The 72,089-nt window shown below is 37.8% G+C and overlaps 2 protein-coding genes and 1 pseudogene across 2 annotated transcripts; 2 read left to right on the forward strand and 1 right to left on the reverse strand.

Moving 5' to 3' along the window:
- The first annotated feature begins 15,621 nt into the window (after positions 1-15,621).
- On the forward strand, positions 15,622-19,486 carry LOC126592173 (uncharacterized). Its single transcript, XM_050257912.1, has 3 exons — positions 15,622-15,853; positions 16,880-17,979; positions 19,467-19,486. The coding sequence occupies exons 2-3, from the start codon at positions 16,890-16,892 to the stop codon at positions 19,484-19,486; spliced, it is 1,110 nt and encodes a 369-aa protein (XP_050113869.1). The 5' UTR covers positions 15,622-15,853; positions 16,880-16,889.
- A 15,087-nt stretch (positions 19,487-34,573) lies between these two features.
- On the forward strand, positions 34,574-36,629 carry LOC126592174 (pentatricopeptide repeat-containing protein At1g07740, mitochondrial-like; annotated as a pseudogene).
- A 2,918-nt stretch (positions 36,630-39,547) lies between these two features.
- On the reverse strand, positions 39,548-43,843 carry LOC126592710 (F-box protein PP2-A15-like). Its single transcript, XM_050258471.1, has 3 exons — positions 43,156-43,843; positions 42,940-43,058; positions 39,548-40,373 (listed from the first exon to the last, which is right to left on the reverse strand). The coding sequence occupies exons 1-3, from the start codon at positions 43,465-43,467 to the stop codon at positions 39,911-39,913; spliced, it is 894 nt and encodes a 297-aa protein (XP_050114428.1). The 5' UTR covers positions 43,468-43,843; the 3' UTR covers positions 39,548-39,910.
- Between the last annotated feature and the right edge of the window lie 28,246 nt (positions 43,844-72,089).

Below are 72,089 nucleotides of genomic sequence, written 5' to 3' on the forward strand. Positions count from 1 at the left end.
AAGGTTCCTGGCCACCACCGCAGCTGTCATATCATTCTTCATCACTGAATCCCCAACGGTAAGGGGACTAGTAGGGGATATGAAGGATGGGCGCCATATGTTGTCTGGAGAAGGCGGGGCTGCCTCTTCACCAAGGTTCAAGTCAAAACGACGGTCGGAAGGGCCAGACATTTTTCAGAGGTGTTAAAGAAAGAGGAGATCGGACAAGTCAAGATCGTAAAAGTGCAAAACGGGAGTTTTTACAGGCAGAAATTCAAGTGTGCTTTGAACGTCTTGCATACCTCTATAAAAATCAGCACGCGATGGGATTTCAGAGATCGAAGAGGCGATCTCAGAAATCGAAGAGGCCAACTAAAAAAATCAAAGAGGCGCTAGCTTTCTCAAAAGCTGAGCTTGCTCAGAAACCACGACCAATCTTCTTTTCCAGATTTGTCAACATCTATCACATGCAGAGTAAGCTTTGTGGAAATCACGGGCAGTTTGTCGAAGCGCCGATTCCAACCATCTGCTTTTCCAGACGTGTCAACATCTGTCACATGCAGACTAAGCTTTTCGGAAATCACGGGTAGTTTGTCGAAGCGCCGATTCCAACCATCTGCTTTTCCAGACGTGTCAACATCTGTCACATGCAGAGTCAGCTTTCCGGAAATTATGGGCAATCTGTCGAAGATCTCTTGTGAAGTAGAAAGCACGTGAAGTTTACTATTAAATCATCCAACGGTTGCTGACGAGAGTGAAAGACTAGTACCGGTTATTGATTTTTATAAATGTCATCCTTCACCCTCAATTGCAAGGTAGACATACATAACCCTTCTTCTTCTCAGAGAATGCCTTTCCAACAAACCCTCTCGAGTCACTCAGTGTTCCTTATTCCTTGGGGTACCTCTGTAAACAACCCATCCAAAGCAAAAGTATTTCATATCATGAAGGTTGAAAGCAAGAGTATCTCATATCATGCTTTCTCCCTGTCCTTCTCCTTGTCGTTATTTTATGACAAGGAGAAAATGAGTAATCAGCCAACACTTGGTATTAATCTTCCGATCTAGAACCGACTGCCTGGAACCCCTTCCTAATTGCTTACCTAGCCTTGTTCTCGAGTACTCATCTTCATCATCTTATGTTTCCGCTTCGTCTACCACATCTGCCTGGGGAACAGATAAGGAAAGTGAAAATGATACCTCGAAGCATGTGGAGACAATTTACCAATTCATCCTCAGCTAGGGACAAGGAGAAAGAAAGCAAGAGGTGGGCACTTGGAAAGATTGAAAAAAGAAACAGACCAACACCTTTACCTCGTGCCTGCCCGCCGTGCAGAAGAAACAAGCAGAGAAAAATGCAGACTGCACAATCAAATCATCCCAGCAGAAGGAGTCTGATTTGAAACCAAGGAACTCTCATATTTCTCGCTCAGAATTCCAAACCAGTTTGAGATCAAAGCTGTGGAAAGTCAACAAGATCATCTATCTTCAAAACCAAATTTGCATTCTTAAACTCTACTCTGTCTGGTTTTTACTTTGCCATATTTGTCATGTTTATTCGTTAATTGTTTGTTTGCTTGTTTTTGTGTGAGTTTATGCTTAAAACATTGAGGACAATGTTTGATTTAAGTGTGGGGGGGGGGTAACCAAGTTGTTTTGCATGAAATTCGTATGAGTTTATCACCCATTACTTCTAGTGTTGTTCCTTGCTGTTTTAAGTGTTTTTAAGCTGTTTTGGAGTATTTTAGTGTGTTTTGACATGAAAATCTCATAAAAATTTGAAAAATTGTTTTGAAAAAAACCAAAAAGAGTTGTTTTTGTATGTGTCTTAGGGTACCTTCCAACACAATGATGAGGATTTGGTTTTTAATTACATGACTGTTAAAGAGAGTTATAAACATGGATGAACATTTGATTTACTCTTCGGTGTATGCTTGGTTGTGGTTATAATTTATGAATTCACATGCAATCATAAAGGAAAAATCAGTTTTGTAACATGCTTGAAAGAAGGAACTCAAATGTACGCTACAACCTTATGAGACTTGAGCCTAAACGTTTATTTGGAGAGTTAATAAACTGTGAATCATTGTTTTCTAAAGTCGTTGCATGATCTCATTATTCTTTGCTTGGTTGCTACTTAGAAAGCGTTTCATCATTTAGTTCCAAATGCTAGAACTCATGCCTATTTCATACAAAGCATGTTATTGATTTGCATAACACATATTCAAGATGAAGTTGTTTAGTGAGCCAAGAGCCAAAAAGCCTATCCCATTCATTATATGTTTAAGTTTAACCCCGTTGAGCCTTGTTTAGCCTACGTTCTTTGTTAACCCACACTATCCTCACCTAGCTTAGATTAGGACCATCCATACCCTTGTTCTTGAAGCATAGTAAAGCATGACTCAAATTGAATTCCTTTTGATTAATGTATTGCAGAAAACAAGTGTGGGGGAAGTGATTCTTGTGTGTGTGTGTGTGCCAAAGTCCTTAATAAGGCACGGGTCGAAAAAAAAAAAAAAAAAAAAAAAAAGGTTGTGAAAATGTATGAAAAAGAGTTCTAAAGTGTTGTTTGTTGAAGAAAGGGTCCAAAACATTGAATTCGGCCCTAAGTGTTGCTTAAATCTTCCATTTGTGTTAAAAGTTGATTTCTACATTCTAAAGTGAATTCTAAGTTTCGATTTCATTACTTTGCTTGCTATTGCTTTAAGAACGTTTGTTATCCCTATCTTTCCTTTGTTAACCATTACCCCAAGCCCCGTTACAACCCTTGACTTCTATCTTGAGTGTTATGTGTTTCAATTTGTGGAGTTTGAATTTGGTATGAGCATATGGTGTCACTGGTTCTCGCATCTAAGTAGTAGCATTCCATTCATGAGATCATATCTAAACATGCTTAATAACTCTAGAAATTGCTTTCTTTGTAACACATATATGTGAGTGTTCGTTTCCATGTTTACATCAATCTTCTCAAATATAACTAGTGTAGGGTGTGTAGTCAGAAAATGTGTGAAAATAGAGAGTATCTTGTAAGGAATTGAGCAAATTCTCTAAGGCATGTTACTACATTCAAAACATCATTTTAATTGGTTAAATGTGAACTAGTAAGTGGTGACTGTGATTAAGTATGTGCTCAAGTGTAAAGATAACTAAAATCTGTGGGAATAATGATTTTTAACATGTATGTGCATTGGAAATCCCTGAGGCAAATGTTGGAAGGATTAGAATGTGGTTTATTTACTTTGTTTTGTTTGTTTGTTTTCTTTATTTTGCTCGAGGACTAGCGAAAGCTAAGTGTGGGGGAATTTGATAGGAGCATATTTATGCGACTTAGTTAACATGTTTTCTTACACTTACTTAGTTAGTTATTGCTTATAAGAGTGTTTTAAACCATTTTCGTATGTTTGTAGGTCCTAATAACAAAGATGGCAAGAAAAGTGCATTTTGGTGCATTTTAGAGCAATTTTGGGATGAAATGGATTGCGTGCACTTGGAGACATGAGGATGGACGTTTTGGGAAGATTAGAATTCAACATATGTGTGTAAGTGTGTGACCTACAAGTAACAAACATCATAGCTGCCATGTGATGGAGACAACATCATGCAAGGTACATGCAAAGACACCCACATGCAAAGACAACACACACACGGCATGGAGAGAAAGTATAGTGGTTTGTGGCTGAAATGTTGAAGCAAGTGTGTGCAAATGCAAAGGGGATCTAAACATGGATAGCACATGTCATGTGCAAAGGAGAAACAAAGATGACAACACACACATGCAAAGAAGAAAACAGCAAGAAAGGCACGGCACATGGAAGAAAGCATGGCAGCACACACATGGGAAAGAAAGGCACGGCATAGGCAGGAAATGAGTTGAATTGTGGCTGAAATAATGAAGAGCATGTGTGTGTGCAAGTGTGACAGCTTGTACATGTGGAAATGATGACTAGATGGCAGCACACACACATGGGAATGCAAGGAAACACACGGCATGGGCAGCAGGAAATCAGAAAATGAAGAATGAAGATGTGGAAATGATGATTACATGGACATACACACACATGCAAAGAGGCCTTGAGCACCATCCTTCACACTTGTGCAGCAGCAAACCTTCATCATTACTTAACATTTCTGCCACAAGAACATGGAGACAACATTATACAAGGCATGTGCAAAAGAGAAACATGGACAGCCAACAAATTCATCAAAACTGCCTGTGCAGATTAGCTGACTTTGGAAGCATGTTACGAACAGCTCCGAATGAATGAGAGAATGAGCCTTATATGCTTGGAAAGCTACGGATATTTATTTTCTGGAGAAATTTACGGATTGTTAATATCATTTTTCTAGAAGAAGTTATGGGCATTGTAACACGGAAAGGTTCAGAAAGGGCTAAGCAGATTTGGCTAATAAAATGAGAAAGTAAAGGCACTTGTTTTGTGTTTTGCTTTGTCATCAACACTCAGCAGCAAATGGGGTTATGATTGCACTCATTTGGCTTTGGAGCAAGTGGAAATGCACAGCTAGAAAGAGAAGACACACCCACATGCAAAGGAAAGGAGAAACATGGGCAGAAAATGGGTGGATTGATGGCTGAAATGATGAAGCATGTGTGTGCAAAAGGAAAGGAGAAACATGGACAACACACACCCATGCAATCTGCACATGCAAAGGAAATGGAGTGGTCCTCTCCCTAGCCTATAAATACATCCACCACCCCCCTTCCAAAGGGGTACAATCTTGATCCATCAAAAGAGCTTCATTTCATTCACAAACACAATTTCCTTGTAGTGACCTCCATCCATTCATCCAGCCACACCACAAAATTTGATGCGATGAAAGTTAAGCACTCAAATTAAACCCTCTTTTGACAATTGTAGTATATGTATAAGTAGGGATCGTTCTTAAACCGGGGATTAGGAGGGCTTGCTAAAACCACTAAACTTACTCAAAAACATAAAAATAAATTAAAAACGTTTGAATAGACTCAAGGGACTCAAAACAGATTCTAAAGACTCAAAACAACTTAAAAACACTCAAAACTGCCTAAAAACAAAAACTAGGCAGTTTCTGACTCTAACACAACTTTGGACAAAATTTGGTTTTTGACTTGACTCAAAACACTCTAAAACACAAACAAAACAGATTTTAACACTTTGAAACAAGAAAGTAAAAGGGGGGTTTTAGTTTTGATGAATTTGAAACAAACAAACAAACAACTTATAAAATTAGACAGATTGTAAAACAAATTTAAGAAATGAGATGATGGATGGATTAGTTAGAGGTCCGTTCTTCACACATGACACACTTGTATATGAATCGATTTCCAATTGCTTTTCAATTAACTATGATGCTCAACACCCCAAATTAACCGTGATGCACAAATTAACCCTCAGATTTTGCTTTACTCATTGAGTTGGATGAATGCATGCAACAACCCAAATCATTTTCTAAAAGTCCCCTATATGAATGCATAATAGAGATACAATCAGAGATCATTACGTTCAATGAAAATCATAAGTGTTGACGAGGCAATTATAACTATGAATGCATGATACATTTGCCAAGAATTCAATTAACGCGATTGTGATAAACAACCTTCACTACTCATGAATATAAACTTGTAACGATTAGGTGAAACTCATTTATATTCTAGCATCTAATTCATGCATGAAAACTAAGTATGCATCCTTAATAAACATACAAGAATTAGTTATGAATAAAATAGATAATTGAATTGCAATCACAACTTATCAAATCACAATTAAAGGAAATCAATTCAAATCTCAAGCATGTTCATGGCTTCAAACTTCCCCCTAACTAAATAGGGGTTTAGCCACTCATAATTGCAACAAAATTAGAAAGTAATAAAATAGACATTGAAAGCAAGAACGAAGTACACCTAAAACGCTCCAAAGTTCCAAGCTTGAAACGCCAAGGACCTTTGTTTTCACCACCTTGTTGTAGCACAAGTGTCTAGGATGTGTATGGATATATGGATGGAATGGATTTGCACGGCTAAGAGATGAAAGTGTATGGATTGGTGAGATGTAGTATGGCTAGATGAATGGATGGAGGTCACTACAAGGAAATTGTGTTTGTGAATGAAATGAAGCTCTTTTGATGGATCAAGATCGTACCCCTTTAGAAGGGGGGTGGTGGATGTATTTATAGGCTAGGGAGAGGACCACTCCATTCCCTTTGCATGTGCAGATTGCATGGGTGTGTGCTGTCCATGTTTCTCCTTTCCTTTTGCACACACATGCTTCATCATTTCAGCCACCAATCCACCCATTTTCTACCCATGTTTCTGTTGGAAGTATGCCCACAAAGCCACTCATTTGATGTAATAGCTTTTGGAATACTTATTGTATTAAACTTTTATATGTTTAATGAAGGGCAAAGCTTATTGTTAATCACTATTTATTGTATCATGTGTTTAAGCAATAAGGGAATCCAAGGGATGTATTTGATCTAAGAGACAAGTGATCTAAGTGAGTTAGATTATCGAGACCATTCTCTTATGTTCATTCCTAAAACGTTCCTAGCCATAGGATTGCCAATTGGGCATTGACAATCCGCTAAGGTTAGTATGTGTTATGTTGACTCAAACGTGAGTATGAACTAGTCTCAAGTCATTTGGTGTTGGACACTAAGACAAACACATAGGTGCTCGAAAAAGGTAATCGAGTACACTGAACGACGATCAAAAGAGAGTTCGAACATACATGTCATGTATGAACTCTAAAGTTACAATATGCAAAGTAGTCCTTTGACCTGAGGCATCATAGATGTCTAATGGTTAGGTCCTTGATCTTTGATCATGTCAAAGGCATTTCTTCGGATTGTCCACGGCATTGTTGGGGTCAAGCTATCTAGTCATGTAGGCATATGAATGCACAACAAGGGATCTCTAACCTTCCATGGTGGAGGGAGAATACTCTAAGATATGATTCTAAAGTCTTTGGCCAAAGCAAATGAATATGACTTAGGAAGTTTGTTCCAAATCATATTCAAATGAATCATATAGGAAAGTATCACATTGGATAGTAGACATGAAACAAACTATCACTTAAACAATGTGATTAAGAGTATTGTATTAGAGAAGGACCGTATTGCATTGTAGTTGTAACTGGATAGGTTCTCCAACCAATTTTACTTAGCTTGGGTAACCATGGTATGCTGCTAGGTGTCACTCATGGTTTGTGGAAGCCCTGAAGATTAGCAAACACTAATCTTAAGGGAGAATTGAAATGTGGTTTCAATTCACAATCGATCGTTAAGAGTAACATCGCCCACTGCCTCGCTAATTGGAACCTAATGGATCGCACACCACATAAGGATGTTAGTGAAGAAATTATATGAAATGGATAAGCAATTAAATGGTTTAATTGAAGAATGGTCAAAGTTAATTAATTAGTTAATTAATTATACGAAAGGTTCGTATTGGGCTTTTAAGTTAGTTTGGGCTTCAGGGTCCAAAATTGTTTTGGTCCACTAGGCCCATTATGTTTAAGTTGTATGACAACTAAAACAAATATGGGCATTTAGCCCAATAACAAAAGGAGGCCGGCCATAGCAAGGGTAGTGAGAAATTTTGCTTAATTGCAAGTTTGCCACTAACCTAAGAGATGAAGTATAAAGTCATCTTTATAGCTTTGTTTCTCATTAGGGATTTTCTAATAGAAATTGGGTGAAACATTTTCTCTCATTTTCTACATAGAGGCCGGCCACTTAGAGGATTTTTACTAGCATCTAAAATCTCTCTAAGTCATCCATATCATCTTCACAATATACATCTTTGGTGAAGAGACTTAGAGACATCAAGCTTTTGATGTTTTTGGAGAACAAATCCTTTTTCCTCAAATCATCAAAGGAGCACTAAAAGGGAGGAAAACACAAGGAAGATTCAAAGAGATTGGAGGTGACTTGAAGGCCTTCCACTTGGGTGAATCCCTTGTGTAATCAAGGATGAGCTTCAAGGGTAAAGAATCACTAAATCTTTACTTCTCTTTAATGTTGTTAAAGAGTTCATTTTGGTTCACCATATACTAGGCTTTGAAAGTCATGGGTTTTATGAATTGTTTTTGGGTGCATGCCTACTTTAAAGTGTTGATAGCTTGCATGTGTATTCAAATGTTCATATTTGTTCTTAGCTAGGACAAAATTTTTTCCTTCAAGTGGTATCAGAGCCTAGGCCTAGTGTATGGTGAATCCTTTTGGGTTTTGTGATGTTCATATTTTGTGATTTAAATGTTGTAAATGTTACAAGCTTTGTTCTTGCTTTTGAATATATAAATTTTGCTAGAAAATTTAGCATCTCAAATGTTGTAGATGTATTTCATTTAAGCATGAATATTGGAACTAAAATTTGGTGCCATGAGTTTTGGGAAATTCGGCCAAATCCTTAGGGTGACTTTTTGGGTTCATGTTTGTCTTGTTAAAATGGTTTTAAGGTGACTTTTGGAACCCCTAAGTACCCTAGGATATTAGCCCTCTTTTGAGAGGTGAAAAATTGAGTTTTGGTGAATGAAAACATCCATGGAGCTATTATGAGTTTTCATGGTGTTCTTCAAATGTTCTTGAAGTTCTTGCCAAGAACAAAAAGGTTTGAAGTTTTGATTCAAAAGTTTTATGTTTCTTCATAAAGTTTTGGTTTAATTTTGATGGGTGATGGGTATTGGTGAGAAGTGATTAAAAGGATTTAATGTTTGTCAAAACTCATAAATGTTTTACAAAACATTTTCTTACAAATCATCAATTTCACCTCACCCACCAAAACCCTTTCACACTTGTTCACACCCTCCATGCATGCACTAAAACCCTTTCACACTTCTTACAAATCCACTTGCATATTGCACATGCATGCACTAAAACCCTTTCACACTTGTTCACACCCTCCATGGCCGGCCACCCCAACAAGTGGGGTACTTTTGGGGCCTTTTGTGCAATTACATAAAGTTGTGAAAATTTTGTGTTTTTGCATTTTGGCCCAAAAGTTTACGTTTTTACGTTAAGGCCCTAAAACGCTAAAGGACAAATTGTTTTGATCCTTTAATGATGTTTTTACATTAATGAAATTTTGGGTTCTAGTTGAAATTACATGAAGTTGTGGACTTTTGTGTTTTTTTTAAAGTGACCCCAAAAGTTTTTGTATTTGCATTATGGCCCAAATGTTGTGGTCATAGTTTCCTTTTGGCCCAAATAAAATGAGAACAAAAATTGTTTTGTCTCTTTAATGAGAATTGGATTTTCATTCTATTTAGTTCCATTTAAATCAATTCTATGGATCCAAAAAAACCAATTGTTTAAAGTTGCTTTCTTAGTTAATGTGATTGATTAAGAAAAGGGTGATTGTGAACCAAAGGCCACGATAATTGAGCTATGTGATTGGCCGCTTTACATTATGAATGTTTGGGTTTGGTAGTGTAGATTTGAATGTAATTTGATTAATTCTATTTGTTGTAAATGGACATAAGTCCATCATTTGATTTATGTTGTAAAAGGGCATAAGCCCTTATTATTATTTCATGTATTCCTTTTTGTTTATATGTATGCAAAATGGAATAGTTGGGTCCAACGCCCAATAGGAAATAACGGTTTAATTGGATTAAACGCGTAACTAAAATCAACAACTATCTACCTTAAACCCAAGGTCCAACACAAGGCTCGTGTTGGATCAAATCAAACGGTTCATAATCATCCTAAAACCTAATATGACCGTATAGTCCATATGAGGATGCAATGCATTCGTTAGTAGTTCCATATAGTCTCGCTTGTTTCAACGAAACAGTGGGAGTATTATATGCTACTAATTCATATTAACTTGGACCAATGGTTGTGATAGGCCCAAGTTCTTTTAATGTGATTAAAATGTTTTGATGTAGCCCAAAACTACTCCCTCAAATCAAATATTATGTTGATAAGCGAGAGATGTTTTGAACATCTCTTCGTAGGCCTTCCACCGTGGTGGGTTCCAAGCGTTTGTGACTCATGCACCGGCTTCACCCTATCATGGGGAAGTACAAAGCATGTGCTTACATCCAGGAGGAATCCATATACATATGATGAGGTGAGTGTAGGCAACGAGGATAGCCGACATCGTATCATCGTGAGGCTATTCTTGAACCCCTATACAAACTAAGCATGGTGGGAATAACTTAACTAAGTGCAATGAAGCCGACATCGTATCATCGTGAGGCAACATTCTCTAGAGGCCAAACGGATGGGTAATTACAAAAGTTGTAAATGAATAATGCGTTATTCTCTCATCATTATTTTTGCTAGCCAACATCGTATCATCGTGAGGTGGGCTTGGTAATGATGAGTCTCCCATAACCCGCTAAGAGTTCAATATAACTCTCGAATTCTATTGAGGGATGTGGAATTTGCCAAAAATAGTGGGTGGTACTATTTGATTCAAAGACCCAATCAAATAGTTTTAAACAAACAATCTAATACGATTTCTGTTATGTTATGTAGTGAACGACATGCCTAAAATTATACCCACCATTATACTTGACAAAAGGGGCCTTAAGGGCCAACGTTTCCTTGCTTGGTATCGCCACATTGAGAATGTCTCAAAGGTGAAAGACATATTGTATGTGCTTAAGCAATCCCCTCCTCATGTACCTCCTACGAAATTAGCTTCAAAGGAGGAGTGTCAAAACTATGTTAGACACTGTGAGGATGACTTACAAGCCAAATGCTTAATCCTCACTTCACTTAGTAAGGAGCTTATGAAGCTACATAAGCACATGGACACTTCTTGTGCCATGGTTGAAAGTTTGCATAAGATGCATGACATTGAGACTAGTAATGTACGATTCTCAAATGTTTGTAGTCTAATGAATGCCAAAATGGCAATGGGGACATCGGTCCATAAACATGGACAAAAGATGGAAAAGATATTTAAAGATCTTAAAAGTTTAGGAACTTCCATCGATGGGAAAATGGCCCAAGATTTTTTCCTTGCATCTCTCTCGGATGATTTCACTAAGTTTATTGTAAACTATAAAGTGAATAGATTCGATCATTCTTTGAAAGAGATGATTGACATGTGCTGTAAATTTGAAAAAGGTTTCAAAAGGGACAGTGGGAGTGAGAATGCAATGATAAGGAAAAGGTTGCATAAGAAGAAGGCAAAGAAATCCAAAGAAACATGCTTTCATTGTGGAAAGGATGAACGTTGGAAGAAGAAATACAGGGTGCGCATTGCGAGCCTTATGACACGAACTTTTGAAGAGACTATTTCTGTCATAGAGAGTTCTTTTACAGTGAGCTCCAGTTCCTGGATATTTGATTCAGGCGCTAGTCAACATATCTGTAATACGATGCAGGGACTAGTGGGGAGCAAGCCACGGAGCAATGGGGAGATGGTTGTGCGAGTTGGGAACGGCACTAAAATCTCTGCAAAAGCAACAGGCACCTACATGCTTAACCTACCCTCTGGGGAAGTCCTGGAACTTAAAAATTGTTTATATTTTCCTTCATGTATAAAGAATTTGATTTCCATCTCTAAGCTTTTACGAGATGGGCACTCAGTATTGTTTGACAAAATAAGTTGCACTTTATACTTGAACGGTCGTATTATCTCTCATGGTAATATGATAGAGGGACTTTTTCACCTAGAGACGAATAGTGGGATGCACTGTATTGCAAGCAGGAATACCTCAAAACCCAAAAGGGCTAGAGAAGAAGTTAACCAAGAAAAGATGTGGCATCTTAAACTTGGACATGTGAACCTTGAAAAGATTCACAAGATGTCGAAAGACGGATACATCCACCCATTAGGTAATGACCGGATGGGTACTTGTGAATGTTGCTTGAAAGGGAAGATGACCAAATCTCCATTTACTGGAAAAGGAGAGCGTGCCACTGAAATTCTAGGGTTAATCCACACTGACGTATGTGGACCTATGTCTACCACGTCGAGAGGAGGCTTCTCCTACTATATCACATTCACCGACGATCACTCTCGGTTTGGCTATGTGTATCTTATGAAGTACAAGTCAGAATCCTTTGAAAGGTTCAAAGAATTCAAGAATGAAGTTGAGAAGCAAACTGGGAAACAGATAAAGATCCTAAGATCGGATCAAGGGGGTGAATATCTGAGTAACGAGTTCCTAGATTATCTCAAAGAGTGTGGAATAATATCACAGTGGACTCCACCGGGAACTCCACAACTCAATGGAGTTTCTGAAAGGAGAAATCGAACCTTGATGAACATGGTTCGTTCTATGATGAGTTATGCTGATCTACCAATAACATTCTGGGGATACGCTCTATATACAGCAGCTTAATTGCTTAATAGAGTACCTTCCAAATCAGTTTCACAAACGCCATATGAGATATGGCATGGAAGAAAGCCAAGTCTTAAACACATTAAGATTTGGGGTTGTGAAGCATATGTCAAGAAGCTTGAAGCTACTAAGCTTGAAGCAAGATCAGTAAGATGCTATTTTGTGGGATATCCTAAAGAAACTATGGGATATGAGTTCTACCATCCTGACGACTAGAAAGTCTTTGTCGCCAGAACTGCTAAGTTTCTAGAGGACGAATTCGTTCTCAAAGGAACTATAAGCAAACTGATGGAAATTAATGAGATTAATAATGAACCACAAACAAGCACTAGACATATTGACAACCCTGTTCCTGTACCCCTAGTTCCACGTAGATCTGAACGGGTTAGTAAGCCACCTAAGAGGTATGGCTTAGACAATGACTTTGATGAATTGTACCTTCTAGGTGACAATGAAACAAAGGAGGACCCTAGAGACTACACTGAAGCAATGTCCGACATTGATTCAAAGAGATGGCAAGAGGCCATGAAATTCGAGATGGATTCCATGTTTCAAAATCAGGTCTGGACTCTTGTAGACCCTCCAGAAGGTATTGTACCTGTTGGAAACAAATGGGTCTTCAAGAGTAAGATAGGCGTTGATGGGAACGTGGAGACTTATAAGGCTAGATTAGTAGCCAAGGGTTACAGGCAAAGAGAAGGGATTGACTATGAAGAAATTTTCTCTCCTGTAGCCATGATTAAGTCCATTCGGATTTTGCTTGCTATAGCTGCGTACCATGATTATGAGATCTGGCAAATGGACGTGAAGACGGCCTTTCTGAACGGCTACCTAGAGGAAGAGCTCTATATGACTCAACCCGAAGGTTTCGTGTCCAAGTCTGAAAAGACTAAGGTATGCAAGCTTCAAAGATCCATTTATGGACTTAAGCAAGCCTCCAGGAGCTGGAACATTCGTTTCGACACTGAAATCAAAACGTTTGGTTTTACTCAAAACGAAGACGACAATTGTGTTTATCAAAAGGTCGTTGGGGATGCAGTTGTATTCCTAGTGTTATATGTAGATGACATATTACTATTCGGGAATGACACTGCAATACTTTCTTCTGTAAAAGTGTGGTTGTCCAAAACCTTCCACATGAAAGATTTAGGAGATGCATCTTATGTACTTGGGATAAAGCTCTATCGTGATAGATCCAGAAAATTAATTGGATTATCCCAATCTATGTACATTGATAAGGTGCTAAGTAGGTTCGAGATGGAACAATCTAAGAAAGGCTTTCTTCCTGTAAGACATGGAATTCACCTTTCTAAGTCCATGGAACCTAAGACTCCTGAAGAGATAGGGCATATGAGTAAGATTCCTTATGCTTCCGCCATAGGAAGTCTCATGTATGCCATGATATGCACAAGGCCTGATATCGCATATGCTGTGAGCATTACTAGTCGATATCAATCTAACCCAGGATTAGAACACTGGGCAGCTGTCAAGACGGTCCTTAAGTACTTAAGAAGAACTAAGGACATGTTCCTCGTATATGAAGGAGCGGCAGAGTTGCGAGTGGAAGGCTATACAGACGCAGATTTCCAATCTGACGTCGATGATAGAAATTCCAACTCCGGATATGTATTCACTCTGAATGGTGGGGCTGTCAGTTGGAAAAGCAAGAAGCAAAGTGTAATTGCTGATTCCACGACAGAGGCTGAATATGTCGCTACAGCTGAAGCCAGCAAAGAAGCGTTCTGGATGAAGAAGTTCATTACTGAACTTGGAGTGGTTCCAACCATTACATCACCAGTAACTTTGTACTGTGATAATAGTGGGGCGATAGCTCAAGCCAAGGAACCCAGGGCACATCAAAAGAACAAGCATTTTGACAGGCGTTTTAATATCATTAGAAGATATGCTGCCGAGGGGAAAGTCAACATCCTCAAAGTTGCCTCAGCCGATAACGTAGCAGATCCACTGACAAAGCCAATGTCTCAAATCCAGCTTGATCGTCATATGGATAAGATGGGTATTAGATACATGGGAAGATGGCTTTGAGTACAAGTGGGAGATTGTTGGAAGTATGCCCACAAAGCCACTCATTTGATGTAATAGCTTTTGGAATACTTATTGTATTAAACTTTTATATGTTTAATGAAGGGCAAAGCTTATTGTTAATCACTATTTATTGTATCATGTGTTTAAGCAATAAGGGAATCCAAGGGATGTATTTCATCTAAGAGACAAGTGATCTAAGTGAGTTAGATTATCGAGACCATTCTCTTATGTTCATTCCTAAAACGTTCCTAGCCATAGGATTGCCAATTGGGCATTGACAATCCGCTAAGGTTAGTATGTGTTATGTTGACTCAAACGTGAGTATGAACTAGTCTCAAGTCATTTGGTGTTGGACACTAAGACAAACACATAGGTGCTCGAAAAAGGTAATCGAGTACACTGAACGACGATCAAAAGAGAGTTCGAACATACATGTCATGTATGAACTCTAAAGTTACAATATACAAAGTAGTCCTTTGACCTGAGGCATCATAGATGTCTAATGGTTAGGTCCTTGATCTTTGATCATGTCAAAGGCATTCCTTCGGATTGTCCACGGCATTGTTGGGGTCAAGCTATCTAGTCATGTAGGCATATGAATGCACAACAGGGGATCTCTAACCTTCCATGGTGGAGGGAGAATACTCTAAGATATGATTCTAAAGTCTTTGGCCAAAGCAAATGAATATGACTTAGGAAGTTTGTTCCAAATCATATTCAAATGAATCATATAGGAAAGTATCACATTGGATAGTAGACATGAAACTGATAGGAGCATTTTTATGCGACTTAATTGGCTTGTTCTCATGCATTTATGTTGTTTTTCCTTAGTTAGTTTAGTGTTTAAAGTCATTTTCATGCAATTTCAGGTTTTATTGTCAAAGTATGCAAAAAGGAGCAAAATTGGGCTTGGAATGAAGTGCATATGCATGGAGCAAGGAGTTTGGACGAATTTGAAGAGAAAACATCAAATGAACATGCTAAAAATCTGGTGAAACAAATACAAGTTGCAAGAAGGGATAAATTTCTAAAAGGATTGGCCAAAACTTCACTCAAAACACATCAATGCCGTGACTTTTACTTCCACCTCCACCAGAAATTTGAGTAATGATGCAATGCTTAAATCACCATGACATGTGAGTGGATGATGCAATGCTTAGCTAACCATGACATGTGAGTGGATGATGCAATGCTTAGCTAACCATGACATGTGAGTGGATGACTCAAAACCTACCCCAACAACAATTCCCACTCTTGCCGTGACTTACCTACCCATTCCACCAGAAATATGTGCTTAAACAAGTCCATCATCTCCCTATAAATACCATGCAGCAACCTCATTGAATTCATCCAGAAATTAACCATTCTCCAAGCCTTTCCTTGCCTCTCCTACATATCTAAACCCCTTCCCATCCATTCCTCCAAATAACCAACCCTTCAACATCATTCCAACCTTGTTGTGGCGGCAAGGAGAAGGAGAAAAGTCCTTGGACGCGCTTGCTATCCAACATGGATCGTTGGAACGTTTAGGTGCTTTCTTCCCTTTGTTTTTCAATGGTTAAATTTGTTTATCTTTGTTTTGTAATAATGAGGAACTAAACCCCCCTTGGCTAGGGGGGGATTCAAAACCATGTTTATGCTTGCTATATGATTTGATTACTTCCAATTGCGTTTCTTGAATTGTGAATTCAATTTACTTATCCGTTCGTATAAAAACTAATTTGTGTATGTTGGTTGAGAGTGCACGCTTAATTTTCATGCATGAATTTGACGCTAGAATATAAGGGAGTTTCACCTAATCGTTATGAACTTATATTCACAAGTAGTGAAGGTTGCTAGTCACAATCACGTTAAGTAAATTCTTGGCATAAGTTTCATGCAAATCATAGTAACGAGTACCTCGTCAATGCTTATGTTTTTCATAGAACTTAATGATTCTTGCTTGTATCTCTATTATGCAATTCATGTAGGGAACTTGTAGGGAATGTTTTGGGTTGTCGTATGCAATCATCCAATCTAATAACTTGTTGAAAAACTGAGAGTTAATTAGTGCAATTCACGGTTAATTTGGGGCGTTGAGTATTCAAAACTTATCGAAGAGCAATTGGAAATCATTTTGTATGCAAGCAAGACATGTGTGGAGAAGAACCCCTTAGCTAGCCTTCCATTATCCATTCAACCCAAATTTGTTTAAAATCTATTTAAGTTTTTAGTTTATTCGTTTTTACTTTCAACTTCACCAAACTCAAATCCCCCTTTTACTTTCTTGTTTTAAAATCTTTTGTTTACATTTTTAACTTTGTTTCTTTTTGTTTTTGAGTTAGTTTAGAGGTTTTAGCAAGCCCTCCTAATCCCCGGTTTAGAACGATCCCTACTTACATACTTTGCTACAATTGTCAAAAAGAGGGTTTAATTTGTGTGCTTATATATTTCACATCAAATTTTGGCGCCGTTGCCGGGGATTAGCAACTTTGCTAAATCCCCATTGTTTCTTTTTATTTCTTCTTTGTGTGTTTTAATTTTAGTTTTAATTTTATTTGATTTTGTTTATTTCAGGTACTAGTTTATGACTCGTAGTTCTCAACCAGTTCGTGCACATATATCGGAGTTTGACGACAATTTTGAACGAACTTTGAGAAGGAAAAGGAAAGTACCAGAACCTAATCCACCTAGTTCTAGTTCTGAATCCGAATTTGAAGAAAAGAAGGAGGCAGAAAAAGACATGGAGGTGGACAATCGAACAATCAAAGAACTTTCAGCCTCGGGATTGGACAATGCCGCGCCTCTATGTATCCAATACCCCGCAGCAGCCCGAGGAAAGACAGAAGAATTTGAATTGAAGTCAAGCTTGTTAAACCACATTCCGAAGTACCATGGGTTGTCCATGGAAGATCCTAACAAACACTTGAAAGAATTCGAGGTAGTGTGTTCGAGCATGACCCCCGTCAATGTCGATGGGAGTATTTTGAAGATGAAAGCCTTCCCTTTTTCTCTCTTGGAAAAGGCGAAGGATTGGTTGTACGAATTGGCGCCCGGAACCGTCACATCATGGGAAAGCATGAAACGGGCCTTCTTGGAGAAGTTTTTCCCAACTTCTCGAGTCATCCTCCTACGGAAAAGGATAAGTGGAATTCAACAAGAGGAAGGTGAATCTTTTCCTACTTATTATGAACGTTTTAAATCTCTTGTTGCTTCTTGTCCACAGCATCAGATGAAGGAGGAACTTCTTTTGCAATACTTCTACGAGGGGCTACTACCTATCAAACGTCAAATGCTAGATGCCTCGGCGGGAGGAGCCTTGGTGGACAAGACCCCCACGGCAGCAAAGACTTTAATTTCCAACAGTGCGTTGAATGTTCAACAATACGAAGGCGTTGGACAAAGGAGTAACCCACGACCACATCAAGTCAATGAGGTAAGTGCCATAACCGAACTTCAAAATCAAATGGCTAACCTTACTACTTTGCTTTCTCAGGTAGTGGAAGGTCCAAAAGTGCAAAACGTGGCAGCTTGTGGCGTGTGTTCCATGCAAGGCCACCTTACGGACAAGTGCCCACAGTTGATAGAAAATGGAGGGTGGGAGACCCTCAATGCCGTGGGATTTGACAACCAATACCAACCAAAGAATGACCCATTTTCCAATACTTACAATCCCGGTTGGCGTGATCATCCAAATTTCAAATGGTGAGAACCCCAACAAGGCCAACAACAAAGCGGATTTAGGCAACAACCCCCGGGTTTCTATCAAAAGCCGTTTGCACCAACTCAACCCCAAGCACAACCTGCCCAAAAATCAGGATCGTCTATTGATAATGATCAAATTTTTAATTTACTAACTTCTATGGCGCAGGGAATGCAAAATAGGGACAAAAAGGTGGACGAGTTGGAGAAACAAGTAGGGCAAATTGCCGAGTTTGTTGGGCAGTTTAGAGAACAAGGCAAGCTTCCTAGTTCAACCATTGCGAATCCAAAAGGAGGCTTTGAAACCGTCAATGCAATCATGTTGAGAAGTGGTACACAGGTTGGAGCCAAACCAAAATCATCCAAATCAAGTCACGATGAGGATGAAAAGTTGCTACAAGAGGAAGCACAGGGACCAAAACTCACGGCCAAGGATGAACAATCCTTGCCACCACCATCTAGCCCTCCTAAGCCGTCCCAAACCACCAAGGTAAGTCCAAATTCGACTTTTTCGAGTTCCATTCCACTAAATGTGCCCTTTCCTGGCAGGTTTAGGCAATCAAAGAAGGAAGAAGCCGAGAAGGACATTCTAGAGACCTTTCGGAAAGTTCAAGTCAATATTCCGCTCCTTGATGCAATTAAGCAAGTCCCGAGGTATGCTCAGTTTTTAAAAGAACTTTGTACATCAAGGAGAATGATTTCGAACAAAGAGGTGGTCCAAGTAAGTGAGAATGTTTCTGCCATGTTACAAAGGAAATTACCCCCTAAATGCAAAGATCCGGGTAGTTTTACAATTCCGTGCGTTATTGGCAAGACTAAGTTTGAACAATGCATATTAGACTTAGGGGCTTCGATTAATGTTATGCCATACTCTATTTATGCACCTATGAACTTAGGTGAGCTTAAAAACGATGGTGTGATTATTCAATTAGCCGATCGTTCTAATGCATATCCAAAGGGTGTTTTGGAAGATGTGTTGGTGCAGGTGGGCAATTTGATTTTTCCAGCGGACTTTTACGTGCTTGACATGGAGGATTCACCCTATTCTACCCCATTGCCGATACTATTAGGGCGGCCCTTCATGAAGACAGCCCAAACCAAGATTGATGTGGCTAAGGGAGAGTTAACAATGGAGTTTGGTGATGAATTGATTAAATTCAAAGTTCCTGAATATGTTAAGAATCCTCATGATGTTCGTTCTTGTTTTGCAATAGATGTGATTAAACATGTGGGGAAGGAACATTCATGCGCACCAATCAAGAAGGATGTCCCTAGATGCATCATCGAAGAGGGTATTGGAGTGGAGCATACAAAACATGTCATTACACCCAAAATACCAAATCTGGCCGAGAGCACCACCTTTGCTGCCCCTTTTGAGTCTTCATCTACATGTATTGGTAAGCCTCCTCCTCTAATTCCAATTCCCATTTCCACTAATAGGTTATTGCCTTCTGTGGTGCAGGTACCAAATCGAATCCATGATTATGGGAGTTTTTACTTTGACCTTGGGAAGCTCAATGCCACAATCTGGGACCATCATTATCCACTGCTATACATAGACCCAATGCATGAGTATTTCACGGAGCATGTCATGGAGGATGTACCCCTCCATGCCGTGGCACCTAGTCAAGCTTAAACGGAGGTACCGTCCGGCTGGAAGACGTTAAAGAAAGCGCTTCGTGGAAGGCAACCCATGCATTCGACAAAGGAAGGCCTAGAGAGCACTCCAATTCCAGATTTGCGTTCCTAAACCCTTCTCTTTGTTGTTGAATTAGTTTCTGCCATATTTAGTTTGTTAGTGTTTGTTTGTTTGTTTATGTGTTTTTGTGTTAGTTATGCTTTGAAACATTGAGGACAATGTTTGGTTTAAGTGTGGGGGGGTAACCAAAGTGTTTTGATGCAAATTCGTAGGGTTTTCTCACTCATACTTCCCTATGTTGTTTCTTGCTGTTTTTAGGTGTTTTTAGGCTGTTTTGGTGAGTTTTAGTGTGTGCTGACTTATAACTCCGAAAATCACATAAAAATTTGAAAAATTGCTTTGCAAAACCCAAAAAGAGTTGTTTTTGTGTGTTTGTTTGTGTCTTAGGGTACCTTCCAACACAATGATGAGGATTTGGTTTGTAATTTCATGGCTGTTAAAGAGAGTGATTAACATGGATGAAAGTTTGATTTACTCTTTGTTTATGCTTGGTTGTGGTTATAACTTATGAATTTACATGCAATCTTAAAGGAAAAATCAGTTTTTGTAACATGCTTGAAGGAAAGAACTCAAACTAACGCTACAACCTTGTGAGACTTGAGCCTAAACGTTTATTTGGAGAGTTAATAATCTGTGATTTATTGTTTTCTAAGTCGTTGCATGATCTCATTATTCTTTGCTTGGTTACTACTTAGAAGGCGTTTCATCATTTAGTTCCAAATGCTAGAACTCATACCCATTTCATTCAAAGCATGTCATTGATTTGCATAACACATATTCAAGATAAAGTTGTGTAGTGACCACCACCATAACCAAAAAGCCGTGAATCCCCTATGTCATTATGTTTTGTACGTTTTAATCCCGTTGAGCTTTGTGAGCCTTTTCTTTGTAACCCACATTACCCTCACCTAGCTTAGATTAGGACCATCCATTAACCTTGTTCTTAAAGCGTAGTAAAGCATGATTCAAATTGAATTCCTTTGTGGCAGAAAACAAGTGTGGGGGAAGTGTTTTTCATAAGGAATTATGTGCCATAGGCACGGGTAAAAAGAAAGAAAAAAGAAAAGAAAAATGTGAAAAGAATACGAAAAGAGTTGAAAAGAAGTGAAAAAGAGTTCTAAAGTGTTGTTTGATGAAGAAGGGGTCCAAAACAATGAATTCGACCCTAAGGAGTTGTTTAAATCTTCCCCTTGTGTTTTAAAGCTAATTTCTGCAATCTAAGTAAATTCTAAGTCTCAATTTCATTACTTTGCTTACTATCACTTTAAGAACGTTTGTTTTCCTTATCCTTTCTTTGTTAGCCAATACCCCAAGCCCCGTTACAACCCTTGACTTCTATCTTGAGTGTTATGTGTTTCAATTTGTGGAGATTGAACTTGGTATGAGCATATGGTCACTGGTTCTCGCATCTAAGTAGTAGCATTCCATTCATGAGATCATATCTCAACATGCTTATTAACTCTAGAAATTGTGTTCTTTGTTATACATATATGTGAGCATTCGTTTTTATATCTACATCAATTCTCTCACATATAACTAGTATAGGGTGTGTAGTTAGAAAATCTGAGTGAAAATAGAGTGCGTATCTTGTAAGGATTGAGGGAATTCTCTAAGGCATGTTACTACATTCAAAACATTGTTTTAATTGGTTAATTGTGAATTAGTAAGTAGTGACTATGATTAAGTATGTGCTTAAGTGTTAAATTGACTCAATTCTGTGGGAATGATAATCTTTAACATGTCATGTGCATTGGAAATCCCTAAGGCAAACGTTGGAAGGTTTAGGTTGTTTTTGTTTGTTTGGTTTCGTTTTGTTTTTCTTTTGTTTCTTTGTTTTGCTCGAGGACTAGCAAAAGCTAAGTGTGGGGGAATTTGATAGGAGCATTTTTATGCGACTTAATTGGCTTGTTCTCATGCATTTATGTTGTTTTTCCTTAGTTAGTTTAGTGTTTAAAGTCATTTTCGTGCAATTTCAGGTTTTATTGTCAAAGTATGCAAAAAGGAGCAAAATTGGGCTTGGAATGAAGTGCATATGCATGGAGCAAGGAGTTTGGACGAATTTGAAGTGAAAACATCAAATGAACATGCTAAAAATCTGGTGAAACAAATACAAGTTGCAAGAAGGGATAAATTTCTAAAAGGATTGGCCAAAACTTCACTCAAAACACATTAATGCCATGACTTTTACTTCCACCTCCACCAGAAATTTGAGTAATGATGCAATGCTTGAATCACCATGACATGTGAGTGGATGATGCAATGCTTAGCTAACCATGACATGTGAGTGGATGATGCAATGCTTAGCTAACCATGACATGTGAGTGGATGACTCAAAACCTACCCCAACAACAATTCCCACTCTTGCCGTGACTTACCTACCCATTCCACCAGAAATTTGTGCTTAAACAAGTCCATCATCTCCCTATAAATACCATGCAGCAACCTCATTGAATTCATCCAGAAATTAACCATTCTCCAAGCCTTTCCTTGCCTCTCCTACATTTCTAAACCCCTTCCCATCCATTCCTCCAAATAACCAACCCTTCAACATCATTCCAACCTTGTTGTGGCGGCAAGGAGAAGGAGAAAAGTCCTTGGACGCGCTTGCTATCCAACATGGATCGTTGGAACGTTTAGGTGCTTTCTTCCCTTTGTTTTTCAATGGTTAAATTTGTTTATCTTTGTTTTGTAATAATGAGGAACTAAACCCCCCTTGGCTAGGGGGGGATTCAAAACCATGTTTATGCTTGCTATATGATTTGATTACTTCCAATTGCGTTTCTTGAATTGTGAATTCAATTTACTTATCCGTTCGTATAAAAACTAATTTGTGTATGTTAGTTGAGAGTGCACGCTTAATTTTCATGCATGAATTTGACGCTAGAATATAAGGGAGTTTCACCTAATCGTTATGAACTTATATTCACAAGTAGTGAAGGTTGCTAGTCACAATCACGTTAAGTAAATTCTTGGCATAAGTTTCATGCAAATCATAGTAACGAGTACCTCGTCAATGCTTATGTTTTTCATAGAACTTAATGATTCTTGCTTGTATCTCTATTATGCAATTCATGTAGGGAACTTGTAGGGAATGTTTTGGGTTGTCGTATGCAATCATCCAATCTAATAACTTGTTGAAAAACTGAGAGTTAATTAGTGCAATTCACGGTTAATTTGGGGCGTTGAGTATTCAAAACTTATCGAAGAGCAATTGGAAATCATTTTGTATGCAAGCAAGACATGTGTGGAGAAGAACCCCTTAGCTAGCCTTCCATTATCCATTCAACCCAAATTTGTTTAAAATCTATTTAAGTTTTTAGTTTATTCGTTTTTACTTTCAACTTCACCAAACTCAAATCCCCCTTTTACTTTCTTGTTTTAAAATCTTTTGTTTACATTTTTAACTTTGTTTCTTTTTGTTTTTGAGTCAGTTTAGAGGTTTTAGCAAGCCCTCCTAATCCCCGGTTTAGAACGATCCCTACTTACATACTTTGCTACAATTGTCAAAAAGAGGGTTTAATTTGTGTGCTTATATATTTCACATCAGAAACAAACTATCACTTAAACAATGTGATTAAGAGTATTGTATTAGAGAAGGACCGTATTGCATTGTAGTTGTAACTGGATAGGTTCTCCAACCAATTCTACTTAGCTTGGGTAACCATGGTATGCTGCTAGGTGTCACTCATGGTTTGTGGAAGCCCTGAAGATTAGCAAACACTAATCTTAAGGGAGAATTGAAATGTGGTTTCAATTCACAATCGATCGTTAAGAGTAACATCGCCCACTGCCTCGCTAATTGGAACCTAATGGATCGCACACCACATAAGGATGTTAGTGAAGAAATTATATGAAATGGATAAGCAATTAAATGATTTAATTGAAGAATGGTCAAAGTTAATTAATTAGTTAATTAATTATATGAAAGGTTCGTATTGGGCTTTTAAGTTAGTTTGGGCTTCGGGGTCCAAAATTGTTTTGGTCCACTAGGCCCATTATGTTTAAGTTGTATGACAACTAAAACAAATATGGGCATTTAGCCCAATAACAAAAGGAGGCCGGCCATAGCAAGGGTAGTGGGAAATTTTGCTTAATTGCAAGTTTGCCACTAACCTAAGAGATGAAGTATAAAGTCATCTTTATAGCTTTGTTTCTCATTAGGGTTTTTCTAATAGAAATTGGGTGAAACATTTTCTCTCATTTTCTACATAGAGGCCGGCCACTTAGAGGATTTTTACTAGCATCTAAAATCTCTCTAAGTCATCCATATCATCTTCACAATATACATCTTTGGTGAAGAGACTTAGAGACATCAAGCTTTTGATGTTTTTGGAGAACAAATCATTTTTCCTCAAATCATCAAAGGAGCACTAAAAGGGAGGAAAACACAAGGAAGATTCAAAGAGATTGGAGGTGACTTGAAGGCCCTCCACTTGGGTGAATCCCTTGTGTAATCAAGGATGAGCTTCAAGGGTAAAGAATCACTAAATCTTTATTTCTCTTTAATGTTGTTAAAGAGTTCATTTTGGTTCACCATATACTAGGCTTTGAAAGTCATGGGTTTTATGAATTGTTTTTTGGTGCATGCCTACTTTAAAGTGTTGATAGCTTGCATGTGTATTCAAATGTTCATACTTGTTCTTAGCTAGGAAAAATTTTTTTCCTTCAGTTTCTCCTTTCCTTTGCATGTGGGTGTGTCTTCTCTTTCTAGCTGTGCATTTCCACTTGCTCCAAAGCCAAATGAGTGTAATCATAACCCCATTTGCTGCTGAGTGTTGATGACAAAGCAAAACACAAAAAAAGTGCCTTTACTTTCTCATTTTATTAGCCAAATCTGCTTAGCCCTTTTCTGAACCTTTCAGTGTTACAATGTCCATAACTTCTTCTAGAAAAATGATATTAACAATCCGTAAATTTCTTCAGAAAATAGACATCCGTAGCTTTCCAAGCATATAAGGCTCATTCGCTCATTCATTTGGAACTGTTCGTAACATGCTTCCAAATTCAGCTAATCTGCACAGGCAGTTTTGACGAATTTGTTGGCTGTCCATGTTTCTCTTTTGCACATGCCTTGTATAATGTTGTTTCCATGTTCTTGTGGCAGAAATGTTAAGTAATGATGAAGGGTTGCTGCTGCACAAGTATGAAGGATGGTGCTCAAGGCCTCTTTGCATGTGTGTGTATGTCCATGTAATCATCATTTCCACATCTTCATTCTTCATTTTCTGATTTCCTGCTGCCCATGCCGTGTGTTTCCTTGCATTCCCATGTGTGTGTGCTGCCATCTAGTCATCATTTCCATATGTACAAGCTGTCACACTTGCACACACACATGCTTTTCATTATTTCAGCCACAATTCAACTCATTTCCTGCCCATGCCGTGCCTTTCTTTCCCATGTGTGTGCTGCCATGCTTTCTTCCATGTGCCGTGCCTTTCTTGCTGTTTTCTTCTTTGCATGTGTGTGTTGTCATCTTTGTTTCTCCTTTACACATGACATGTGCTATCCATGTTTAGATTCCCTTTACATTTGCACACACTTGCTTCAACATTTCAGCCACAAACCACTATACTTTCTCTCCATGCCGTGTGTGTGTTGTCTTTGCATGTGGGTGTCTTTGCATGTACCTTGCATGATGTTGTCTCCATCACATGGCAGCTATGATGTTTATTAGTTGTAGGTCACACACTTACACACATATGCTGAATTCTAATCTTCCCAAAACGTCCATCCTCATGTCTCCAAGTGCATGCAATCCATTTCATCCCAAAATTGCTCTAAAATGCACCAAAATGCACTTTTCTTGCCATCTTTGTTATTAGGACCTACAAACATACGAAAATGGTTTAAAACACTCTTATAAGCAATAACTAACTAAGTAAGTGTAAGAAAACATGTTAACTGAGTCGCATAAATATGCTCCTATCACCCATACATCAAAGATCTACACATTAAAGATGGGGGTTTGCGGCATTTGATCCTTGGCACCTATTGTACCTGTTCTTTGGCATCTATCACAAGTGATACAAAATGTTCTAACATCCTTAAACAATGTAGGCTAATAGAATCACTCTCTAAAACCTTAAGGGCTGTCCTTTGGGTGTCAAAATGATCCCCACATGCATAACTATGGCAAAATGCAAGAATTGAATTAAACTCGGAATTGTGTACACATCTACGAATAATCTGGTCAGGACAATACTTCCATAAATATGGATCATCCCACACATAAAATCGTGCATCATTTCTGAGTTTATCACGCTTGTATTTATCTAGAGTGCAAGGAACTTGTTTTGTGATCAAATAATTGACCAAATCAGCATACCAGGGCTCACTTACCTCTAGGGACAGCAATTTCTCGTCAGGGAAGGTCTCTAGAATGGGTAAGGAGTCCTCCTCGTGCACCAAACGGCTGAGGTGGCTAGCCACCATGTTTTCACTCCCCTTTTTGTCTCTTGTTTCAATGTTGAACTCTTGAAGTAGGAGCATCCAACGAATCAGCCTTGGTTTGGCCTCCTTCTTGGTGAGGAAGTACTTCAACGCTACATGGTCAGAATATACAATCACTTTAGTGCCAAGTAAGTGTGAACGAAATTTATCTAAAGCAAATACAACTGCAAGAAGTTCTTTCTCAGTGGTAGAATAATTCAATTGTGCATCATTTAGTGTCCGGGAAGTGTAGTGGATGACGTGGGGCTGTTTGTTCCTTCTTTGGCCTAAAACAGCACCAATGGCATAATCAGATGCATCACACATGAGCTCAAATAGAAGGCTCCAATATGGTGGCATGATGATGGGGGCCGAAGTCAACATGTCCTTAAGGGTTTGGAAAGCGGTCTCACACTCCTTGTTGAACTCGAATGCTATTTCCTTTTGGAGTAAACGGCAAAGGGGTTGGGCGATTTTTGAGAAATCCTTGATGAATCTCCTATAAAATCCTGCATGGCCAAGAAAAGAGCGAACCTCCCTCACCGAAGTGGGAGAGGGTAAGTGACGTACAAGATCTATTTTAGATTTATCAACCTTAATCCCTTTTTCTGATATGATATGCCCTAAAACTATACCTTGTTTTACCATAAAATTGCACTTTTCCCAATTCTAGACAAGATTAGTTTCGATGCATCGTTGTAAGATCAGAGTAAGATTATTCAAGCATGCATCAAATGAGTCACCAAAGACACTAAAGTCATCCATAAACACTTCAATGATCTTTTCCACAAATTCTGAGAAAATACTTATCATACACCTTTGGAATGTGGCTGGTGCGTTGCATAGCCCAAATGGCATGCGTCGATAAGCAAAGGTACCAAAAGGACATGTGAATGTAGTCTTTTCTTGGTCATCAAGAGCTATCACAATCTGATTATAACCTGAATAGCCATCAAGAAAACAATAAAATGAATAACCGGCTAACCTTTCCAGCATTTGATCAATAAAGGGCAGCGGGAAGTGATCTTTTCTTGTCGTAGCGTTGAGCTTCCGATAATCTATACAAACTCTCCATCCGGTTTGGATTCTGGTGGGCACAAGCTCATTATCTTCATTTTTTACCACAGTGACTTCGGACTTCTTAGGAACAACTTGGACCGGCGAGACTCAATGGTTATCAAAAATTGGGTAAATCACTCCACAATCTAGTAGCTTGATGATTTCCTTCTTCACAACATCCATCATGGGTGGATTGAGCTGGCGTTGTGCTTCTCTAGATGGTTTGGCTCCTTCTTCCAAGAGTATTCGATGCATGCAAGTGGTAGGGCTAATTCCCTTGATATCGGCCAATGTCCACCCAATGGCAGTTTTGTATTCCCGAAGCACCCTCACCAACTTGTCCTCCTCTTGTGCAATGAGTGAAGAAGAGATGATGACGGGCAGTGTCTTTTGTTCTTCCAAAAACACATATTTCAAATGGCTCGGCAATGGTGTAAGCTCTAGGGAAAGGGGCTGGATTACAGAAGGAAGCAACTTGTTAGTCGAATTGGGAATTGAAATTTGGTTAGGAGACTTACCAATATGCCTTGGATTTGACTCTAGGGTAGCAACCATCTCCACCAATTCTTCTTGAATAGGCAAGGCAAGATGTTCCTTGTTGTTGCCGTGTGCATGCCTAAGTGCTAACCCTTCGTTTTTGAGTCCAATGCTTTGCGTGAGAGTCTTTTCAAGTGCATCCTCACTCAAATCATCAAGGAATTCCTGCGCCCAAGAGTCAATCACATCAATGGAGAAACAAGAGTGACCATCATGAGGATATCTCATAGCATCATAAATATTGAAATCAATAACTTCCCCATCAAATTCCATGGTCAATGTTCCCTTGAATACCTCTATCTTTGTACGGGCAGTCTTCATGAATGGTCGGCCAAGTAATATTGGTAATTGAGGGGAATGGTTCGAGTCTTCCATTTCAAGCACGTAGAAGTCCGCCAGAAAGACTAGGAGCTGGTTTGGTATTGCTGTGCTTTGAAAAAAAGCTGATGTGAGAATAAGTGACTGTGCTGTGAGAATAAGCAGCTGTGAAATAAATCAGCAGAGTGTTTGGTAAACTTTTTTGTAAAAGTGCTTTTGGAAAAAAAAGCAGTCTAATAGTGAGTCTTTTCATTAAAGAAGCACTGTAACTCCGTGTGCTTTGAAAAAAAGCCAGTTTTCCAAAGCTGCAAATAGCAGCTTCAGCTTTTTCCTTTGATTTCAGCTTATTCTCACAGCAGCTTCCAAAATAAGCCCCTTTTTTTTCAGTTTACCAAACACCTAAAACCCTCACAGCTTTTTTTCATGGGTGCTTTTTTTTTAAGCACCTCACTCCCAAACTAGGTCTAGGTGATTCACCTGCACTAAAACATCCTCCAAAACACCTTTTGGATACGCATTAGATCTATCGGCCAGTTGAATGATCACTCCATCATTTTTTAATTCTCCCAAGTTCATAGATGCATATATTGAATAAGGCATGACATTTATTGATGCACATAGATCTAACATGGAAGATTCAAAGCGAGTATTTTGATGCGAAAATTAACGTAACACACAATTTAAACCCTCTTGTTGTCAAATTGTAGTATAAATGTAAGTAGGGATCGTTCTAAACCGGGGATTAGGAGGGCTTGCTAAAACCTCTAAACTGACTTAAAAACATATAAACAAAGTTAAAAACACTAAACTAGACTCAAAGAACTTAAAACAAACTCAAATGACTCAAAACAAGCTAAAAACGCTCAAATCTACCTAAAAACACAAACTGGGCAGATTTGGACTCTAACACACTTTTGGGACACCTAAAAACAAAAATCAAAACAAAATTTGACTAATAAAACACTTTAAAGTAAAGGGGGTTTTGGTTTTGACGAATTTGAAAACAAAACAAGTAAATTAAAGAACTAATGAAATCTGCACGAATTTGAGTAAATTGAATGGATGGAAGGCTAGCTAGGAGGTTCTTCTCCACACATGACATACTTGCACATAAACCAATTTTCAGTTGTTCTTTCGATCAATCATGAAACTCAACACCCCAGGTTAATTAAGTCCGCTTAAATTAACCTTCAAGTTCTCCTTAAGTTATTGAATTGGATGAGAAAGTGCATACAACAATTCAAGCATTCTTCAAAAGTTCTTTACGTGAACAGCACAATAATGATACAATCAAAGATCATTAAGCATTATGAAAACTATAAGTATTGATGAGGCATTCGTTACTATGATAAGCATGAAACTCCTGCCAAGAATTTATTTAACGCTATCGTTTATAAGCGACCTCCACTAATTGTGAATATAAGTTTGTAACTATTAGGTGAAACTCCCTTATACTCTAGCATCATATTCATGCATGCAAACTAAATGTGCACTCTTAATAAACATACACGAATAAGTTATCAATCAAGCAGTTAAACAAATTGAATTCACAACTTATGAAATCACAACTGAAAGTAATCAAATCATATTGCAAGCATGAACATGGTTTCGAATTCCCCCCTAGCTAAGGGGGGTTTAGTTCCTCATACTCACAAAGCAAAGATAAACAAATTTAGACATTGAAAACAAAAGAATGAAAACACCTAAAAACGCTCCAACAATCCAACTTGAATGGCAAGCACGTCCAAGGGTCCTCCTTCTTCTCTTTGTTGCGGCACAAGGTGTGGTTTTATGGATGAGTGGTAAATTATGGTGGTGGATGGATATAGGTGAGTTATGGTGAAGGGTGGATGGATGGATTGTGTTCTCCCGACCAAGGAATGAAAGTGTAAGTGTATGGAGTTGTGAGATGTGAATGTAGTGTCTTTTGATGGATCTTTTCTCCTCCCCCTTGTTATGGTGAAGGGTGGATGTATTTATAGGCTAGGGAAAGGACCACCATCTAATTAAGGTGGTAGTGGTGTATGTTGTGGTAATGAGTGGATGTAATGGGTATAGTGGATGGATGTTTGGTAATGAATGGATGTAATGGGTGTAGTGGATGGATGTTTGGTAATGAGTGGATGTAATGGGTGTAGTGGATGAGTGTTTGGTATTGAGTGGATGTAATGGGTGTAGTGGGTGGATGTTTGGTAATGAGTGGATGTAATGGGTGTAGTGGATGGATGTTTGGTAATGAGTGGATGTAATAGGTGTAGTGGATGGATGTTTGGAGTTGTAGGTCAACACACTTGCACACACACATGCTGATTTCTAGCCTTCAAATCTTCAAAAACGTCCATCCTCATGTCTCCATGCTTGCACTATCCAATCTTGGTCCAAAAATACTCCAAAATGCTCCAAATAGCACTTTGTTGCTAACTTTGTTATTTGAACCTACAAACACACGAAAATAGCTTAAAATACATAATTGACTAAGAAATAACAACATAAATGCACCAGAACAAGCTAACTAAGTCGCATAAATATGCTCCTATCATATTTCCTATAACACAAGGAATTGTAAAACTGCATGGATCTTTGCACTTAGGAGGTAATTTTCGTTGCAACACAGCTGAGACATTCTCACTTACCCTTACCACCTCTTTGTTCGAAGCCCTCTTCCTTGTAGTGCACAACTCCTTCAGGAACTTAGCATACTTGGGGACTTGTTTAATTGCATCTAAAAGTGTAATGTTGACTTGCACCTTTCTGAATGTGTCAAGGATGTCTTTGTCACTCTCATCCTTCTTTGATTGCATAAACGTACGAGGAAATGGTGCATTGGTTGGAATGGAATTAGAAGTCATGGAATTTAAACCCAACTTACCTTTGGTGGTTGAATTAGGGTGTGTAGATGGCTGCGGCAAAGATTGCTCAATCCTTGTCGAAGGCAGGCCTTGCTCTTTCTCCTCAGATTGCATCTTTTTATCCTCCTTTTGATTAGATTTAGATGGGCTGGGATCATATCCAACTTCTTGTCCACTTCGCAAGGTGATGGCCTTGGCAGATTCGAAGCCTTCCTTTGGATTCACATCTGTGGAACTAGGTAACTTACCTGGCTCTCTACTAAATTGCCCCATGAACTCAGCCATTTGTCCCATCTGTCTCTTCAATTCAGTCACCTCTCGAGCTTGATTTTGCACTTCCTTGGTGTAATTGTGCATATCTTTGGCTTGATTTTCTTGACCCTTCGCCAACGTAGTTAGTAACTAAATAACTTGAGCATTATCAAAAGACGAACCTGAGTTATTTTGGGCAGGTTGTGTTTGGGGTTGTGCGGGTGCATACGGCCTTTGATAGATTCCCGGAGGTTGCTGTCTAAATACACTTTGTTGTTGGGTTTGTTGGGGCTCCCTCCATTTGAAATTTGGATGATCTCTCCAACCTAGATTGTATGTATTCGAGAACGGATCATTCCTTGGTTGGTTTTGACTCCCAAAACCCACGGCATTGGCAGATTCCCACCCTCCGTTCTTGATCAATTGAGGGCACTTATCCGTGAGATGTCCATTCATTGAGCACACGCCATAAGCAGCTACACTTTGTTCTTTTGGTTTTTCAACCACCTGTGAAAGAACAGTAGTAAGATTAGCCATTTGATTTTGAAGTTCGGAAATAGCACTTACCTCGTTAACTTGTTGCTGCTGTGGGTTGTCTCTTTGACCAACGCCTTCATATTGTTGAGCATTCAATGCTCGGTTAGCAATTAAGGTCTTAGCGGCCATGGGTGTTTTGTCCACCAAAGCTCCTCCCGCTAAGGCATCTAGCATTTGGCGTTCAATTGGTAGAAGCCCTTCGTAGAAATATTGAAAAAGAAGCTCATCCTTCATCTGGTGCTGTGGACATGAAGCAATAAGGGTTTTAAAACGCTCATAGTAAGTGGGAAAGGATTCACCTTGGTTTTGTTGAATGCCACTAATCCTTTTGCGTAGTAGAATGACTCAAGAAGTTAGGAAAAACTTCTAAAAAAATGCCCGTTTCATACTCTCCCATGATATGACAGTTCCGGGGGCTAGCTCATACAACCAATCTTTAGCCTTTTCCAAGAGAGAAAAGGGAAAAGCCTTCATTTTCAAAATGCTCCCATCAACATTCACAGGGGTCATGCTTGAACAAACAACCTCGAACTCCTTCAAATGTTTATTAGGATCTTCCATGGACAACCCATGGAACTTAGGAATATGATGCAATAAACTGGACTTTAATTCGAACTCGTCGGTCTTGTTTTGGGCCGCCCTTGGATATTGAATGCATAAAGGCAGAGCATTGTCCAATCCTGAAGCGGAAAGCTCCTTGATTGTTCGATTGTCTACTGCCATATCTTGGGCTTCTTCAAAAGTCCTTGCCGTGGCCTCCTCTTGCTCTTCTACTTTGTCTTCTTCAAGATCTGGTGCAAGTTGAGATGGTTGGGGATCTTGTTGATTCCTTGCTCGTCTCAAAGTTCGTTCAAAATCGTCGTCAAAGTCAAAGATATGCTTATGAATAGGTTGAGAACTTCGAGTCATAAACCACCTAAAACAAGAAAACAAGTAAAATCGGCAACTAGGAACAAAAACACATGAAAATAAACAAAAAGAAATAATAAGGGCTTAGCAAAGTTGCTAATCCCCGGCAACGGCGCCAAAAACTTGATGCGAAAAATTATCTTAACACACAAATTTAACCCTATTTTGACAACTGTAGTATAAGTATAAGTATAAGTAGGGATCGTTCTGGACGGGGATTAGGAGGGCTTGCTAATAACCTCTAAACTAACTCAAAAACATAAAACTAAACTTCAAAATAATTAACAAAACTCACAAGACTCAAAGCAAACTTAAAATACTCAAAACAGCTTAAAACAACTAAATAAACTTAAACTAAACACTAGGAATGACTTTGGACGAAAATTGACTTTTACTTGAATCAAAACATTTAAAAACACAAATTAAAACAGATTCTAACTAATTAGACACACTAAAGTAAAGGGGGATTGAGTTTTGGACGAAGTTAAAACAAACAAACAAGTATGAAAAACTAGACAGATTGTAAAACAAATTTGAGAAATAAGATGATGGATGAGATAGCTAGAGGCTTTTTCTCCACACATGACATGTATGCAAATAACTCGATTTCCAGTTACTACTTCATTGAATTATGAATGACAATGCTCCAAATTAACCGTGACATCACTAGTTAACTCTAAGATTTTCCTTGTTTTATTGGATTGGATGACATCATTCGACAACCCAAAACATTCTTCAAAAATTTCCTACATGACATCATAATAGAGATACAATCAAAGATCATTACGTTTAATGAAAATCATAAGCATTGACAAAGCACTTGCAACTATGACATCATGTCACTCATGCTAGGAATTGAACTTAACGCGATCGTTTATAAGCAACCTCCACTACTTATGAATATAAGTTTGTAACGATTATGTGAAACTTTCTTATATTTTAGCATCGGATTTATGCATGCCAATTAAGTGTCGACCCTTAATTAACAAATACAAATAAGTTATCAATCAAATAGTTAAGCCAATTGCATTCACGATTCAAGAGTTCATAATTGGAATTTTTCAAATTATATTGCACACATAATCATGGCTTTGAAATCACCCCTAGCCAAGAGGGGTTTAGCCACTCATATTTACAACAAAACAAAAGGAAATGAATTTAAATATTAGAAACAAAAGAAAGAAAACACCTAAACGCTCCAACGATCCAAGTTGGACAGCAAGCACGTCCAAGCACTTTCCTTCCCTTCCTTTGCTACGGCACAATGTGTTGGTGAGTGTTTGAAGGTTTGTTTGTATGGAGGAATGGATGTGAAGATGAATGGATGTGTTTGGATGAAGGTTGTGTTGAAATGGGAGTGAATGATCTCACCAAGTATGAACTAAATTTATGTTACACACACTTCCTTTTATAAAGGAAGTGCATGGCAATGGAGGGGAACATGGAGTGGTGTAGCAATTGAGTGCAATGATGCATGAAATCTGAAATAATGGAGGGAACAAGGAATGGTGTAGCAATTGAGTGCAATGATTCAATGTAATGATGCATAGCATGGGGGTAAAATGGAGTGGTGTTGCAGTTAGGGAACATGAATGATTGTGCACATGGTAGAGAAAGGAAAGGGAGGTGGAATGATGCAACAAATGAGTCAATGGAGGGAACATGGATGATGATGCACGGCATAGGAATTCAAAGGGAGTGCAATGGTGGTGCACGGCAATGATGGAAAGGTGAATGGTGGAGTGACACCCCTTTGTGGTTGAGCTCTTTGTCCGTTTTATATTAATTCTTCTTTCTCTTTAACACATTCTTAGCCTCTTTAGTCTTCAATTTCGTCCATCCATCTTGCTCCATGCATGTGCTATTCATTCCACGCCCAAAAATGCTCCAAAATGCATCTTATTGCTTCATAAGCCTATAGACCTACAAACACACGAAAATAGCTTAAAATACATAATTAACTAAGAAATAACAACATAAATGCATGAGAACAAGCTAATTCAGTCGCATAAGTATGCTCTTATCATCCTCTCCCTTTTGCACTTGGCAGACAAGAATGATGATAGGATTAATAATAAAAAGAGAATCTTATCTCCGCTTTTGCTTTTCCCGTGTTATTCGCAGGAGATGGGATCTGGGTCGGTGACTGAATACAAAAACTTCTTGAGTAATTGTAGATCTTTCTGCAACTCAGGTGTCATGGTTGGTGTAGGCATGTCGAATCAACTTTGCTTGTACGACAGAAGGTAGCCAACAAAGCGGTTGCTGAAGACATAAGTGTGGGGGATGCCCTCATTGGTTTCGTCGTCGGAGTTGTTTTTGGAGGACTTGACTCCGGTGACAATGCGTGGGAGGCTTCATATGCACGTCGTCGTCTATAAGAACACCACTGCCTTCTGCCAATTTTAGACTCCCTTGCCTCCGCCGGACATATCTTCTCCGAGCAGAAGCTTTGCAAACCGCTCATTCATCAATTCAACTTCAGACAACTTGGTCTGGGTTTTCTCCGTTATCGACGGCGGAAGGACGACACGTCGTCCACCTACTGCCGGCAAAACAAACGGCATGGGTGGCTGTGCCGACAAGAAAAGCCACTGGAGCTTTTGGACTCACTGACGTCAGCACTCCAGCTGTAACTTGTCGAAGCGCTCGCTCAACCGCAAAGCTCCGTAGGCCGATACCTTTTGTCTCCGATGTCAAAGAAACGCAAGACCCAGAAGACGCCTTGTCTCTCTTCCACGAGTACCACCAAATGGGCTTCAAACACGACTACCCTTCTTACTCTGCTCTTCTCTACAAGCTCGCTCGCCGCCGGAATTTCGAAGCCGTCGACGCCGTTCTCAGCCTTGTCCGAGATCGAAACATTCACTACAAAGATACCCTTTCACTGCTTTGTTTCAACATTACGGGAAAGCCGATTTGGTAGAGAAGGTCGTCGATCTTTTTCATCAAATGCCTTCTTTTAACTGTGTCCGTACGTTGCAGTGCTTCAATGAACTCCTTAATGTGCTTGTTGATGGCGGTAGGTTTTCAGATGCGGATGAGATATTTGGGAGGTGTTCTACATTGGGTTTTCGTCCGAATTCGATTTCGTATAATATAATGATCAAGGGGTGGCTTCAGAAGGACGACTGGGAAGAAGCATGGAAGGTATTTGATGAAATGCTTGAGAAAAAGGTGCAACCTAGTGTTGTGACGTATAATAGTCTTATAGGTTTTATCGGTAGAACGGGTGAGTTGGAAAAAGCTACTGGTTTGTTTGAGGACATGAGACAGAAAGGGAAATACCCAAATGTGGTAACATATGCATTATTGATGGAAGGTTTGTGCTTGGCGGGGAAGCATAATGAAGCAAAGAAGATAATGTTTGATATGGAGTATCGAGGTTGTAAACCACGTCTTGTGAATTATGGTGTATTGATGAGTGATCTTGGAAAGAGAGGGAAAACTGAGGAGGCAAAGTCTTTCCTTCAGGAGATGAAGAAGAGGCGGTTTAAGCCGAATGTTGTGATTTATAACGTATTGATTAACTTTCTGTGCAAGGAAGGCAGGGCTGCAGAGGCTTACAAAGTCTTGGTTGAAATGCAAGTTGGAGGCTGTGAGCTGAATGCAGCTCCTTTCAGGATGATGGTTGATGGGTTTTTGCAGATTCACGGTGGGGGTGAAAATTTGAGAGAGAATCGACATAACTTTTCGTGTCGATTCCCACATACGGCGCCAAATGTTGATGCACAAAACCGGAGGTCTTAGAACAACGTAAATCTGATTGTGAATCTGCAAAAAATGTAAATAACAGAAGATGTATCGTGGTTCACCCTAAGGTTTGGGCTACGTCCACACTGATATTCTATTTATCTGAGAGGTGAGGGAGAGAATGTGAGAGCCTCTGTAATGAGAGTGAGGCTTTGAGAGGGGGTGAGAGGACCTAGGAATTGGCCTTCCCTAATTGTGAGGGTGAGGAGTCCTTTTATAGAATAAGGGATCCTCACTTATTACATATTTGCCCCTTCTTTTATTACATAATTACATTTAAGTCCCCTGAGTATTTATATGAGATCTAAATATGAAGGCCCTAAGTATGGTACAAACACACCTCTTTACCCTAATCATTAACTTCTATTAATTTCCAACTTCCACCTCAACCTATCTAGAGTAATGACTAACTCCTCCTGTTTATTCTCTAATGGTTGCCAAACGCCAGTGAGAAAAGTAAAGCCAAACTCATCATAATCTCCTTCTCCAACTCAAACTAAAAATATCTCTAATTACATATGAACATGAAATACTACTAGCTAGTTTTTGAAATAATTTGTAGTAAAAAGTATTTTACATTTAAACTATTTTACATATCGAAAGTAGGTTCTTGCATAAAATAAATCTAATAAAATCATTACGTAAAAATAATTACCCAACATACACCCATATATATATATAACCATTTTTTTTAAATATGGGGTATTACATGCACATACTGCTTGAATAAGGAATGAGCACTCTCCGTACCTTGACTGTTGGACATTCTGGCAGAAAAAGCATGCTTACAAAATGCGGGAACCCAATTTGCACGCAATCCATAAATGTCTTCAAGCCTAAGTTTATGTTCTTATACCAACGTCTTCCACTTCACCTCGAAATCTTTCTTGTTTCAATATCATGCAAATTCTTTAAAATGCGCTCAACCCAACATTTTTCCTTGAATTTGTTAATAATATACCATATGCAGCACCAATGAAACGTTTGCTGCCAATCACCTTTTCTATAGCACCATCTTGTTCCGTAGTTATCACTTTCAACGGCTTGCCAACATAGCAGTAAGGAATTCTTCAAACTAAACCATTCAAAGCTCTCGGTCTTTTCATTTTTTAGGAATCCAATACCGTGGTTCGGCCATGGTTATTCACTCTTAACAAAGGAGCAAACATTATCCCACATTGAGGTTGAACGTAGTATCAAACACAATCATATCATCAAAATAGCCATAACCACATCTTGACTTAGCATTGCCCAAAAGAAATTGCCAAGTATTCCAGCTTCGTCAATCTCCAAATTGTTTTCCTCTTTCTCATCCTCAAAATGCTTAAAGAGCATTTTTGCATCATGCTTGCTTAGATGAGCTCACAGTTGTTGTTCGGAATTATACATATCCTTAGGGGTGCATTCAATATTTCTAATTCCTCCACTTTTCATCTCCAATAAACTCACTTGTTTACTTATGGAAATATTTGCATGCACACATTGTTCAATCATCACCTTCTTTACCTTGTTTAACCTGACGATGAGATCTAAATAAGTGTGCAGCATTTGCCACAAGGTGGTTGTGTTCTTCACTGAAAACTGATGCGACAAAGTTATCACGACCAATTGGGTTCAACAGCGCAACTTTTAGTTTTCAGTCACTTCTACTATCTCCCCACTTACCATTCCCATTCGGTTTGGGATTAGCATCCACCTTGTTTTTGCCTTGTTTGCAACAAACAAAATCCTTCATTACCAAATAATCACCATCACTGTCATTTTTATTATTATGTTCATGAACCCGAAAACCAGATGCAAGTGCATAATTATTGTAAAAAATGTACCCTTAATCCAACGAATAAAACTTCATATTCAAATTGAGTTTCAACTCATCGACTATATTTGGTACCACAAATTCAGCCTCCCTGCACTAAATTTATCTCCTGCATCTACATCCTCACTTTCTTCTATACTTTCTTCTATTTCGAACTTATCCACCATTGAAATCGTATTCAATAACTTGCTGCTTCAAGGGTATACAAATGCAACAACTTATCAGGACCCAGCACAAGTTTTACCTGTATATATCCAAAATTGAACTTGAGGATTTTCACGATATCCAGTTGTAACCACTTTGGAATAAAAATTTCCAAAATAAAAAGCATCTTACAAACGCACCCGAAATAGATTTTCAAAACAAAAGACTTGGATCTTAATCTAAAAGGGGAACAGAAAGGTGGAGGCTGCAAACCTTCATGCAAAACTATTTCCTCCTGAAATCGCCTCCTCTCACCCTCCAATCGCCTTCTGAACACTTCATGTCTCTGACAAAAAATCAAAAATCACCCACTGAACAAAAAAACAGTGTATTGAATAACACCGGGTCCTAAAGACTCGGTTCTACACGTGAGCTCGCCTTTTCTTAGCGGCAAATCATAGTCTGCACGGATAGTCCGCGCTAATGGACACCATGTTAAACACGCCCAATAGGTTTTAACCCAAACAAAAAAACAAGCAAAAAAGCTCCACAGATGTTCAAGCGTGACTAGTAGAGAAAAACCTAGAAGCCTAGGTGATGGATGTTCCACAACGGATTTAGATCCTCTCTTGAGCTTATGGAGAGGATCCTCCTGACCAGGACACTTGGGCCGTTGGATGAAAATTCAACGGCTACAAACAGGAGAGTCCCTTTAAAGTTATAATAATTATAACTGTTGAATTTTCATCCAACAACCCACATGTCTTGATCAGGAGGATCCCTAATTAAGCTCAGGGAGGATCCAAATCCGTTCCGCAACAGCTTCCCAGAATCCAAAAGCGGCCGACAACCCGTACTGCCAGCTCAGCACCACAATTAACTAGAATCCAGAGGAGATGGATAGATCATGCATAGTGAGGACGTTTATGTCGTTTTGTATTTTTTATTACAACCAATATCATATGCTAATCTACACTAAGAGGAGCAAGAAAGAAGGATTTGAACCCGAAACACAACGGATTAAAGAGGACAGGCTAACCACCAGATACTTGCATTGAGAACTAATTTTTAGTACAAAGGATATTGATGAACTAAATACATCTAGGGAGATAGAGAGGGTACATATCGTAGATCAAGATGATAATTAACCAAACCCAGAAAACACATTCACCAATAAACCCAAAAAGATAAATAGAGAGAGAGAGAGAGAGAGAGAGGCCATGACCTTTCGACATCCATGATTTTCCAAGAATCTAGCATGATCTATGAAACCAATGCAAACAGTGTTATTAGACATCACATATATCTAGGTTACAAAATGCTTTACAGTGAGCAACTGACAAACACAAGGCAACAACCAAGTGTATTCACTTAATCTAATCTGCAAAGGTATACAATGGAATAAAACTTGGATCAAATACATGAACTCAACTTACAGAAACCATAGAGGACACACACCTACTGCAAAAACCAAATAAGATGACATCCTCCATCCTCCAAAACACCTTGTGCCTTTTTCAAAGTATAAGCTGTATTACAAATCCCAGCTTCAATCTTGTGGGATCACTGTTGCGAATGATCAACTTCCCTGTTTAGGGCTTGGCTTACTTCCAGACCCCTCTTCTTCTATCTTCTTTCAAATCACTGGGGACAATAGACACAGAATCCACGCATAGCCCACCTTTCGAATGTGTGCAATCAATCTGTTTCATGGAAAACCTAATTTCTGTTACTGGATCTGTATCGGTGACAGTAAATTCACCAACCTTGTACTCAACCCAGCATCCACGCTTATGGTTTCCATATGCATCCTCATGTTCAATTTCATCCAAGCAGCATTCATATGATGCTTGCTGTCCATCTGAAGTCGACAACTCAAATCGCATGGGCTTTAAATCCCAACCATGGGTGTGCTCAAAATTGCAGACACGTCGTCCCAATCTTTTTGAGAATCTTCCAATGTGAAGCCTGAAAGACAAAGTGTAGATATCAGCGGGAAACGGGAACTTCACCACCCCATCTACTTCAAACCACCATATTTGCTGTAAATACGCCACCACCTGAAACCTGCAAATAAAGAACAGAGCATGCAGATCATCAACATCTATAAAATATAATACATCGTAATGCTGAGAAAAAAAATGAAGAAATAATGAATTGACAGCAAGCTGGCATAACTTGCAATCAATGTTTTAATTGTGATAACTGACCCAAAAGAGATTTATGAACATACATTGCTGTAAAAGTATTAAAACACAATAGTTAGTTGATGTAATGAGATCAAAGGTGGCAGCCCCAGTCACAGAAAAGCATAAGCTAATCTCTCTGATTGAGTGGTGGCGTTGAAAATCAGAAATTACCTTTAACAATGACTACTGATGAATGGCATGTGAGAACTACATTGGCAATTCTGATTCCACACAAGAAACTAGTACACGAGAAATAAACCACTGCAGAAAGAAACGCACTAATTACTAGTGCATTCCATAGTGACAAAGTGGTTCACCCTTTTCAGTTTGACATAGGCCAACCAAGATTCTCCACTGACCTTGAGGAGTTTCTAATTGTCCGTATAGAGTGTAGACCCTTTGTAAACATTATTATACATAGATAAGACGGAATTTGAGCGAATAAGTGGAACATTCTACTGCCATGATTAACCTTGATTTCTTGAAGACCCTGACTTAGAACAACTCTGTCAAGACCAACTAAAATTTCATTGATGTTTTGTAGTTTAGACTTTTAGGCTCTGAACTTTTAAACCTCCAGTTTTACCTAGATTACATTCCTTGTTTGGTAGTGCACTATCCAGTGAACTATATATTAGTACATACACAATATATCTAATATTAAGTAAGGTAGCGAGAGGCAAGTGTGTTTCTAGTAAAGCAGAACTCAGTTACTACCAAATATAGGAAATATTGTACATTAGCTGACAACAAAACTTAATTTCCAACTGCAACTTAACAATTGCATTTGTTCTCTCCTCGATTGAAACTATAGCTAGCCATTTTCATAAAGATAAACAGTTTCATTTTTGAGAAAAATAAAGATTATAACATACAGGTCTTGAAATTAGGTTCTCCAACCAGCTGAAAACAAAGATAGGAATTTATTTTGGGTTTACTGATGTACAAGTGTATGCAAATCAGAAATTCGCTACAAAAACTATGAAATGAAACATATACCCCAGAAAAAAACAATAACTCCTTAGCAGTTGGGCGCAATAAAATCAGTTACAGAACGTGTTGAATATAGAACAACATGAAAAAAATGGCATCACCTGCTTATCTGACTTTTTATACATGTATTTTTCTAAAGGATAAACACGTGCAGGTTTTAGGCATAAATTCATTCAACTTTGAGAATTCAAAGCTAGAAAGACATCTTAGACCCCCAGTGTAGTAATTAGAATAATGACGTTAAGTAACCCTCCCAATGTACAGAACTACAATGATAGAGAGGTGGACCATAGTATTCAACCTGACATGCCATACACTATGTAATTATATCAGATGACCAATTAACTAACAGCACCAAGCCAGTCACAAACAAGATAATATAGAGAAGCGTGTTCAAGTATAAAACAACCAAGCAAGGATATATTTTGCTACAACAACAAAGAGAATTAACCAACAATACAGACTTCTATACAACAACAACAAAGCCTTTTCCCACTAAGTGGGGTCGGCTAACAATACAGACTTCTAAAAAAAAAAAGGTCGTACCCAGTGCACAAGGCTCCCGCTTTACGCAGGGTCTGGGAGAGGTGAATGTCGGCTAGCCTTACCCCCATTTATGGAGAGGCTGCTCCCAAGAATACAGACTTCTATAAAGATAAAAATTTTATTCTTTCATGCATCCTCAACATTTGCATCAAATATATGTCAAACCCGATAATGACATAGTTCACCAGACTCCAGTCCACAAAATTAGCACATGCACTAATTATAGAATGGATTGCACCTACTGAAGCCTAATCTTAACCTGTGAGTGATCTGCTCTCACATAAGAAAAGCGTCCATAGTACCATAAGATACTACCATATCTTCCCTGCACAAAATTTTCTTCACCTTCTTGATAAATGTAGTATCATTTCATAACATGTGGGAGACAAATTTGCATGCAACTGGCATATAATACAATGTTAGTAGGAAAACCTACAAGACCATACTCGTGTGAGCCAAAATTCTGTTTAGCACTCAACTGATGTTCACCATGTGTTCAATCATTTGAGATGGATGCCATGACTGTCTATTCAGATTAAATTTTGTGCGACTAAGACATCACCTAGTTGGCAACCATTTACAAATAGATGCCTCAATCCCTCCTCGCCAAATTTTCTAACAAGTTATTAGAGAATGAAAAAAGAACCTAAAAGACAAGAAAGTGTCCTGATGAAACAAAAGATATAAACATCTTTCAAGCACGAATATCAGTTCCTTAAGAGTTTCTGATTTCTCCTCTTATTTGGTTAATATAACTACTTAATTATCACTAAACAAAAAAACTTGACTGAATGAGCAGAAGCTCAATTAAATTTGCAAAGCCTAAAAAGTACTCCCAAACAAAGAAAGGAAAAAACTATGTATATCAAAAGCACAAACTAGTAGATAATAGATAATTAGCTAACCTAGATTCTTCAGTAGGAATCCAGTTCCAGTATCGCCTATCTTCGATCCCAGTTATCGCCATCCCCTTGGCAGAAACCGACATGCAAACCCTCCCTGTGACCCTGTCTATCCACACTACCTGCAAAACACACCAAACACATAAAAAAAAAAAATGAACAAATTCAGATATCACCAAACCCAAAACCCTAATTCCCAATCACAAACAAACAACCCACCTTATTGCCATCGTCGAAGGGTACAGGGCGGGAGAGCATAGCAAAGATGTCCTTTTTAGAGAGATTTTGGTACCTCTGAGGAGGCACCAAATCGAGTAGATCATGGTAATTTGGGGGCAACTTGGATTCCCAAACCGAATCAGACGACGCCGCACCGCGAAACGCCCTGTTGAGCCTCGCAAGATTGCAAATCTCAGGCGGAGTCAGGTACATGAAGACGCAGGCCACACAGCTCTCCGGTATGTCGCCAAGACCCGGTCCATGACCAGACCCGTTCGCCCCCTCCGTCAGGTTCGAGAGCGAAGCCCCCATATCCTCTCCTCCTAGATTTCACTGTATCTACAGAGACTGTTGTGCTCCAATCAGGTCATGGCGTCCAACGCAGATATGTTTGTAAGGCGGAGAATCGAAGAAATGGATGGGTGGGTTTTCTTAGGGTTTTGAGGAAGATGGTGGGGGTTGTGTGGCGATTTGGAGTGTTTGGTTAGTGAGAAAGTGTAGTGGGAAATTCTAGCATGGGTTTTTGGGTTTGTGATGGGTTTTCAAGTCAATCATATTTTCCGGGAAAATTTTGCAAGGTGGGGAAGTCAGGGAGAGTTGGAAGGGACGGAGGAGCTGAGGGGAGGGAGGGAGGATGCAATTTCGCTCCCCACCATTAGTTACTTACCGTGTAGTGTATTACAACCCATATTTTTTTTATTACGTTATATTTAGATGGATATTGTTTTTATTCTTGTATATTGCTGGACGATGATATCTCCGCTTAGTTGTGTTTCTATATATATATATTAATGATAAAAATTAAAACTGAAAAAAAAAATCTGGAAAATTAAAAATAAAATTTAAAAATGGAATAAACCCTAACTAGTTGTAATCATGAAAACAAACTACCTACAGACTTTGAGCCAATAACAAAAACAATGAAATCTCTTCTTAATTTGCCGATGGAGTCTGCAAAGCTTGGATGAGATTGTTGCCGAAAGTCTCCCTACTATCTACAGAAAAATCACCATTAGGTAAGCGAAACACAATCCTATATTCGTTATTATTGTTCACATATGTAGATAGATTAATCAGGCTTTTGCAATTTTTTTTTTCGTTTTGTCAGTTCATGAGTTGATGATTTTTCTACCCATTTGGTGCCCTTGTATCATTGTTGGCCTATGAATTTGGTCAATATGTTCCAATTCTTCAAGCAGTTCTAGGGTTTTCTCTAGCCATGAGTTAATTAATACTCTCCTGTAAAACACCAAATCTATTAAAAAAATATGAGAAAAGAACTACTTTGAGTCTACATTGTAGAAGCATTAAAAAAATCGTTAATAAAAAAAATTGCAGATGACTGAATATGGACCTTTGGATCCATGTCATTTAATGGATTCCTTTAAACCTGCAGATGACTTTTGTGATTAAAAAAAAAACCATGATTTAAGACCATGTGGTGGAATCTCTTAGGATTTAGGCCCAAAATTAAAAATTATGTCAACTCTCCATTAGTCATACATATTAGGCTAAAACGGAACTCTCCGTTAAATGTTAGCACGTGGAGCTTATATGTGAGATTAACTTTATTTTTTTAGTTTCACATGTGAGCCTCATGTACTAATAATTAACAGAGACTAGACAAAATTTATAATTTTGGGCCTAAATCCTAACATAATTCACCACATGGTCTTAAATCCTAATTTTTTTTTACAACACAGCTTATCTTCTAAGGGTTTGCTTGGCATTGCTGTGCTTTTAACAAATTTAAAAAATAAAAAATAAAAAAGTTGTTTCTAATGTGTTGTGAGAATAAATAGCTGTAAAATAAAGTTGTTGAGTGTTTGGTAAACTTTATCTGAGTATTTGGTAAACTTTTATATAAATGATAGGAGCATATTTATGCGACTTAGTTAGCTTGTTTTCTTGCATTTTCGTAGTTAGTTTCTACTTATTATAATGTTTTAAGCTATTTTTGTGTGTTTATAAGTCCAAATGACAAAGTTGGCAAGAAAGTGCATTTTGGAGCATTTTAGAGCAGTTTTGCGCTGGAATGGATAACTTACGTATGGAGCAAGATGGATGGACGAATTTGAAGACCAAAGATGTCAAGGAATGTGCTAAAGAGTTGAAGAAATAAATCCAAGACAAAGAAGATAAGGAATCAGCTCAAAAGAAGGAATATTATCCAAAACCTTATCCGACCTTATCTTATACAAAAAAACCTTATCTTATCATATCTTAATCTTATCATGCCTTAAATCCAGCTGCGAGGGGACCTAAATACCTGATTTCTAGAAGTCTTATCTGTTCCTACATTGGTGCCACATGTTTTAGGCCTTGTTCTTCTAAAAATCAGCCACATAACACTTCTTCTAGAATTCCCTACAAATATGGCGCCTCCCCCTAGAAGCTCTAGAACCTGCAATCCTTTTCCTTCTGGATTTTTGCCAAACCCTAGTCCTTTTCCCTCTTGAATTAGGTTGAATTTATCCCCTTCCTTGTAGGAATTTGTGCTGTGTAACTCTAGCCTAATTCCCCTTGGTTTCTGATTGTTTTAACCCATTCCACTTAGGTTTTGGTTACACAATCCTATTCCTACTCAGCCTTATGCCATGCTTAGCCTGTAAATACATCATTCTGTCGCAAAAATCAGATCACCAACCCCATATTCATTCTACACCACACATACAAGAGCCAAAACATTAGAAAATACATACTTGTGCGTAGATTTGCAAGGAAGGAAGGAGATGAGACCCTTGGAGTCATGCCTTGCCATTCAAGCTTGGATTGCTGGACGTTCCTAGGTGTATTCTATCCTTAGTTTTAGTTTAATGTTTGTTTTAATTTGGTTTTATGTTTTCAAAGACATGAGGAACTAATTTCTTTTTAGTTAGAGGTGAATTCGAAGCCATGATTATATGTTTTATATGAATTGATTACATCCAATTATTGTTTCTTGAGTCTTGAATGTGATTTTCTTATCTAAGTTATTAAAACTTGTTTATGTATGTTGATTGAGGATGCATATTTAGTTTGCATGCATGAACTTGATGCTAGAGTATAAAGGAGTTTCACCTAATCGTTATGAACTTATATTCACAAATAGTGGAAGTCACTAGTCATGATTGTGTTAAGTAAATCCTTGGCAGGAGTATCATGCTTTTCATAGTTACGAATGCTTCAGCAATGCTTATGGCTTTCAAAGAACTTAATGACCTTTGATATGTTTTTCTATCATGCTTTTCATAGTTAGGGAACTTGAGAAGGATAATTTGGTTGTGATGTGTATCCCGTCCAATTCAATGAGTTAAGGAAAATCTGATGGTTAATTTGTGATGTCACGGTTAACTTGGGGTGTTGTCATTCATAGTCTAAGGGAACAATACTGGAAATTGGTTTATATGCATATGTCATGTGTGGAGAATGATCATCTGGCTAAGTTTTCACCATTCAAATCACCTAATTTACTTTGTTTTGCAATCTGTTTAGTTTAGTTAAATTTCGTCCAAATCAATCCCCATTTTAATTAAGTGTCTTAGATTAGTTAGAAAAGTGTTTAAATCTATCCAGTTTAGTGTTTTGAGTCTTACTAGTCTTAAATTCGTCCAAATAACTCCCTAGAGTCTGTTTTGAGTCTTTTTAACTTAGTTTTACTGTTTTGAGTGTTTTGAGTCTGTTTTGAGTCTATAGAGTCTAGTTTAATGTTTTTAAGTCTTATTTGTGTTGATTAGCAGCCCTAGTTAATCCCCAGTCTAGAACGATCTATACTTGCTTAATACTACAATTACATGTTTAATAGGGTTTAATTTGTGTGTCAAGTTAATTTTCACATCAAATTTTGGCACCCTATTTTGTTTATTTTACTGTTGATATTTGATTTCGTTTTCTTTCTTTGATTTTAGGTACTAGAGAAGTAAGACATGACAATTGCTAATCTTTAAGCTCAAATAACGAATCTTACTTCTCAGTTAACGCAATATATCGAAAGGGCCACAAGGCAAAGTGTCCCCACATTTGGTGCGTCTTATAGGCAAGAATATCAAGCAAATCAATGTCCACAAAGAGGTTGGGAGAATGTCAATACCTGGGTTTATCAAGATCATAATCAATCAGGGAACAATTTGTTTTCTAACATGTACAATTCAGATTGGAGTGATCATTCAAACTCTATGTGGTGGGAATCTTAACAAGTTCAACACGAAGGATATTGGCAGCCATATGAGGAGTTCTATTCAAAACCTGCGCAGCTTCCACAACCGCATATACAATATGCCTAACCAAACTCAGGTTCGTCAATAGATTGTGCTCAAATTATTGATGAATTAATTTCTTTAACGTAGGGCCAACAAAATCAAGCCAAGGAGATGAGTGACATGAAGAAGCAAATAAGGCAGATTTCAGAGTTCCTTGGGCAGTTTAGAGAACAAGGCAAACTTCCTAGTTCAACCGTTGTGAATCCAAAGGGAGGATTTGAAACCACCAACGCTATCACATTAAGAAGTGGCAAGGAGGTTGGAACCAGCCCCAAAATGTCAAAATCTAGCCAAGAGGAGGATGAAAAGTTGTAGCAAGAAGATGAAACATTGGACAAACCCACGGCAAGGGTAGAACAACCCTTGCCACAGCCTCCTAAGCTCTATATGCCATCCAAAACAAGCAAGGTAAGTACAAATTCGAATTTTTCTAGTTCTATTCCACTAAATGTGCCCTTTCCTAGCAGGTTTATGCAAGCTAGGAACGAAGGATGAAAAAGACATTCTGGAGACGTTTAGGAAAGTGCACATCAATATCCTGCTCCTTGATGCTATAAAGCAAATCCCGAAGTACGCTAAGTTTTTTAAGAAGCTTTGTACAACAAGGAAATGGATTCGGGAAAAAGAGGTGGTACATGTAAGTGAGAATGTCTCTGTAATGTTGCAAAGAAATATGTCACCTAAATGCAAAGATCCAAGTAGTTTCACTAACCCTTGTGTAATTGGTAATAAAAGGTTTGAACATGTTATGCTAGATTTAGGTGCTTCCATTAATGTCATGCCATATTCTGTTTATGCATCTATGAATCTAAGAGAGCTTAAAAATGATGGTGTTATTATTTAATTAGCCGATCGATCTAATGCATACCCGAAAGGAGTTTTGGAAGATGTTTTGGTGCAGGTAGACCACTTGTTTTTCCTGCAAATTTCTACGTGCTTGACATGGAGGACTCAGGCCACTCTCCACCATCGTCAATCTTACTTGGACGACCTTTCATGAAAACAACCCATACAAAGATTGACATGGCCAAGGGAGCCTTAACTATGGAGTTTGGTGACGATATGATTAACTTTAAAGTTTCTGAATCTGTTACGAATCCTAATGATGTTCGTTCTTGTTTTTCCATAGATGTGATTAAAAATTTAGGGCAAGAACGTTCAGCAGCACCAATCAAAGAATGATGTATCTCGAACCACCAACGAAGAGGGAATTGAAGTAAAGCACAAGGAACACGCCTCAACCCTCAAACCATCAAATCTGGCCGAGAGCACCTCTTGCACATCTGTTAACTGTGCTGCCACTTCATTGCAGCACATTGGTGAACCACCTATTCCAATTTTCATTCCCATTTCAAATAATAGGTTGTTACCTTCTTTGGTGCAGGTATCCAATCGAATCCAAGATGGTGGGAACGTTTACATTGACTTTAGGAAGCTCAACGCCACAATCAGGATCGTTCATAGATCCAATGCATGGAAGTTTTGAGAAGCGTGTCGTGGAAGATGTACCCCTCCCTACCGTGAGCCCTAATGAAGCTTACAAGGAGGTATCGTCCAGCTAGAAGATGTTAAAGCAAGCGCTTCTTGAGAGGCAACCCATGTGAATAAAAAAGAACTAGGAAGCTCCGGCATCATAACCAGATTTGCGTTCTTAAACTCTACTCTTTCTTGCTTTTACTTTGCCATGTTTGTCATGTTTGTTCATGTGTCGTGTGCTTGTTTATGTGTGAGTCTATGTTTGAAACATTGAGGACAACGTTTGGTTTAAGTGTAGGGGGTAAACAAGTGTTTTTATTGAAAATTCGTGGGTTTTTAGCACCTAGCACCCACCACTAGAGTTGTTTCTCATTGTTTTTAAGTGTTTTTAGTGTGTTTTGAAAGAAAAATACGAAAATTTGAAAAAAAAAATAGAAAAAGTTTTGAAAAACCCAAAAAGAGTCGTTTTAGAGTTGTTTTTGTGTGTTTGTTTGTGTCTTAGGGTACCTTCCAACACAATGATGAGGATTTAGTTTTTAATTACATGACTGTTAAAGAAAAATTACAAACATGGGTGGAAGTTTGATATACTCTTTGGTTTATACTTGGTTGTAGTTGTCATTAACGAATTCACATGTAATCACAAAGGAAAAAAAATCAGTTTTTGTAACATGCTTGAAGGAAAGAACTCAAACTAACGCTACAACCCTAAGAAACTTGAGCCTAAACGTTATTTGGAAAGTTATTAATCTGTGATTTCTTGTTTTCTAAAGTCGTTGCATGATCTCATTATTCTTTGCTTGGTTGCTACTTAGAATGCGTTTTATCACTTTAGTTCCAAAATACTAGAACTCATGCCCGTTTCATTCAAAGCTTAAAATTGAATGCATAACATATAACAAGATTAAGTTTTTTAGTAGTTACCACCAGAGCCAAAAAGCCTTTATCCCATGCATTTGTTTTGTAGGTTTAACCTCTTTGAGCCTTATTTAGCCTATTTTTGTTGTTAGCCACATTACCTCAACCTAGCCTAGAATAGGACTATCCATATCCTTGTTCTTAACGTATAGTGGAGCATGACTTAGAGAGAATTCCTTGTGATCAAACATATTTCAGAAATCAAGTGTGGGGGAAGGTTATGTACACGAGTAGAAAGAGAAATAAAAAAGAAAAAAAAAACGTGAAAAAGAAGAAAAAGTGGAAAAAGAAAGAAAAAAAGTTGTGAAATAAATGAGAAAGAACTCACAACTATTGGTTGTTGAAGAAAATGTCCAAAAAGTTTGAATATGACCCTAAGTATGTACGAAATCCCCTTAGTGTTTCAAGTTATTTGCTGCATTCAAGAGTGAATTCTAAGTTGATTTCATTACTTTGCTTACTATTGCTTTAAGAACCTTTGTTTATCCTTGCCTTTCCTTGTTGGCCAATACCCTTAGCCCCGTTACAACCCTTAGACTTTAATCTTGGTTGTTGTATGTTTCAATATGTGGAGTTTGGGATTGGTATGAGCATATGGTATCCCTGGTTCTCGTGTCTAAGTAGTGGCATTCCGTTCATGAGATCATATATATATATATATATATATATATATATATATATATACATGCATTAATAATTTCAGAAAGTGCCTTCTTTGATTATAACATATGTGAGTGCTAGTCTACATGTTTACATCAATCTTCTCACATATAACTAGTGTAAGGAGTGTAGTCAGAAAATCTGTGTGAAAATAGAGAGTATATATGGTGAGGAATTGAGAGAATTCTCTAAGGCATGTTACTACATTCAAAATGTTGTTTTAATTGATTAAATGCGAGCTAGCGAGTGGTGACTGTGATTAAGTGTGTGCTCGAGGGCAAGGATAACTAAAATCTGTGGGAGTAGTGATTTTTAACGTGTCATGTTTCATTGGAAATCCCTGAGGCGAATGTTGGAAGGTCTAGGTTATGTTTTGTTTGTTTTGTTTTGCTCGAGGATTAGCAAAAGCTAAGTGTGGGGGAATTTGAGAGGAGCATATTTATGCAACTTAGTTAGCTTGTTTTCTTGCATTTTCATAATTAGTTTCTACTTATTATAGTGTTTTAAGCTATTTTTGTGTGTTTGTAGATCCAAATGACAAAGTTGGCAAGAAAGTGCATTTTGGAGCATGTTAGAGCAGTTTTGGGCTGAAATGGATAACTTACATATGGAGCAAGATGAATGGACGAATTTGAAGACCAAAGATGTCAAGGAATGTGCTAAAGAGTTGAAGAAATAGATCCAAGACAAAGAAGATAAGGAATCAGCTCAAAAGAATGAACATTATCCAAAACCTTATCTGACCTTATCTTATCCAAACAAACCTTATCTTATCATATCCTAATCTTATCATGCCTTAAATCTAGCTGCAAAGGGACCTAAATACTTGATTTCTAGAAGTCTTATCTGTTCCTACATTGGTGCCGCATGTTTTGGGCCTTGTTCTTCTAAAAATCAGCCACATAACACTCCTTCTAGAATTCCCTACAAATATGGCGCCTCCCCCTCTTCTAGAAGCTCTAGAACCTGCAATCCTTTTCCTTTTGGATTTCTGCCAAACCCTAGTCCTTTTCCCTCTTGAATTAGATCGAATTTATCCCCTTCCTTGCAAGAATTTGTGCCGTGTAACTCTAGCCTAATTCCCCTTGGTTTCTGATTGTTTTAACCCATTCCACTTGGGTTTTGGTTACACAATCCTATTCCTACTAAGCCTTATGTCGTGCGTAGCCTATAAATACATCATTCTGTCGCAAAAATCAGATCACCACCCCCATATTCATTCTACACCACACATACACGAGCCAAAACATTAGAAAATACATACTTGTGCGCAAATTTGCAAGGAAGGAAGGAGAGGAGACGCTTGGAGTTGTGCCCTGCCATTCAAGCTTGGATTGCTGGACGTTCCTAGGTGTATTATATCCTTAGTTTTAGTTCAATGTTTGTTTCAATTTGGTTTTATGTTTTCAAAGACATGAGGAACTAATTTCTTTTTAGTTAGAGGTGAATTCGAAGCCATGATTATATGCTTTATATGAATTGATTACATCCAGTTATTGTTTCTTAAGTCTTGAATGTGATTTGCTTATCTGAGTTATTAAAACTTGTTTATGCATGTTGATCGAGAATGCATACTTAGTTTGCATGCATGAACTTGATGCTAGAGTATAAGGGAGTTTCACCTAATCGTTATGAACTTATATTCACAAGTAGTGGAAGTCACTGGTCATGATTGTGTTGTAAATCCTTAGGAGGAGTATCATGCTTTTCATAGTTACGAATGCTTCGTCAATGCTTATGGTTTTCAAAGAACTTAATGACCTTTGATATGTTTTTCTATCATGCTTTTCATAGTTAGGGAACTTGAGAAGGGTAATTTGGTTGTGATGCATATCCCGTCCAATTCAATGAGTTAAGGAAAATCTAATGGTTAATTTGTGCTGTCACGGTTAACTTGGGGTGTTGTCATTCATAGTCTAAGGGAACAATACTAGAAATTGGTTTATATGCATATGTCATGTGTGGAGAAGGATCATCTGGCTAAGTTTTCACCATTCAAATCACCTAATTTACTTTGTTTTGCAATCTATTTAGTTTAGTTAAATTTCGTCCAAATCAATCCCCCTTTTAATTAAGTGTCTTAGATTAGTTAGAAAAGTGTTTAAATCTATCTAATTTAGTGTTTTGAGTCTTACTAGTCTTAAATTCGTCCAAATAGCTCCCTAGAGTCGGGAGAAGTTTCAAATTGCTATTTTATAAGGAAAAAAACTCACAACATTACTCTATACTAAAAGCTAGCTAAAAAACATTATTCATTAGCAATATTTTGACAAAATTGCCCTTATTTTTATTCTTTCTTCTTTATTTATTTATTTTGTTTTTTGGGAAAAACTATCCAAAAATCCTCAAATACTTCCTTTTAACCATTAGGACATAGAATTTTTAGAAACCCTAAAATATCAGAGAAAAGCATTCCTTACACTATTGAAAGTGGTCCAGGAAAATATAGCAAAATGCAGAACATGCAGTAAGTTCACGTGGCCATTATCAAAACAAAAGCAAAAGGAGACAAAGCAAAAAGAAGACAAATAATTTAGTCCACGTTTCAGAAACAGTACAGACACTTTCAAGAAATTTAGAAAAAGTGGAAGCAAAAAGTGAAAAATCATCATGAAAAATTTGACAAGTACCTAAGGAGACGTCCACACCATTCATTTGTAAAGAATTTTTGTACAATAGTATCTTCATTCATATATATAAGAGAGGCCTTCATTGTAATATGGGCAAGTAGGGATCGTTCTAAGTAGCGGATTAGGAGGGATGCTAATCAACACAAATTAAACTTAAAAACTGAAAAATAAGCTAGACTAACACAAAATAAGAACTGAGGGGGTTTTTGGACGAGTTTTAACAAAAATAAAGTAAATAGCATCAAACGAATTAGGTCTTGTACAAGATATAAGTGAAAGGCTAGCTAGAGGATTGTTCTCCACACATGAAACATATGCATACAAATCGATTTCCAGTTATTATTTCTATAAACCATGAATGACAATGCCCCAAATTAACTGTGAACTGCACAAATTAACTCTAAGATTTTCCTAGGTTTATTGAATTGGACTCAGCGACGCAATCAAATTATTCTTCTCGAGTTCCCTAACTATGAAAAACATGATAGAGATACATCTCGAAGATCATTAAGTTCTGTGAAAATCATGAGCATTGACGAAGCATTCGTAACTATGAAAAGCATGAAACTCCTGCCAAGAATTTACTTAACTCAATCATGACTAGTGAATTTTAGCACAAATCCAACACCATTTAAACACCAAAAATGTCAACCCATATGCTATCCAAGCCTGCTGTCCAATCCAAGTCCAAAACTACTCCAAGTTGCTCCATTTTGCCATTTATTGTTATCTTTCCCAATTGGACCTACAATAATACGAAAATAACATAAATTACCAAAATAAATGGCAATTATCTAAGTAAATGCAAAGAAATAAGATAAGAAAGTCGCATAAATATGCTCCTATCAAATTCCCCCACACTTAGATTTTGCTAGTCCTCGAGCAAAACAAAGAAAATAAAACAAAACCTAAACCTTTCAACAATTGCCTCAGGGATTTCCAATGAGACATGACATGTTAAAAATCACTACTCACATAGATTTTAGCCATCCTTACCCTCGAGCTTATACTTAATCAGATTTTAGCCATCCTTACCCTCGAGCTTATACTTAATCGCAGTAACCACTCACTAGCTCGCATTTAATCAATTAAAACAACATTTGAAAGTAGTAACATGCCTTAGAGAATTCACTCAATTCCTCACTGGATATACTCTCTATTTTCACACAAATTTTCTGACTACACTCCCTATACTAAGTATATGCGAGAAGATTGATGTAAACATGTAGACTAGCACTCACATATGTTATAAAAAAGAAGGTACTTTCTGGAATTATTAATACAAACATGTATATGATCTCATGAACGGAATGCCACTACTTAGAAGCGAGAACCAAGGATTTCATATGCTCGTACGAATTTCAAACTCCACATATTGAAACACACAACAACCAAGATAAAAGTCTAAGGGTTATAATGAGGCTAAGGTATTGGCTAACAAAGAAAGGTTAAGGATAAACAAAGGTTCTTAAAGTGATAGTAAGCAAAGTAATGAAATCAACACTTAGAATTCAACTTTTGATTGCAGTACCCAACTTTAAACACAAAGGGAAGATTCATATAACTTTAGGGTCAAATTCACATTTTTGGACCCTTCTTCAACAACCAACACTTATGAACTCATTCTCACTTCTTTTCAACCTCTTTTTTTTCTTTTCTCTACTTTTTTTTTTGAAACATAAAACATAAGCACTACACTTCACCGGATTCAAAAGAACAAATCCTTCCCCCACACTTATTTCTCTGCAGATCGTAGATCAAAACGAATTCCCAACAAGTCATGCTTCACTATTCTTTAAGAACAAGGGTATGAATATTCCTATGCTAGGCTAGGTAGGGATAATGCAGGCTAACAAAGAAAATAGGCTAAATAAGGCTCAAAGAGTTTAAACCTACAAAACATATGCAAGGGATAAGGCTTTTTGGCTTTGGTGGTAACTAAACAACTTCATCTTATTATTTGTTATGCAATCAATTTTATTCTTTGAATGAAACAGGCATGAGTTCTAGTATTTGGAACTAAAATGATGAAAAAGCATTCTAAGTAGCAACCAAGCAAAGAAATAATGAGATCATGCAATGACTTTAGAAAACAAGAATATCACAGATTAATAACTCTCCAAACAAAGAATAGGCTCAAGTTTCACAGGGTTGTAGCGTTAGTTTGAGTTTCTTCCTTCAAGCATGTTACAAAAACTGATTTTTTTTATTTGTGATTATATGTGAATTCGTAAATGACAACTACAACTAAGTATTAACCAAAGAGCATATCAAACTTCCACCCGTGTATGTAACTTTCTTTAACAGCCATGCAATTAAAAACCAAATCCTCATCATTGTGTTGGAAGATACCCTAAGACACAAACAAGCAACAAAAACGACTCTTTTTTGGTATTTTCTCAAAAAGTTTCAATTATATATATATATATATATATATATATATGTATATGTATATATATACACAACACACAATAAAACACTTTAAGACAGTGAATAACAACGTTATTAGTGATAAGTGGTGAAATTCGAAGATAAGTCATGAAAAGCAATCTGTTTACCCCCCAACACTTGAACCAAACATTGTCCTCAATGTTTCAAAACTAAACTTAATCAAGAAAGCAACAAAAGAGAACTAGCAAACAAGACAATCATGGCAAAATAATAAAAATAAGGGTAAGAGAAAGAAAATCTGGTTGCATGAGCTGGAAATTCCATGGTCTCTTTATTTGAACACATAGGTTGCCTCCCAAGAAGCCCTTGCTTTAACGTCTTCCAGCGGGATGATACCTCCATTTAAGCTTCACTAGGACCAACGGCATGGAGAGGTACATCCTCCACGACATGCTCCTCAAAACACTCATAGTAAGGCTTCAAATGGTGTCCATTCACTTTGAATTCATGTCCCGTCTTTAAACTTTGAATTTGGACTGCACCATAGGGAAAGACATTAGTAACAACAAAAGGACCAATCCATTTAGAGCGCAACTTACCTGGAAACAATTGAAGGCGAGAGTTGAAAAGCAACACTTTCTGCCCTATAGAAAATGTCTTACTACGGATCATCTTATCATGGATAGCCTTTGTTTTCTCCTTGTAAATATGAGTGTTCTCATAAGCCTTATTCCGAATTTCCTCAAGCTCATTCAATTGTAACTTCCTATGAAGACCAACAACATCAATGTCTATGTTGAAAGTCTTAACTACCCAATGTGCACGATGCTCTAACTCAACTAGAAGATGACATGGTTTCCCATAAATAAGTCGAAAATGAGACATTCTAATTGGTGTTTTGTAGACAATACAATATGCCCACAATACATCATTCAAACGCAAGCTCCAATCCTTTTGAGTTGGTCCAACTGTCTTTTCCAAGATTTGCTTGATTTCCCGGTTAGAAACTTTGGCTTGCCCACTTGTTTAAGGATGATAAGGTGTCGAAACCTTATGTGTGACATTATACTTTTTGAGCAGTGCCTATATGGTTCGATTACAAAAGTGACAATCCTCATCACTTATAATTACTCTCGACATTCCAAACATGGCAAAGATGTTAGTTTTGACAAAATCTGCAACCACTTTGGAATCATTAATACGGGTGGCTTTTGCTTCCACCCATTTCGAAACATAATCTACAGCAAGTAAAATATAATTGAAACCATGAGAGGAAGGAAAAAGGACCCATGAAGTCAATGCCCCAAACTTAAAAAATCTCAACAGAAAATATAGAAGTCTGCGACATTTGGTCTCTTGAACCTATATTGCCTATTCTTTGACAACGATCACAGGTCATGCAAAAGATTCTAGCATCCTTAATTATAGTAGGCCAATAAAATCCACATTCTAAAACTTTAAGTGATGTTCTTTGAGTACCAAAATGACCTCCATAAGCATAAGTGTGATAGAAAGTTAAGATTGAATTGAATTTAGAATCATGCACACACCTATGAATAATTTGATTAGGGAAATATTTCCACAAATAAGGGTCATCCCACACATAAAAAAGTTTATCACGTTGGTGCCCATTTATGGTGTTTGGAACTTGTTTAGACACAATATCAGCAAACCATGGCTCACTTACCTTAATGATCAGTAATTGTTCATCTGGGAATGCATCTGGAATAGGTAGAGGGTCTTCTTCATGTACCAAACGACTCAAATGGTCAGCTACTACATTCTTGCTTCTTTTTTTGTCTTGGATTTCCATGTTAAACTCCTGGAGAAGAAGCATCTAGCGAATAAGCCTTACTTCAAAGCTGTGTGGTTAGAGTAAATTATAACTTTAGTTCCAAGTAAATAAGAACGAAACTTATCTAAAGCAAACACAACAGCAAAGAGTTCTTTTTCAATGGTGTAGTAATTCAATTGAGCATCATTCATGGTCAGAGAAGTGTAGTAGATGACATACGGCTTCTTGTCCTTTCGTTGTCCCAAAATAGCCCCTAAGGCATAATCTGAAGCATTGCACATAAGCTTAAAAGGAAGACTCCAATCTGGTGGAACAATGATAGGTGCTGAAGTTAGCATCTTTTTGAGGTGATTGAATGCCTTCTCACATTCTTCATCAAACACAAACGACACATCTTTTTGTAGAAGTCGGCACAATGGTGTTGAAATCTTTGAGAAATCTTTGATAAAACGTCTATAGAATCATGCATGTCCAAGGAAATAATGAACCTCTCTCACCGAAGTGGGAGAGGGTAAGTAGCGTAAGTAGCGTACAAGATCTATTTTAAATTTATCCACTTCAATTCCCTTTTCTGAAACTATATGACCTAAAACTATGCCTTGTTTTACCATGAAGTGACACTTTTCCCAATTTAAAACAAGGTTAGTTTCAATGCACCGTTTTAATATCAAAGTGAGATTAGTTAGACAATCATCAAAAGAATCACCAACGACACTAAAATCATGCATGAAAACTCCAATAATCTTCTTAACAAAATCTGAAAAGATACTTACCATGCATCTTTGAAAGGTGGCTAGTACATTACATAATCCAAATGGCATTCAAGGATAAGCAAAAGTACCAAATGAACAAGTAAAAGTAGTATTTTCTTGATCATCTGAAGCTATAACAATCTGATTATATCTCGAATAACCGTCAAGAAAGCAATAAAAAGAATGACTAGCTAACCTTTCAAGCATTTGATCAATGAATGGTAGAGAAAAAAGGTCTTTCCTTGTGGTGGTGTTAAGCTTCCTATAGTCAATACAAACTCTCCAACCTAGAGTGGGTACAAGTTCATTCTCTGCATTCTTTACCACAGTGACTCCAGATTTCTTTGGTACTACTTGAACCGATGAAACCCAACGATTATCCGAAATTGAATAAATGACTCCACAATCAAGAAGCTTGATGATCTCCTTTTTCACAACTTCCATCATTGGAGGGTTGAGTCAGCGTTGAGCCTCTCGAGTTGGTTTAGCCCCCTCCTCTAGAAGTATGCGATGCATTCAGGTTATAGGGCTTATTCCCTTAATGTCAGCCAAAGTCCATCCAATGGTTGTCTTATACTATTTCAACACCCTAACCAGTTTCTCCTCCTCTAATGCTGTGAGTGTTGAAGAGAATATGATTGGAAAAGTCTCTTTATCTCCCAAGAAAACATACTTCAAATGGTTTGGTAACGATTTAAGCTTAAGAGAGGGTGCCTGAATCACTGAAGGTAATAACTTATTAGTAGAAACAGGAATTGGAATTAGGAGGGGAGGCTTACCAATATGTTGTGGGAAAGACTCAAGGGTAGCCACCATCTTGACAATTGCTGCATGATGAGGCTCGATCACATTGGTTTTGAGTCCAATTCCTTCGGCAATGGTTGTATCAAGGGCATCCTTATTTAAGAATTCGAGATATTCCTAAACCAAAGAATTAAATACATCAATAGAAAAACAAGAATGATTATTAATAGGATACCTTATAGCTTCAGAAATATTAAAGTCAATGACATTGCCATCAAATTCCATTATTAATGTCCCCTTGAACATCTATCTTGGTTCGGGCCGTTTTCATCAAAGGTCTTCCAAGTAAGATTGGCAATGGTGTAGAATGGGCCGAATCTTCCATCTCAAGCACATAAAAATCTGCTGGAAAGATCAAGTGGTTAACCTACACCAAAACATCTTCCAAAACTCATTTCGGATTTGCATTAGAACGATCAACTAATTGAATAATAACACCATCATTTTTAAGCTCTCCTAGGTTCATAGATGCATAGATAGAGTAAGGCATGACATTAATGGAAGAACCTAAATCTAACATAGCATGTTCAAACTTGGTATTACCAATAACACAAGGGATTGTGAAACTACTTAGATCTTTGCATTTAAGTGGCAGTTTTCTTTGCAAAACTGTAGAGACATTTTCACTTACCCGTACCACTTCCTTTTCCGAGATTCGTCTCCTTGTTGTACAAAGCTCTTTCAAAAATTTAGCATACTTTGGAACTTTCTTTATTGCATCAAAAAGTGGGATATTGACTTGTACCGTCCTGAAGGTTTCGAAGATGTCTTTTTTATTCTCTTTATTCTCTTCTTTCTTTAGAGCCCAGAAGGTGGCTGTCTATATCCACCTTGTTGTTGAGTTTGCTGAGGTTCCCTCCACTTCATATTTGGATGATCTCTCCAGCCCGGATTGTAGGTGTTGGAAAATGGGTCATTCCTTGGTTGATTTTGGCCTTAATAACCTATGGCATTGATCAGCAAGGTGTCCTTGCATATAACACACGCCACATGCAGCCAAGGTATTAAATATCGGTAATATCGGAAATATCGGTAGTCCGAAAACACGGAAATATCGACGGAAATATCGATAAAAATTACATGGAAACCACGGAAATTGTAAGAAAAACTTGGAAATTTTTATTGAAACTTTGCAGGATGTTTATTTAGTCAATTATCTATTAGTTTATCACAAAAAATTGGAAGGAAATGCATTGCATGATGGATTTAACATTATCAAGTTGATTATATAGCGAGCTGACAAACATTGTGAGTGTAGAAAATATGTAGTAATTAATCATTTATATATGTAGTAATTAATGAAAGAAGTTTAAACACACCATAATCATTTATATATAATGAATTAGTACAATATTTTACACTTTATATATTGCATGGTAAGATACATGAGTGACTTATTCTTATAACGGGTACATATCAATTTTTTTTTATAAAAATTAATGGGTACAAACTTATTCTTATTTTATTTTTTATATATTTGAAATGTTTGAATTGAAAATTAATTAGGAGTTTAATAAGGATGTGAGTATTAAAACTCTAAATAAATTACTAATTTTTGTTATGAAAGTTATGTAACTTACATGTAATTCATTAATGCTAGAGACTTTGATCAAAATATAAAAACTGATAAGATCTTAGTAAATGAACATTAGAAACTAGGGATCGGATACTAATTTTTCTTTATTTTTTTTAAATAATAATAATTTGGTTAATCACATTTTACATCATCTAGTTTCGAGAAAAAAGAAAACTGTTTGGTCAATTTTGAAAGCCATATCAAAAATTTGAGTGATATTTTTATCCAACGTGTTAATACAAAATCATATAGGCATAGTACATGATTATGTTTTGGTAATCGAAGACGCCAAAATGAGATGAACGGTTCTACTTAGGTAATTATAGGTTTTTAATTACATTGATGATGTAGTAAATATAAGACTGACGTAGAAATGTCACTTCCACCATTTAGACTAAATTGTATGATTGGTTTTCCTTTCATGTTACTAATTTGAATAGAAGCCAAAGCTCTACGATGACGAGTTTTTGTTCATATGTGCTAGTTTGGTTTCCCTCGTTAGCCCACAAATAAATCGAATGATAAAATGTAAAAAGAATATCCAACCAATCTAAAATTTAAAAATACATTAAGTCATATAACTTAAGATATTTTGAATGGTTATATTTAACTTTTTAAAATTAAAAGTAAAAATCATGGTTGGGTGGGTGGTTGAAATTGAAACTTTGAAAAGGTGCAGCATGCTTCCCCATTTCAGCACCACGTGTGTGGTGTGACCTCCCCTCCATCCCGATTCCCCATCCTTCACATCTATCTTCTCTCTCAATCCTCTCTTTCTCTCCACTTTCCAGGTTCTCCTTCTCTCTGCTTCTCTCCCTCAGTCTCTTCTTCTCTGCAACACACGCACAGACCACACACGCAGACACCACACACGTAGACCACACACGCACACACCACACACGCAGTCTCTCCTTCTCTCCCTCAGTCTCTCCGTCGTCCGTCCATCCTTCTCCCTCAGCCTCGATCTCGATCCTTCTCTGCCTCAGTCTTTCCTTCCGTCTATCCTTCTCCCTCAGCCTCGATCTCGATCCTTCTCCCTCAGTCTCTCCGTCCATCCTTCTCCCTCAGTCTCTCCATCCTTCTTCTTCTCCCACAGTCTCTCGATCCTTCTCCGGTTCTCCCCCCCCATCAAATCCGAGTGGGTTTTGGGATCCGAAGAAAGGGATTGCTCATTTTCAGGGTCTGAGCGTGGATTGCTCATTTTCGGCTGCCGTTGCGACGACGACGGAGGATCCTCGGCGATATTATGGCCAATATCGCGATAATATCGCTAATATCGCGATATTATTGATATTATCGCGATATTATTACGATACTTAACTGTAAACGTTGAAAATATCGTTATATGAAAATAACGATACTATCGGCGATATTTCGTTGATAATATCGATATTTAAATCCTTGCATGCAGCTACACTTTGCACTTTGGATCCTTTAACAACCTGTGATATAAGAGTAGAGAGATTAGCTATTTGAGATTGAAGTTCTGAAATAGCACTTACCTCGTTAACTTGACTTGGCCGTGTATGTTCTCTTCCTCCCACTCTTTCGTATTGTTTTGCATTCAAGGCTCGATTTGCTATTAAGATCTTCATAGCAACTGGTGTTTTGTCAACCAAAGCACATCCTGTTGAAGCATCAAGCATTTTTCTCTCAAGTGGAAGTAATCATTCATAGAAATATTAAATTAAAAGCTCTTCCTTCATTTGATGTTGTGGACAAGATGCAACCAAAGTCTTGAAATGCTCATAATACGCTGGAAATGATTCTCCTAGGCCTTGTTGAATTCCACTAATTTTCTTCCTCAAAAGAATGACTCTTGAAGTTAGAAAGAATTTCTCTAAGAATGCTTTCTTCATGCTTTCCCAAGAAGTGACGGTTCCAGGTGCTAATTCAAAGAGCCAATCTTTAACCTTTTTCCAAAAGAGAGAATGGAAAGGCTTTCATCTTCAAAATATTTCCATCCACATTAATTGGTGTCATACTCGAACATACTACTTCAAATTCCTTAAGATGCTTGTTCGGATCTTCCATGGATAGCCTATGGTATTTGGGAATGTGATGTAGCAAACTAGACTTTAATTCAAACTCATCAGTTTTGCCTTGAACTGCCCTAGGGTATTGTATGCAAAGAGGAACAGCATTGTCCAATCCTGAGGCTGAGAGCTCCTTGATTGTTCGATTGTCAACAACCATGTCTTATTCTTCTTCCTCTTCCTTAAATTCAAATTCAGAGCTAGAACTAGGTGGATTGAATTCTGGCTGCTTCCTCTTCATTATCAAAGTTCATTCAAAATCGTCGTCAAACTCCAATATATGCTCACGAACAGGTTGAGAACTTCAAGTCATAAACTAATACCTAAAACAAAGAAAATAAAACAAAACTACATTAGAAACACAAGGAAAAAAAAAACACAAACAGAAACAAAGGGGACGATTAGCAATTTTGCTAATCCTTGGCAATGGCACCAAAATTTGATGTGGTATAAACTAACACACAAATTAAACCTTATAATTTAGATGATTGTAGTATGAGTAAGTAGGGATCGTTCAAGGATGGGGATTATGAGGGATGCTAATCAACACAAATTAAACTTAAAATTGAAAACTAAGTTAGACTAACACAAAATAAGAACTGAGGGGGTTTTTGGACGAATTTTAACAAAAATAAAGTAAATTGCAGCAAACGAATTAGGTCTTTTACAAGATATAGGTGAAAGGTTAGTTAGAGGATTGTTTTCAAGCATACAAATCGATCTCCAGTTATTATATCTATAAACCATGAATGACAATGCCCCAAATTAACTGTGAACTACACAAATTAACTCTCAAATTTTCCTAGGTTTATTGAATTGGACTTAGCGACGCAATCAAATTATTCTTCTCAAGTTCCCTAACTATGAAAAGCATGATAAAGATACATCTCGAAGATCATTAAGTTTTGTGAAAATCATGAGCATTGACGAAGCATTCGTAACTATGAAAAGCATGAAACTCCTGCCAAGAATTTACTTAACTCAATCATGAATAGTGACTTTTACTACTTGTAAATATAAGTTCATAACAATTAGGTGAAATTCCTTTATATTCTAGCATCGAATCCCTACATGTAAACTAAGTATGCATCCTTAATAAACATACAAGAAAAAGTTCTTTATAAAGTAGATAAGTAAATCGCATTCATGTCTTATGAAACAATAACTGAATGTAATCAATTCATATAAAACATATGATCATGGCTTCGAATTCACCTCTAGCTAAAAAGAAACTTAGTTACACATGTTCATCATAATTGAAAAGCAATCTAAAATAAACATTAAAAATAAACATGGAAAGAAAGAACTCTGAAAAAAACTCCAATAGTTAACTGGTAGATTCGACACTTTTCTCTGGATGCAGGATGCTGCACTTTTTTCTCCCCCCTTCCCCCTGGTATTTGCGGCAAAAATCTGTATATATAGGGCAAAGGGCACGGCTAAACACTAGGAGGAAAAAGATTAGGTTATTTGAATTATTTTAGGACTCCTAGAATCAGATAGGAAGTGTTGGAATGTGATAAGGATTTCTCTTTGCAGCTGGATATAAGATAAGGTAAGATTGGATAAGATAGGATAAGATAAGGTTGGATAAGATAAGATTGGATAAGGTTGCTCTTTCTTGTCTAATTCCTTATCTTCCAAGCCTCAATTTTAATCCCTCCAGATTTTAGCACAAATCCAGCACCATTTAAACACCAAAAACGTCAGCCCATATGCTATCCAAGCTTGTTGTCCAATTCAAGTCCAAAACTGCTCCAAATTGCTCCATTTTGCCCTGTATTGTATCTTTCCCAATTGGACCTACAATACTATGAAAATAACATAAATTACCAAAATAAATGGAAATTAACTAAGTAAATGCAAAGAAATAAGATAATAAAGTCGTATAAATATGCTCTTATCAAAATCATCAAGAAACATTTGACAAGCACCGAATGAGACGTCCACACCATTCATTTGTAAAGATTTTTTGTACAATAGTATCTTCATTCATATATATATATATATATATAAGAGGCCTTCATTGTAAACACATACCTACCTACGATTACAGACGACTACAACACACACACCTAAGCAGAGAAACACATAGCCTTCCTAGCATCATTTCCATCACTCGTAAACTTTTCCTGTAAACACTTCCTTTGTAATTATCTTCTGTATACCAATAAAAATTTAAGTGTACATAAGTTTTTTTTTTTTTTTTTTTTTAGTGTTTTTGTTTAATTAGACTTCTAGTCCAAAACAGAGAAATATTATTATAGTTATATTATTATCTCGTTAAACTGACGATTATATTTTGCTCGAGCACTCTGTTATAGTTGTGCCATACTTAAGGGTACCTCTGAGTTCAGCCTCTAAGGCCTTATACCTGCATTGTGAGTGACCATCATGCTGAAACATGTTGAGTTTCATGTGCAAGGTTCTATGTCTAGTTGTTATAATGGTCATCCAACTATTTAACTGGGTCTTGCTCTTCAAATTTGGTATCAGAGCCAAGTTTAGCATTTTAATAGTATAATTATAATAGTAAAGTACCTTGAGGATGAAATTCATCAACACAACTTGTTGATGCACAAAATTAGTGATGACTTTGGTACAACAGAAAGTGTCAAGTTTGGGACCTTCGCTAGATTGCTCCAGTCACTAGTGTGGATAGGTATGTAAATGGACAGAAACAGGGAAGCAAACACAAGATGTACATGGTTCACCCAGATTGGCTACGTCCACAGAGTAAAGGAGTTCTCATTAATTGCGAAGGGTTTACACAAGTACATAAGTTCGAGCTTTTCTTTAGTGAGTTCTAGTGAATGATCTAGTGAATGATTTAGTACAAATGACATTAGGAAATATTGTGAGAGAATGATCTCCTTTTATAGAAGAGAGTCTCTAGCTTTGTTCTGACTTTGACATGTGTCATGCTATGATTGGCCTCTGATGTCGACACGTGTGGCCTTTGATGTTAACATGTGCCGCACTGTGATTGGCCTCCTGGTTTAGGAGAAACTCTTGTGGATCCTTGATGGTATAACGTTGACCCATGCTCAGTAGTTTTTGGATTGGTCAAGTATGGTACAAACTGTGCTCCCCTAAGTCCCCGAGTAAGGGAAGCTCCTTGGTTGGGGACTTGCAAGATCCAAGCCGCTGAGTACTCACGAAACTTCTAAGTATCGAAGTGTGGTATCGTTTTCACTTGCCCTATCTGTCTCATAAGTATATATGGCATCTTCTCTAAAATTACTTTTCCTCCATCCAGGGGTGGTATCTTTAACTGATGGAGATGCACAAGGTAATGTATCAATTTCACTTGAAGCTTACTTGTAGTTTCGGGCTTGGTTAAGCGTGATACAAGCCCTATAGTAGGAGTCCCCCAAGTCTTTGAGCGAGAAGATCTACCGAAAGAAGTGACATACAAGGTAAGCGATCAGAGTTCCAAGCAGTCAGTCTCGGATTGAAAGTTTGATCTCGTGTTCTGGCTGATTGTTCTCCTTCTCCTTGTTGTGTAGACATCAACAAAGACAAAGAAAATGACATGGAGAATAGATGATATGAGATACTTTTGCTTTTGAAGAAGTAACTTTCCATAGGCTTATTCTTGAACTGGGCTGGAGGTTTTTCTGGTTTCTTTCAGAGTATAAGGCCGACTCAAAAATTTGAGGGTCAAAACAAGTCCATCAAATCAAGAGTGTGTTCAACCTTGATGATATGAGATACTTTTGTTGTTGACAAAGTAATAGATGAATCGACACGTGTTCTGTTGCGCTTGTCTCCACATGCTTCCTTGTATCCTCCTCACTTGCCCTATCTGTTCCTTATGCATATATGGTATCTTATCTAGAAGCATAAGATGTTGAAGATGAGTACTCGAGAGCATTGCTAGGTAAGTAATCAGGCAAAGGGTTCCAGGTAGTCAGTTCATGACTGGAAGCTTGATTCCAAGTGCTGAATGATTGCTCTCTTTCTCCTTATCTTGCAGGTTAGAGCAAGGGCAAAGGAAAAGACAGGAAAAAGCATGATATGGGATACTCTTGCTTTTGACCCTAATGATATGAGATACTCTTGCTTTGGTGTGGCTGGTTTGCAGAGGTATTATTGGGGGGAAGAAAGTTGAGTATTTCGAGAGGCTTCGTTGGGAGTGCCCTCTCATATATGAGGAAGGGTTGAGCATTTTTGCATGTCTGCCTGTACATAGAGGATGGAGGTCGACATATATAGGAGTTTCCCCTATAACAATTAGTAATGCTATTCCTTTACCCTTCTTGGTCATAGTAATGTAGTGGGAGCTGCAAACTTTATCCAAGGAAATCTGGCTCTCGAAGCTCGGAGAGTGGTGCCTCTTCGATTTTCAAGTAAGAAGATATGTTAAAAATCTGGCTCTCGAAATTCGGAGAGTGTTGCGTCTTTGATTTTTGAACAAGCAATCCTATTAGGGATCTAGCTCTCGAGATTCGGAGAGTGGTGCCTTTTCAATTTTTTAGAAAGCAATCATGTTGGGAGTCTAGCTTTAAAGATTTGGAAAGCGGTGCCTCTTTGATTTTTGAGAAAGCAATCCTATTAGGAGTCTGGCTCTCAAGATTCGGAGATCGGTGCCTCTTCGATTTTTGAGCAAGTAATCCTGTTGGGGGATCTCGCTCTCAAGATTTGGAGAACGGTGCCTCTTCAATTTTTAAGCAAGCAATCCTGTTAAGGGATCTGGCTCTCGAGATTCAAAGAGCGGTGCCTCTTTGATTTTTGAGCAAGTAATCCTGTTGGGAGTGTTTTCTTGGATGTGAGTAAAGGTTGGGCATTTTTGCCAGTCTGCCTTGCCACGGAGCATAGAGGTTGACACACATAAGAACTTTCCAATTATCAACCAGTGGTATTGTTCCTTTACCCTTGTGGGTAATAGTATGGTAGCTGGACCTTCAAATTTTATGTGTCTAAACTTTGTCAAAGATTTTTGGCAAAGTTATTTGTGGTACCCGAGGAGCTAATGTTGCGTGTGGAGATTGTTAACAGATTTTACTCAGGAAAATCCGCTTCTCGAAATCTAGAGAGTGGTGCCTCTTCAATTTTTGAACAAACGGCCTTGTTGCCCTTTCTTTCATAGGGGCACCAATTGTGTGCAAGAAGTATGTTCATAGAGTTATTGCTTGTAGGAATTTTCCCCTTATTTTTGTAGTTTAGATATTTATTGGACTCATTTTTCCTTCATCATTTATGAAAATGTCTAGCCCATCAGATCGTCATTTTAACTTGAACTTTGGTGAAGAGGTAGTCATGTCTCCTCAAGACAACATATGGTGCCCATCCTTCTTATCCCCTACTAGTCCTCTTACCATTGAGGCCTCTATTATGAAGAATGATATGACTGATGCGGTGGTGGCCAGGAACCTTCTCATTCCTAAAGATAACAGACTACTTTCCATACAGTCCGATGAGTTAGCTATTAAGGATTTTTTGGCTCTCAGTGTTCAGTGTGCAGGTTCTATGTCGAATATGGCCTAACGCCTATTTGTTCGAACCCGTCAAGTTGAATCATTGGCGGCTGAAGTGGTAAGTCTAAAACAGGATATCAGAGGGCTCAAGAACGAGAATAAACAGTTGCACATGCTCACATATAACTATGCTAAAAGTATGAAGAGGAAGCTTGACCAGCTGCAGGAATCTGATGGTCAGATTTTAATTGATCACCAGAGGTTTGTGGGTTTGTTAGAAAGACATTTATTGCCTTCGTCTTCTGGGGTTATGCCACGTACTGAAGCTCCAAATGATCAACCTCTGGTGCCTCCTCTTTCTTGGGTTCTACCCAGTACTGAGGCTCCAAATGATCACCCTCTGGTGCCTTCTATTTTTTGGGCTCTGTCGAGTGCTGAGACTTCTCATGAGCAACCTTTGTGAAGGCCCCCTCCTGTTTGTTTGTTTTGATTCATGTGTATGCATGTATCTGTAATTTATCGAAGATATCAATAAATAAGTTTACTTCATTCAGCCCATTGTGTTAAATACACTAAGGCATCTTTCACTAAGTTCTTTGAATTTTTTCTTTTGTTGAAGTTTGCTGATCGGATCATTTTTATATACATTTTTACTTCGAATTCACTCGTCTTTTCTTAGTTAGTTTTTTATATTTTTGAGCTATTTACATTATTTTTGTAGTTATAGGATCTGTTATGCAAATTTACCCTTTATTGTTACATGATAATACTAATTTACATTTTATAAGCAAGTTATTATTACAATTGCCAAATGGTGTAAACAAGGTTTGTCCCTCTCTATGTCTATATAGTGAAAGAATAAAAGAAGAAATAAAATAGTGAGGACCGAGAGGTGGGGACGTGAGGACAGCGAAAAAAGAATCCAAGGCAGAGGAGTAAGCTGCCCTTGCAGCTTTGAAAGGTCAAAATGGAATAAGAAATAAAAGAGGATAATTAGGAGGAGGGCAGGCGAATAGAAGACCAGCTGAAAGAGAATGAAAACAGCTGCTTGGCAGCTGGAGAGACAAAAAGAATAAAAGATGAAAAGGAAAAATGGGAAAGACGGATCCAAAGAAAAGAAAGAAAGCAGGCGTGAAAAGAGGGAGAGGAGTGCACGTGAAAGGGGATGGAAAGGGCTGCCTTTGCAGCTGGCGTGACTGATAGAGAAGAAGAAAGATATAAAAATAAGAAGAGGCTGGCGTGATGAGGGGGTCTGGGGAGCGGGAGAAAGAAGCTGCCCTTTGGGCAGCTTGACAAGAAACGCAGGACACGGGGCAGCGCCAGAGGAGGGCGAGAGGAGAGAGGGAAACACGGGGGCAGTTTGAGAATCAGCGTGGGAAAGCAGGAGGGCTGCCCTTGGGCAGCGTGGGCAATAGGGAGAGGCGGACTGACTGAGAGCTTGGGGAAGAACGCTACCCTTTGGCAGCGTGAAGGATAGAAGCTGCCTTCGGGAGTTTGAGAACCAGCGTGGACAGAAGCAGCAAGCTTCTTCTTTTTCGGTTTAATCTTTCCAAACTTCTATTTTATTTTTGTTTTAATAATGTGTAATTAATTTTATTTTGGCTAGAGGTTAATTCGAAACCATGAATATATTTGTAATATGAATTGATTACCTTCGGTTGTGATTTCATAAGTTGTGATTTCAATTTACTTATCCGTTCGTATAAAAACTTATTTGTGTATGTTGGTTGAGAGTGCACGCTTAATTTACATGCATGAATTTGATGCTAGAATATAAGTGAATTTCACCTAATCGTTATGAACTTATTTTCACAAGTAGTAAAGGTTGCTAGTCACAATCACGTTAAGTAAATTCTTGGCAAGAGTATCATGCTTTTCATAGTTACGAATGCTTCGTCAATGCTTATAGTTTTCACAAAGTTTAATGATCTTTGATTGTATCTCTATTGTGCTTTTCACGTAGGGGACTTTTGAAGAATGTTTTGAATTGTTGTATGCGTTTTCCCGTCCAATTCAATAACTTAAGGAAAACTTGAAGATTAAAAAAGTGCTGTTCACGGTTAATCTGGAGTATTGAGTTTCATAATTTATTGAAAGAACAACTGAAAATCAATTTAGATTGCATTGTGTCATGTGTGGAGAAGAACCCTCTAGCTAGTCCGTCATTTATCCTTTTACCTTAATTTTATGTTTTTATCAATTCTGTAATTTAATTAAGTTTAATTTACTTTTCATCAAAACCAAACACCCATCCATTATTAAATTATATTATTTAGTTAGTTTTCTTTATTGTTAGTCTTTTAATTTAATTTCCGTCCATTTCAGTTCCTAGTGTTTAATTTAATTGTTTTCATTGTTTTGAGTCATTTTAAGTGTGTTTCGAGTTATTAGAGTTTTTAGCCTAATTTTGTGTCCTTGAGTCTTATTTAATATTTTTAAATTAATTTAGAATAGATTAGCAATCCCTCCTAATCCCCGGCCTAGAACGATACCCTACTTACATCTATACTACAATTGTCAAAAAGAGGGTTTAATTTGTGTGTCAAGTAATTCTCGCATCATTTGCATGTTGAAACTTCATGGATGGATCCTGTAAGTTGAGGTAGTGCTCCCTTAATTTCCCGAGTGAGGAAAACTTCTCGATTGGAGACTTGAAAGATCTAAGTCATTGAGTAGTCATGAAACTTCCAAGTACCGAGGTGTAGTAGTATATGGTAGGAGTCCTCCAAGTCTTCAGTTGAGGGAGTTGACGAATAAGGTGCCTTGCTAGTAGCCAAGTTTCCAAAGTAACAAAACTTCACCATTTTCCTTTCTAAGTGTAGCCCAAAACTCTTCATTCATATATATTTGTTATGAAAGTTGTTAGGCCCAACAAAGCTTGATCAAGAGTGTGTGAAGCTTTTGGCATTTGTAGTTGCCTTCCAATTGTTGAAGCTTTTGCTGGTGAAACTTTGTGGTGAAGCTTTGTAGGTGAAGCTTTTGTGTTGAAGCTTTGTAGGTGAAGCTTTGAGGTTGAAGCTTTGTTGAGTACCATGAATTGATATTGCTTCACATTATCTTGATCAAGGTGAAGCTTTTAGCATTTGTAGTTGCCCTCCATTTGTTGAAGCTTTTGTTGGTGAAGCTTTTGTGTTGAAGCTTTGTAGGTGAAGCTTTTGTGTTGAATCTTTGTAGTGAAGCTTTGAGGTTGAAGCTTTGTTGGGTACCATGAATTGATTTTGCTTCACACTATCTTGATCAAGAGTGTGTGAAGCTTTTGGCATTTGTAGTTGCCCTCCATTTGTTGAAGCTTTTGTTGGTGAAGCTTAGTGGTGAAGCTTTGTAGGTGAAGCTTTGAGGTTGAAGCTTTGTTGGGTACCATGAATTGATTTTGCTTCATATTATTTTGATCAAGAGTGTGTTAAGTTTTTGGCATTTGTAGTTTCCCTTTATTTGTTGAAGCTTTTGTTGGTGAAGCTTTGTAGTGAAGCTTGTTAGGTGAAGCTTTTGTGTTGAAGCTTTTTAGGTGAAGCTTTAAGGTTGAAGCTTGGTAGGTGAAGCTTTTGTGTTGAAGCTTTGTAGGTGAAGCTTTGAGGTTGAAGCTTTGTTGGGTACCATGAATTGATTTTGCTTCACACTATCTTGATTAAAAGTGTGTGAAGCTTTTAGCATTTGTAGTTGCCCTCCATTTGTTGAAGCTTTTGTTGGTGAAGCTTTAAGGTTGAAGCTTTGTTGGGTACCATGAATTGATTTTGCTTCACACTATCTTGATCAAGAGTGTGTGAAGTTTTTGGCATTTGTAGTTGCCCTCCATTTGTTGAAGCTTTTGTTGGTGAAGCTTTGAGGTTGAAGCTTTGTAGTGAAGCTTTGTAGTGAAGCTTGATAGGTGAAGCTTTGAGGTTGAAGCTTTGTAGGTTGAGCTTTGATGTTGAAGCTTTGTAGATGAAGCTTTTGTGTTGAAGCTTTGTAGGTGAAGCTTTAAGGTTGAAGCTTTGTTGGGTACGATAAATTGATTTTGCTTCACACTATCTTGATCAAGAGTGTGTGAAGCTTTTGGCATTTGTGGATTGGACTCATTTGATGAAGCTTTGTTGTCACCATAAATTGATTTTGCTTCACACAATCTTGATCAAAATTGTGTGAAGCTTTTCAGAATTTTAGTTGCCCTCCATTTGTTAAAGTTGTTGAATTTCTCAATTTCCTTTTTTTTTTTTTTGGGAAACTGGAAATTTGAAAATGTGAGAGAGATAACATATACA

This window comes from Malus sylvestris, chromosome 12 (assembly GCF_916048215.2).
Source record: "Malus sylvestris chromosome 12, drMalSylv7.2, whole genome shotgun sequence".
Taxonomy (NCBI): domain Eukaryota; kingdom Viridiplantae; phylum Streptophyta; class Magnoliopsida; order Rosales; family Rosaceae; genus Malus; species Malus sylvestris.

Coding starts and splice junctions, on each gene's coding strand:
- LOC126592710 (XM_050258471.1), bottom strand. CDS start 43,467: ATGGGGGCTTCGCTCTCGAACCTGACGGAGGGGGCGAACGGGTCTGGT. Junction 43,059..43,155: donor CCTTCGACGATGGCAATAAG/GTGGGTTGTTTG, acceptor TGTGTTTTGCAG/GTAGTGTGGATAGACAGGGT. Junction 40,374..42,939: donor ATTCCTACTGAAGAATCTAG/GTTAGCTAATTA, acceptor CTTTATTTGCAG/GTTTCAGGTGGTGGCGTATT.
- LOC126592173 (XM_050257912.1), top strand. CDS start 16,890: ATGACTCGTAGTTCTCAACCAGTTCGTGCACATATATCGGAGTTTGAC. Junction 17,980..19,466: donor TTCCAATACTTACAATCCCG/GTTGGCGTGATC, acceptor TCTGTGGTGCAG/GTACCAAATCGAATCCATGA.